The following is a 72,089-nucleotide window of genomic DNA, read 5'->3' on the forward strand; positions in this document are numbered from 1 at the left end:
TAATTAATTTAGTTTTAATTTAATTTAGATTACATTAAATTTAGATTAGATTTAATTTAGATTTTAATTAATTTAGATATAATTTAGTTTTAATTTAATTTAGATTTAATTTCATTAGTTTTGGTTTTACTAATTTTTATTTTAATCTAAATCCATCTCACCCTTTTTTCTATATTATCAATTAGGGAATCTTGTGAGTTTTGTGAGATGATTAATTTTAATCTTCAATTTAGATTAACGTCTAAGGATTAATTTACATTTGAGTTAGACTAAGGTTAATAGTTAGTTAATTAAATATTCATTTCAATAATTGGTTTCCAAGCTATGGCGAGACATTAAGTCTTCTTAGATATTAGAACAGCAACCACTTCTAGACAAAGTCTTTTAAAGAAATTCATAATTAATTTTCTTTCTGAGAGTCCTTAGTCTAACTAATCAAGTGTCGATCAAACCTAAGTCCTTATCTATCATAATCTAAGTATGTATGAGGAAAGTGTTAAATCAAATATCAAACAAATTTATTTAATAATAAAGATGATATTTCTATTGGATCCTCCTAAATTATATTCTCGATAAGGTCTACCAAGGTAGTGGATTTGATCCTTGGAGACCCAATATTGATCAAGTCTAACTTAGTTAACCAAGTTAGACTTGGGGACCCATGCTTGGACCATTTTACTATTTGTTCGATTAACAAGAGATAGATAGGATTTAAATTTTTGTTTGGCCTTATACCCAAGTTCGGATCGGTTGTATATGACCCTTTGTTTCCCAAGAATTAGGACAAGGTTCTTGTAATTAACTCAAAGTGAATCGTTCCAATGAGTCCCTAAGTTCCTTGACTTGAATTTTCAAGGTAGAATTTTCTTCCTCAAGTTATTGGACTTGAGTTAAAGTTCTATCTTAAAACGATTCAGTCAATGAGCCTGGGTTAGTCACTTCCTTGAAGGCTTTGACCTCCTCTTGGAGTGACTTGACTCGGAGGTTGGACTTAGCTAACTTTCTTGACAAATAGGAAATTAAGTTATGAGATCTTATTAAAGAGATATTTATATTGGTTCGAGAACCTTCTAAACCGGATACAAATCAGTGGTTCCGCTCGGACTCAGCTTCCGATTTTATCTCAAACTCATATTCGACGACTTTCTCTTGGGCTGGAAGTACGAGGAGGCTAGTCTGTCTAAGATCTTCGTTAGAGTCTTCTAATGAAGATTCATCCCACGTTGCTTGCAGTGTCTTCTTTTTTCGTTGCTTCTTTGTTTCATTCTGGTTTGGACAATTTGCCTTGATATGTCCCTTTTTGTTGCAAACATAGCAGATGACTTCAGACTTGACTTTTGGACTTGGTTGCATCGTCTTTGACTAGATCACCTTTTTGATCTCTCTTTTGGTTAATCTCTTCTTTTTCTTATATAGCTTTCGAACTAGGTTCATGAGTTCAGCAGTAATTTCATCATCTTCTTCTGATTTTGATTTGTCTTCAGACTCAAGTTTAAGCAGCTACTTTTTCTTAGTCACCTTTGTCTTGCTTATACCTACAACCAGAAGTGTTCAATGATTAATGCTTATTTATACCTAGTTGCTCTTTTAACGACTAGTCCAATGAAGAATGACATCACTCTGATACTACTTGTTAGAACACTCCGGGAGCTAGAGAGGAGGGGATAATTAGCTCTAATTGCTTCGTTGATGATGATTTGTAGCAAAAAATTTAAAGCAATGTTAACACCCTTAATTTTAATTGGTATTCATATCTTTGATGTGACTAATCCAATGATCAACTCTTCTCACTCATAGTACATCATGAAAGCCTCCTTCTAGGAGGTAGAGAAGCCTTGTACAAGTAAATACACAAGCAAATACAAGAAATACAACAAGAAATGTAATAAGAACAAAAATAAATAAATATAACAATAAACGACCTTTACTTTTGATCTCTTGTTGTTGTATATTGTCTTTTGATATTTATAAAGTGTAACAATTATAAGGTCTCATGAGCCAAGTTAAAATAATAATAATAATAATAATAATAATAAATAAAAACAAATAAATAAGTTAAAAAACATTAAGTAAGAAATTAATTCATAAAATTTTTTAGGGATTTTAAAGAATTTTTAAAATTTTAAATAAATTCGTATCACATGTTTTAAGTGAATAGATACGTTAAGTCGATGAAAATATGTTTGAACATCCAATTAAGTTATGGATATATAAACCTAAAGTTTAATAGTAAACCCTAACTCTTTAATTGCTTCGTCGCCCGCCCCTTGCCCGATTCTTCCCTCTGCCACTTCCCCTTTTGACGGCCCACCACCTCGTCGCCAGCGATTCAACACTGCCCCTTGCTGAAGCAGCCCGGAGCCAGCCGGCTGCTTCCTCGTGTGCACCCGACAACAGCAACAAGAAAAGGGAAAGGCAAGTAATTCCTTTATAGATACGGACCGGCGTTTTCGGTAGGCTAGCAGTAAGGTTTGGGGTGTTGATTTCCATTTTGTCCAGGGCTATGTGATTACGGTTAGGGTTTGTAAGATGTGGATGTTTTGCTTCTTGTTGTTTCCTTTGTTTTCCGATGGGTTTCCTTGCTTCCTTGTTGTTTCCGATGAACTTAGTTGGCGGCGATTTTAATTCCTGATATCTCACATTGTCTGCTGGTGGATTGTTGTCTTTGAGTGAGTCTTGATGAGTTCTGGTTCTTGGTGTTGATATGCAAATAGGTTTTTGAATAGCTAATGGCTTCCTTGCATATGTTTTTGATTTACTGCTAGATACAGGTATGGGTTTGTTGCATTTGAGAGGGGGGTCTCTGTGAGTTCTGAACTTGGGTTTTGATGCATAATTTGGTCCTGTTCAGTTTTCATTCTTTTTTTTTTTCATTGTTAGGATTTGCTGCATTTGAATTTCTGCATTAGTAAAGACACAAGCCTTGTTGAGGGAGTGGGAAGTGAGCATTAGATGAGGTTCTGTTTTGTTCACGTTTTTGGTTGTGATGTTTGTATTTATGCTATATGATTCTGCTTTGTTTTGTTTGATAGTAGATGCAGATAGAGAGGATCTAGAATGGTTTTGCGATCGAATAGTGATTCATTTCCTGGGATTGGAATTTGCATGGTTTTAATAATTGCCTTTCATAGTTACTTAATGATACCTATAGTGTATGAGTACTGTTAGCAACACTAAATAGATCAACCAATGAATGTCAGTAGAAAAGTGTTTCATGATTACTTGCGTGTTTAGACATGATTAAATAGAGTTTCTCGATATAACTAACTAAATGAACATGGGCATGAGTGGTGACAATATGGAATGAGTGCATTGGGATGAGCTCTGGAGAGGACCCTTCCAAATATGAATGATAAGGATATGTAGAATGGATATGATTAAATGTATTCTTTTTATTTTCCAAAGAGGTACCTCACAACTGGACATAAATAAAGACTGAAAGTATGAGCTTAATACATGTAAAAAGTTGCCACGATTGTTTCATGTTTACTTTAGTAAGTATATTGGAGAATTTCTTTTTTGTCCAGCGAGTATGCTATAGTATGCTTAAGTTAACTGTACTTGATATATTCATGTATGCATGGTCTGTAATGATAGTTAAGTTTCCATGTCTTATATATATTGGAGAATTTTCCTTTCCAGCAAGCATGCTCCACCATGTTTAAGTCCACAGTACTGGATATCTTCATGTGTTCACGTCTTATAATTATTGACTCTGAATGTTACTTTATTTTATTGCACCAGTTTGTGTCGATACAGGAAATATACTTGCTTGCTGGGTTGCGAACTCACAATTTAGGAAATGCAGGTGAGGAGATTAGTACCCAATACCCAAGTTGTGAAGGGGGATGCGGAGGTGGAGTAGCTGAGGAGCAATGCATGACACTATTTTTTTTTTAGATTTGATCGTTCAGTAGTATGAGTTGGAAACTTTGAGCTGTCTAGAGAGTTTTATGGATTTTCCATTTTAAAGAGACATGATGAGTTTTGAGGTCCATATGAAATAATTAGAAACAAATAGAATGTCTTCCTTTTGATGCATGATTTTAGCGTATTTGATGGGAAGGCCTTTAGTAAAGGTGTACGGGCTGTTTTAACAATACTTGTCTACAAGGAGTTTCAAAAACTGACAGTGATAAATAGACAAGAAGATGACCTCATTTGAATCTTCGAATGCCTTTATATCCCATGGATTAGGGTTCCCAATAGATTGACCTTATCCTTAATCGATTGTCACGTTAGATCCAAGCACATTAAGCTATTCAAATCTCTTAATGACTTTTTCTTCTCCCAATTGATTACCAAATCAATTAAGAGGCTTTAATCGATCACTTGATTTATTACGAAGCCCACAACGCGTGGCAAAAAACTCCCCTCAATTGATTAGTCAATCGATTGAGGATGCTTTGGATCAATTGCCCAATCAGATCTAGTGGCTTAATGTTCTTCATGAAAACTCCTCCCAATCAATTGCCTAATCGATTGGAGAGTGCTGAATCGATTGGACAATCGATTCAGCACCTCTCTATGCTCGCGATTTACGCTCTCAATTGATTACCTAATTGAATGAACTTTGGGCTAATCGATTACCCATGCCTCTATGCGAATGCACTCCCAATCAATCCATTGATCGATTGAACTTGGGTTAATCGATTATCCATTTGATTGCCCCAACCCTAACTTACCTAATCCAAGTCTAAGATTTCATCTCCTAATATATGATTACCCATTTGATTGCCCCAACCCTAGCTTACCTAATCCAAGTCTAAGATTTCATCTCCTAATATATGGTCAACTGTGACTTGTTGGAACTTTCCACCTCTTGCCAAATTTCTCATTAGACTTTAGATCATCCAGTGAGGTCCTCTTTGATATACTTGGAGTTTTCTCTTGTCCAATCGTAGTTAGGGCTTTTCTATTACCAACGTACAGTCCTCCTTGACCTACTTGGACTTTTCTTTGTCTAACTGTAGTTAAGATTTTCCTTTGTCAACGTGTAGTCCTCTTTGACCTACTTGGATTTTCCTTTGTCTAAGCGCAGTTAGGATTTTCTTTTGCCAATGTGTCGTCATATTTAACTCACTTAGACTTTCTCTTACCTAACCGTAGTTAGGACTTTTCTTTACCAACGTACGGTTCTCTTTGATCCACTTGGACTTTGTCTTACTTAATTTCCAGTTAGAACTTTACAGTCAAGTATACGGTCTTTCATGATTTATCAATTAACCTTGACCTACTTGACCTCTTACAAATGCTTTCCAAATATATTGTCCAAATATCGAAACTTAAGCTCGAATACACTCTAATTTAGTCAAACTGATCAATTTTGATTCGAGGATGTTTACAACAATAATCTTGTAATAAAATTCAAATTCTCTAAGTCTATTAATGAGTTTTGATCAAAATTTTGTTGATAGATCTAGAGAATTTCAATTAGACACATTCTAATTCTTCTGGATTTTTATCATTCTTTAGAGTTCAAATATATCCTTTTTTTTATTATTTTTAAAGTGAAGTTGATTTTTAGAAATTAATACTATATAGTGTTAATTTTTAGAAATTAATACTATATAGTGTTAATTTTTAGAAATTAATACTACTACCGTGTTAATATAATTAAATTGTGATATTAATTTTTAAAACCAGCATCATATTTATTAGTGTAGGTAGGAAAACGAAAATAGAAAAGTTTAATGGAGGAAAAACGAAGAAAAAATGGTTAGGAGATCGAGAATAAAAAAATTAATTTTGAAACGACATGGACCACACGTGACAGTTCATTTGACACAACGAGGCAGTAAGTGACAAATTGAAACGATCATTATAGAAATTGATCGGCAACTTCTCCGAATCCTTCCATCGCGCTATGTTTATCCGTGTCTGTGAAAGAGTGGATGCATCAACTCCGAATACACGTCGACGTCGTCTACTTAGATTTGGAATCTTTTCTTGTCCGCATCGCATTAATTACCGACAGAACATAGGGACAACGAACAATTCAATTCAATGGCGTTACGTATTGGTTGGATGATTGGGTTCGGGTTCGGGTTCGGTGGCGGTGGCGAGGTTCAGACTTCAGAGTGAATAGCAATAGCAATAACAATATCCGGTGTGGATGCCACCTATCGTACGTCCTTCCTTCCAGCCCTCGTTCACGCATCCTGTGTTCTCCTGTATTTTTCATGGATGACTCACTCCAGCTGCGACTCTTCTTTCTTCTACCACAAATAGCAACCACTCCATCCTTAGAAATAAAAGTAGCTACCAGGAAAGAAGAAGCAGACAAAAGCTGACTGCGTTGCTTCCCCTCCCAACTTACTACATTACGTACGCGTCTTCCTGTTAACCACAAACAAATACCCTTCGATCTCTCGTCGCAGCTGGATGGAGGGAGGGAGTTAGGGAGGGAGAAGATGGCACCACCACCGCTTCTACAATTCCTGTTGTTGCTGTTGCTTTGCTGCGACCTTCAGCTCTGTGCCGCAGCCAATGTGTCGTACGATCACAGGGCTCTGGTCGTTGATGGCAGTCGGAGAGTGCTCATCTCCGGTTCCATTCACTACCCTCGCAGCACTCCTGAGGTCTCTCCCACCTCCCCGCCCTCTGTTTTTCACACTTTCACTAGTAAATAATAGTCGATTGCGATGCCTCTCCGGAATGAATGCCGCAGATGTGGCCTGACCTCATCGACAAGTCCAAGGACGGCGGGCTCGACGTCATTGAGACCTACGTCTTCTGGAATCTCCATGAACCCGTCCAGGGCCAAGTCAAATCTTGCCTCTCACTCTTCCTACCAAATGTATGTTGATAAAATTATTTGTTTTGGCCTTCGTCACAGTATGATTTCGAGGGGAGGAAGGATTTGGTGAGGTTTGTGAAGACGGTAGCGTCGGCCGGCCTCTACGTTCACCTTCGGATAGGCCCTTACGTCTGCGCTGAATGGAATTATGGGTAAATTAAAATTTGGGTTCTTGATTTTCTCTTTTAGTGCCAATTTATTAGGCCTGGGGATTTTATTTAGTTGTTCATTTGATGCAGGGGATTTCCTGTTTGGTTGCATTTCATCCCTGGAATTAAGTTTAGGACCGACAATGAGCCCTTCAAGGTTTACTTGTCTCCCCATCAATTCCAAAATTCTAGTGTGTATAGTTCATAATTTCTAAATCATGACTGCAGAGAGAGATGCAGCGGTTCACAGCGAAGATCGTCGATATGATGAAGCAGGAAAAATTGTATGCATCACAAGGCGGACCCATCATTTTATCCCAGGTAAATATTTAGAAAGTGAAACGAATGCAGGTTTCATTTCTGGAACAGGTATGGTTGATCATTGTAGCTGATTTGGTTCTCTTTTTGATGGTAGATTGAAAATGAATACGGAAACGTCGACGAACATTATGGTCCTGCAGCTAAAACATATATCAATTGGTCAGCATCAATGGCTACCTCTCTAGACACTGGTGTACCATGGGTGATGTGCCAACAATCTGATGCCCCTGATCCAATTGTGAGTTTCATGCTTGGGCTTGTGTTTTCTTAATTTTTCTTTATACTGATATTTCATCAACACTCCTTCGCCATATTCAGCCATACTTTCAAGTTTTCTATTGAAGATGTTACCGACTTGCATTATCTGTTGTATAGATCAACACTTGCAATGGATTTTACTGTGATCAGTTTACTCCAAACTCAAATCAGAAACCAAAAATTTGGACAGAGAATTGGAGTGGATGGTGAAGCATTTGGACTCCATTTTACGCTCAACTGTATATTGTTCAATGCCACAACCATGTTTTATATGTTTGCTTTCATTGTCGCTTTACTGTGGGATGGCAGGTTTCTTGACTTCGGTGGTAGAGTGCCATATAGACCTGTTGAAGATCTTGCATTTTCTGTAGCTAGATTCTTCCAACGTGGTGGTACCTTCCAAAACTACTACATGGTATATAACCTATACATAAACTGATTTTAACTTTTCCACTTGTTAAATAATTGCATTCTATAATTTTCACAACTCTTGAATAAAACAAGAGTAACATGGTGGATCTTGACTTTGCTAGTACCACGGAGGAACCAATTTTGGCCGTTCTTCAGGGGGGCCATTTATTTCTACAAGCTATGATTATGATGCTCCTATTGATGAGTATGGTGAGCTTATGGTTTGGTCTAGATAGTTTATTGTCATTAACACTAATTGTAAAACTCTTGGTAATTTTGTGACCATTTCCAACTATTGTCCATCCTGGAATTAGCACTTATTAACCACTGAAATTAAATATCTTTGTCATGTTACACAATTTGATAATAATTCTTTTGATACACCTCTCAGGAATTGTTAGGCAACCTAAGTGGGGTCACCTTAGAGATTTACATAAAGCGATTAAGCTTTGTGAAAAAGCATTGATTGCAACTGATCCAACATACACTTCTCTTGGTCCAAACTTAGAGGTAAGCAATTATGCATATTATCCAACATCCTGTATTTAATACCATTTACTTTGTTTGTTCTTGCTCTCAACTTGTTGCCATCAAAGATTTTTTTTCTTGCTTAGGTTGAGATTCAAAATCATGTTAAGAAACATATGAAACAAAAGTTTTTAGTTTAATAGAGCTTAGTTAAGAAGGCTGAACAAATCCTATCGTGGTGTAATACAGGAAAAGAATGTAAAATGATGCCTTTCTGTTTTTCTAACTAAATTAATGAAGGATCGAATCGACGCTGGGTTAATAGCGTTAAAATTTTTTTTTAAATAAATGAGCAGATAGTAACTAAATTAATCAGAGTTAACACAGTAAAAATAACAAATTAACTTAACTTGATCCAATCAAGTAAGACAAAGATAAAAATAATATCTAATAGTTTAAGCATGCAAACTGATCAACCAAGCTAGAAAAATATATATTCAATCGTTTTAAAAATGTATTCTTATTTCTAATTTCTCCTAGATGGAGAAACCTTGAAAAAAAAAAGAATCTAAAAGTTAAGCACAATAAAACAAATTAAGGTCGAAAGGAAATGAAGCGCAAGTCGCAGCACAGATGGTGAAAGATCACTCAAAGCACAAGAGCAAGAGTGAATTGTTTGTAGATTGGATGTCTTGAAACTCTACCTCGAAACTTCTTATATAGTCTCTCCCAGTCGATTGGGAGCCTCCTGGTCACCTGTGTAGGTGCTGATGTGGCTACAACTTCTATCCGGTAGATACGTTAACTTTAGTTTCCTGATCGCTTGTAGAAGGGTCAAATCTCATCTTGAGCCAACTAGCTCGGTTGCCGATAACTTCAACTTCTTGGTTGCCTGGCCGTAAACTTCAGTCACCCGAATCATACGATCACTTGGACCCTTTGAAATCCCTTCATTAAGAGTTAACACCAACCAGTTGCTCCTGGACTCCACTTAGTTGCTTGAAACCATCGAACATGTTACATGTAATGAGTATAATATAGAATATAAAGTTACTCACATTTACTTGACTAGATTTGATCTGTCTAGTTTGGTTTGCCAAGCAATCAACTTCTAGATGATTCCATATACTTGACTTGTGCTAAGCAATCAGCTCCTAGCTAATTCCACACACTTAGACTTTTTGCCAAGGAATCAACCTCCAGCTGATTCCATACACTTGAACTTGATTCACCTAGCCTTTAGCTAGGAATTTGTCTTCCAAGCTTTAATCACTTGAACTTGATTCACCTAGCCTCCAATTAAGAATTTGTCTGCCAAATCGTGATTACTTAGACTTGATTCATCTAGTTCCCCGCTAGGAATTTTGTTTGCGAAGCGTTAATCACTTGGACTTGTTTTACCTAGCCTTTGGCTAGGAATTTTATCTGGTCTCTAACCAAGACTTGCTCATGTCTGATTTTCAACCAGGACTTTAGATGCCTAGATCTACTAGGACTTAGTCACTCCCTAGTTTACAACCATGACTTTAATTCCTGTCAAGTATTCTGAACTTGATACAAGTTAGATCACAACTAAATTAACTTTAATTTTAGTCATATATCAAAACCCTGGGTTACATATTGTGCGCCCAATACCAATAATCTTTCCCTTTTTGATAATATGAAAATTAAATTAAAGTTAGTAATCAATAACAAAAATAATTTGGAATATTCAATGTATACAGAAAGATAGAGTTAGTGTAATCATACATGAATAATTGAAATAAGTGAATGAATAACTCCTAAGGAATTTAGAATTTAAAGTTTAAGACAATTTTATTTTTAATCCTTCACTTTCACAATTTTATTTTTAACCCTTTACTTTTCTCCCTTTTTTCATATATTAAATATGGGTTAACATGCAAATAAGCAATAAATAACAGAGGATGATGTATAAATTAAACCATATTCAAAATAATTTCCCAGTGGAATAAGGGTTGATTATTGTTATTGTTGTTGTTGTTGTAGAGTAGGTCATTTCAATTTGTTTAGACTGACGTAGTCTCCTTAATAACTACAACGAGCTGTCTGATACTAGTCAAAATAATTTCCAAGTAAAATTAAGTTAAAAACAAGAAGTAAAACGCAACTCAATAATCAAGTCAAACCAATAACTCAAGTATATAAAGATCAGACTTTAAGTAATGAATGCATGCCAAGTATAGACTTTTAAGTCAAGTCAAAGCACAAGTCAAAGTTAGACTCCAAGTCAATATACAAGACCACAAGGGTGGGTCAACCAAGTCAAAAGGATCATAGCCAAGTTGGTCAACCATTAAGCATAAAGTTAACTACTAGGTCAAATATACAGGTATGTTTAACTAGTAAATGCTTAAAGTAATGAACAAGAGTGCATAAGTTTAGAAGCATTTTGAATAGTTAGTTAAACTATCTTTAAGAAAATAAGCTTCAATGAAAGCAGATAAGGTCCATGACATGATTTTTAAGCAAATAAGCTTCAATGACATTAGATAGGTGATGAATTAATAAACTTGAATTTTAGTCAAGTAAGCTTAACAATTTTGAAATCACATGAAGTCTAATCAAGTAGAATTGAAAATTAGTGGACTAAAGATATTTAGTAATCAAGTAGGACTTGCAAATATAGTAGTCAACATAAGTAACATTGAAAACATTCTCCAAGTCAATATAAAGGTTAAAAATAGTTAACTAAAAGTCACTACTCGTCAATGCAAGTTCATATAAGTCAAGTCTAAGAATTAATCAAGCATGTAAACATTAGACTTATAACAAGGCAAGACTTAATAACTTAGGTTTTAAATGATAATTAACTTAACATGACTTGAATGATTCATAGGCTTTCTAATGGTCATGTAGATATACGTAATTTAAGATCTAAGAAACATATGAATTTGAAGTAATCACTAAGTTAAAACATGACAAGTTTTTCATGTAAATTTAATCAAGTAAGCTTAATAGTCATAATCACCATACAATATTTGTAAGCATAAACATGAGTATCAATTCAATTTGCACAAGTATTAGATGAGTAAACGCTTAAGCATTATTATAAAGCAAGTCGACAAGTAATATAAGTGTTGATATGTGAGTGTTAAATGACCTTGAATAAGTGAATAATTAAGCAAGCTTTTAAGTGAGTAATTTAAATCTTTTAAATGAATTCCATGAAGAAGGAGTCCAAGACAAAGTTGTTGTCATGACCAAAAGTCACGTCGAACTCGAATCCAAAAGAGAAGAGTAAGTTGCGACACGATCCTTCTCCTGGATCTCGACAATGAGCTTTGTTGTGGATCTCTCGCACTGCTAGAGGGTGGAAACCCCAAATCGCTCGCTCTTCTTCCCTGTTACTGCGCAATGAAATAAACTAGAAACGAAAGGAAGAATATCAAACCTAACAAATACGATTTGAGGTTCGAGATGATGCTCCTACTCCCTCGTGCCGTAGGTGGACGAACCCAATCAATCCGCTGGACGAGTCCCTAAAACCCTAATGAAAACCCTTCGGTGGAGAAATCACACTTGTTCGCAATAACAGAGTACAAGTACAAAGAATAAGCAAGAAATACAATAAGATTACACAAGCACTCTACCAATCTTGCTTTCTCGTCGATCGAGTCCTGATGAGCAAAGATTAAAACCCTAACAGCAGCAATTGCTCCATGGGAAGCTCACGCGAAGCTTCGAACAGAGCTCTTATCGCAGCCCACAAATCTTCAGCAGAAGAGAAGAAAGAAAGAAGAAGAAAGAGTAGTCGCACCAAAGCCTCGATCTCCTTTTATATCCCGCGAACCCGCACAACAAGAAGTACGAGAAGACGGAGCGACCCGCCGGACTAATCTTGACGATCAGCTTCACCGATCGTCCAGAACGGATCAGCTTACCGATCGCCAACCGATCCCTGGGACCGATCGGCCGACCCCAGATTGCCCCTACGTAGTGCCCAACTTTCGATCGCTTTCTCGACCGGTCGCGACCGATCGAAAACATACGATCGGTCCACAAACCGATCCTTCTTTTCGGCCTCGATCCACGGAGAGATCACGATCGTCGATCGGCCTGCGCATCAGAAGAAGCTGCACTACGCCGCTCTTTGTTATCCGACGGCCACCGATCGACCTGACACACAATCAGATCGGATCGGCCTCAGATCGATCCGTAACTTGCTTTTGCCCAAACCAAGTCCCAAACCTTTCAAACCAATATCCGTCAACCTCCGACTATTGTACATCACAGTGATCCGGCCACACCCTCGACTAAGACTCCCCACCAAGTGTCCTGCCAACCTTCACCCACTTGACCTCCGTACAAGCATCCGGCCACCCACGACCTACTGACTTCCCATCACCTGTCCGATCACCTGATCTATCTCGATTTTCCTCGCCCGCCTCACTCACCGTGACTCTCACCTCACTCACTGTGCTTTCACACCGCCAACATCCCATGCCAGACTTTTCACCGGGCTTTCTCACTCACTTTCCTAACCGCCAAACATCCCAGCTAGACTTCTCCACCGCTTCACTCACCAGTGACTTTCCACACCGCCTAACATCCCAGCTTAGACTTTTCCTGCCAAGTCTCCATACTGATTTTTCCAACCAAGTCTCCATACTGACTTTTCCGCCAAGTCTCCATACTGACTTTTCGCGCCAAGCCCCCGCTTGACTTTTCTCCATACTGACTTTCTATGCCCAAGCTCTGCTTCTTTCCACAAGTCTCCATACTGACTTTTTCCTAATCAGTCAACCAGTCAACCTCGACCTACCTCCAATAATCTCCCAAACATCTATTCTTGTCCCATATCAAGAATACAACCTTCCACGAGTGTCAAACATCAACACGCAACTCAACTAGGTCAACCTCGACCCAAGGTCGCACCGACAATCCTCCTAAGTCAAACATCAAAATACAACTCGAGTCAAGTCACCTCGAGTCGGGTCAACCAGTCAAACCTCGACCTAAGGTCGCACTAACATCTCTTTCGATTCTCGACAAAACCCATAATCAAGTTAGGTTAACCCGATAACCTAACTTAGGTTTTCCAACCATCTTCCAATGTCCAAATGTTCTTTCCTCAACATTCTCCTGACATTCTCCCTCGTTAACCCGACAACCTATCTCGGGTTCTCCACTCCTCGACACACATCAAAAGAGTTCCAATGTTCTTCCCGAACATTCGACATTCTTCCCTAGCTAGTTAACCCGATAACCTAACTCGGTTTTCCAATAATTCTCCAATGAACACTCTCCCTTGACACATCAAAAGAAAAGGAGGGTATCAAGGTCAAAAGTTTCTTCCTAACGAAAGTCCCATACCTTAATTTCCCCCTCGATACTAAACTCAACAATCAACTTAGTGACAATCCCATATCACTAATCCTCAAAAGTCTTAAGGAGTAAAAACCCCTAAAAGTCAACTCCTCGACAATTAGGTAAACTCCCCAAAGGTCAACCCCTCGACTATCACCAACAATGTCTTTGAGTTCCAAACCTTGAAACCAAAACACCATTTCCATAACTGAAATTTCGACAACAAAAAAAATCAGATTAAGACGCCCGCTTCGGCCTCTGCGACCACCACCATCACCGCATCGCATCGCACCGAATCGATCTGCAGAGCACCGATTAATACCACACCGTCTCTGATCAGCATCGATCATTCTCCGGATCGGTCCTGACTCGATCCACCCAATCAAATCGAACTTGATTTTCCCGAGAAGTTCGTAAACTCACGTAAAATTACAGAAAATTCAAAATTGTGAAATTGAGGATACATTCCTCATAACATATACTATCATGGAAAAATAGTTTTCTATGAAAATAACTTCCATTTTTCAATCTTGATACAAAGTTCAAAAACTTTGAAATCGCTCAAGTTTAACTCAACTTTGATCACAATGTTCAATGATGAATGCTATCACTAGGAAAGCTTCATCAAGGTTTTTCAAATCAATTTTAGAATACTTTTAAAACCATTCAATTTAGGACCATAATCTTAGGGCTAGATGTACATGACTTGTACACAAGCTTTCCTTACGATCCTTAATTTCTTGAATTAGGTCATCTAGGTACAAGGACAACGACCTTGATCCTAACTCATGATCCTAATATCTCACACACATCTAAGGTGTATCAAACCACATTCAAGTCAATTTGATGTGAGATATGGGTTAAGGTCAACTTAGGCTAAGTTCTCATGCATTTTCTAAACACCGATTTGATCTCAATATCAAATTATATGTTTGTCCTTAAATCAATTTCATTGATTATAATGCAAGAGATGATGACATGGTATATAATGATATCATAAGTAAAAACATGTGCCAATGTCATGATGTCATGGCATAAAGTTTGAAAACTTAAATAAAGCATGACATATAAACTAGCCTAAGCATTATCATGACATTTCAAATGATAATAAACTAAATATGATGTCATGGCATGGCATATGGCAACCAATCATGGCAAGTTAGCACAAATAAAATACCTAAATTCCCTATCTAAGTATCCTTAGCCTTAGCTAACTTAAAATCTAACCCTAGATTGCCCATATATCCCTAAGAGAAAACCAAAATCCCAATTATGGTATTTCTCTAGGTTTTCTTAAATTGTGCCAAATAAGATTAAAATCGATATTTTTCAAATATGGCACAATTTACTCTTCAAGGAGTAAATAATAATTCTTTTCATTTTCAAAGGTTATCAAAACCTCGAAAATGCTCCTCGAGTGTCAATTTCCTCAAAGGTTAACTACCTTCTAATCGAGTTGACACTCTAACCCATCTACGGATGAGAAGATGCCCTAGGAACCCAACATCTATGAGCTCATTAGGTTCACTAAATATTCACTAGGATGACTTCCTGCAACCCTCCCATGATCCTCTTAGGCTTTCAAGCCTTGGTCATTCGGGACTCATCAAGATCAACCTAGTGACTCTCCTTGTGACCTGGTGGTGGTCTCCTAGCCCAGGTTTGTTCCACAATCGAACGGAACACCATGACAAGTGGGCTCGACCACTGGGACTTAGGCTCGTGACCCAAACCTTCCTTGTCCCTCGACTGGGTTTTGACCCTGACCCTAGAGTCAAATCCTTAAGAGCTTTTTCTAGAGAATCAAGTCTTGACCTCAAGACTTGATTTTCTCTAATACCTTTTGTTTTCATTTTCTTTGAGGTATTCCTAGGCATGTGTCTAGATGATTTGGGATTTCTATCTAGATTTTCCTTAGCCTTAGATGAGTTAATTCTAGGTTAGCATTTCTAGAATTGTTCTTATCTAGGCTAACATGCTTGGCTCCTAGCACATGTACGATTTCTAGTGTTACCATGCTTATCATTATCGACAAGTGCAATAAAATTCCTAGCATGCATTTTATTAGAATTGCAAAACGAACCTTAGAGGTTACCTGTGGTCTGCCTTTAGCCCCCCATCGACGTGCCTGGCCTCGCCCTCGAGGTTGTCTCCCCTGACAATGGCTCCTATAGTGTCCCCTCATTGCATCGAAACACACGACTGCTCCTCGCCTTCGCGGACCCGCCTCGACCGCGCCGGTGGAGTCTTTCTTACCCTCTTCGGACACTTACTCTTGTAATGTCCATGTTCCCTACACTCAAAGCACATAATGTGTAATTTAATCGAACTTAAATCGCTTGAGTTACCTAGGGTCGAGGGTGGACGCGAGCTCTCTTCATCCCTCTGAGGTGTGCTTCTTCTTCGTCCGAACTCAAGAAGAACTCTCCTCCTCTTCTTTCTTTGAGTGGCCCTCAACTTCTAAATCTTCTCCTCCATAATGTGAGCTACTTGGCTCACTTGGCTCCTCTTCATGGTTTGATGAGCTTCCCTCATGGAACTTGGCCAAGTTATCCCATAATTCCTTGGCATCATTGTAACCTATCTTACACAAGATGTTAGTAGGCAATGAAAATTCAATTATTCTCATTACCTCTTCGTTGATTTTGGATTTGTGAATTTGTTCTCTTGTCCACTCCTTCTCAAGTGGTTTTCCTTCCTTATCCACCGGAGGAGTAAAACCTTCTTGTACACAAAACCAATTCATTATGTTAGTCATAAGAAAGTACTTCATCCTTACCTTCCACGGGTTGCCGTGATTCGTAGAAGGGTGGAACGGTGACGCCTCTCCATGTGAGATCCATTCTCTAGCTGCTCCCACGGTGTCGATCCCACAAGAGCGACCTCGCCTCCGATACCACTCATAGATCTCTGCACGGCCAGAGAGGGGTGAATAATACCTAAATCGCTCGCTTCTTCCTACAATTCGTTAGCGCAGCGAAAAATAAACTAGAAACGAAAGGAAGAATATCAAACCTAACACAAATATGCACGAGGTTCTGAGACGATGCTCCTACTCCTCTGTGTCCGTAAGGTGGACGAACCCAATCAATCCGTTGACGAGTCCCTAAAACCGCTAATGAAAACTCCTTCGGGTGGAGAAATCTACACTTGTTCGCAACAGCAAACAGGAGTACAAGTACAAAGAATAAGCAAGAAATACAATAAGATTACACAAGCACTCTACCAATCTTGCTTTCTCGTCGACTGGAGTCCTGGATGAAGCAGCACTTAAAACCCTAACAAAGAAATTGTTCCAGTCTGGGAAGCTCACGCGAAGCTTTCGGGAGGAACTCAACAGAGCTCTTATCGCAGCCCACAAATCTTCAGCAGAAGAGAAGAAAGAAAGAAGAAGAAAAGAGTAGTTGCATGACAAAGCCTCGATCTCCTTTATATCCCGCGAACTCGCATGAACAAGACACGGCCGGAGAAGATTTGAGCGACCCGCGACTCAATCTGTCGAATGCAGGACCGATCGAGCCACCATCGGTCAGAACCCTTCGACGGTCCGGGGACCGATCAGCCGATCGGTCCCTGCACCGATCAGATCGCCCACGCAAGTGCCCAACTGTTTTCCTCCGATCTGGCCCGCGGACCGATCGTTCCGATCGGTCCACGACCGATCCCACCTCTTACCGCACTCGATCGGCCGAGACCGATCGTTTCACCGATCCGTCCCCGACCGACCGCAAGCTCACGTAATTACGCATTCGCTTGTTATCCGATCGGTCACCGATCGATCGGATACACAATCAGATCACCGGATCGGTCACAGATCGATCCGAACTGGTTTTGCCCAAACCAAGTCCCAAACCTTCAAACCAATATCCGTCAACCTCGACCTATCGTACATCATGCTTAGTATCCTGGCCACTCGACCGCTAAGACTCCCCACCAAGTGTCCGTAATCCCCTTGACCCACTTAGACTTTCCTCTTCGTGCCAAGTATCCACCCCTGACCTACTTGACTTCCCATCACCGACGTCCGATCACCCTCGATCTATCTCGATTTTCCTGCCTTCACTCACTGTGACTTCACCTAGCTTCACCACTGTGGCTTCTACACGCCCTAACATCCCACCAGACTTTCTCACCGCCTCGGCTTTACTCACCGTGACTTTCCAACCGCCAAACATCCCGCTAGACTTTCCCAACGCCTCGGCTTCACTCACCAGACTTTCCACATCGCCTAACATCCCGCTAGGACTTTCCTGCACAAGTCTCCATACTGATTTTCCAGCCAAGTCTCCATACTGACTTTTCCCCGCCAAGTCTCCATACTGACTTTTTCACAAGCCCTCGCTGACTTTTCCAAAGTCTCCATACTTGGACTTTTCTAGTGCCAAGCCCCTCGCTTGACTTCTTCCGCCGCCAAGTCTCCATACTTGACTTTTCCCGAATCAGGTCAACCAGGTCAACCTTGACCTACGGTTGCCCCAATAATCTCCCAAACATCTATTCTTGTCCCATATCAAGAATACAACTCTTCCACGAGTGTCAAACATCAACATGCAACTCAACTAGGTCAACCTTGACCTAAGGTTGCACCGACAATCTTCCTAAGTCAAACATCAAAATACAACTCGAGTCAAGTCACCTCGAGTCGGGTCAACCAGGTCAACCTTGACCTAAGGTTGCACCAACACTTTGTGCACTGGGCTGCCCTTAAATGAATTCTTATGTAAGTAATGAGATTAAGTAAAATCAAGTAGGTAAGTGGCTTTGAAATCAAACGAGTTCAAGTCAAAATAAAGTATGTAATCATGTATCTTGACAAATAAGCTAAGTATCAACATCTAAAGTTAAGTTTAACTTTAAATTCAAAATAAATCAACATCTAAAGCTAAGTCAAACTAGCTAAACCTAACAAGACCTAAATCTTAGTCTGAGTGAAACTCAAAGTTAGCTTATTTCTTTTCGTCCAGAAATTTCTATCTTCTTTTACGTAGCTAGAGTTAATATAAGTTGAATCCACATAATGAACATGATATTTGGGGATCCAATACGAATTATGTCTAGTAGATTATAACTTAATTTCTTATTTTGTCCAAAAGTATCCTCTTGTTGTGCCGTAAGACATTTGTATGAAACATAAGCTAGGTTAAGTATGTGTATATCATTTTTCTTAACTCCTAATATGGTCAAGTTTGGTTCTTCAATGTACTTAGTTTAAAGACATTTTATTTTATAGCTAGTATCACACAACTTATTCATGCTAAGCAAATTAGACAAGAAATTTTCAACATACAATTTTTTCTCAATAAATAAATTCAAATTACCTGAGTCAATTACCTTTAACTTGCCTTGTTCGAATTCTGACTTGGGCTCGAGTTTTGTGCTTGCTGTCCAGCGCAGGGAGGACTCTCCTTGTGCTTGTTGTCTGGCGCTGTTGGAGGCTACTGTTGATGTTGTGGCCGGTGGCAGGGCCTTGCGCCGACAGACAACCAGCGTTTATGATGTTTGGCGACAGCGGCGCGTGCGAGCAGAGAGGGCGTTGCTCCCCTCTCTCACCTTCTCCAGTTTTGGCCGGACCTCGCTGATGCCAAGGTAGGACCACCGACGGGCGATGGTGTAATCGGCAAAGCAAGAGTCAGCAACCTCTTGTGGTCAGCAGCAGGGGACGAGAAGCCAAACGTGGTCAGCGGTGGAGGAAAGAAAAGATTAGGGATTCTCGATTTTCGTGCACGTCTTGTAAAGGAGAAGACGAAAAGAGATTTTAAAAAGCAAAGGAAAAGGAATAAAAGAAAATAAAAAGAAAAATTAATTTAAAATTAATTTAATTCTAAAAATAAATTTAATTCCAAATTAAATTTATTTCCTTATTCCATCCATATTTTATATAAAACTCCTATTGGGTGTGGATCAAATCCAAACTCATATCCATTAACTTGCAATCCATACCATTAGCCTTAAGTTTAGTTCAAAACCAAACCACTTGGTTCAATAACCAAATCTCTTTTACTTAAAGAACCAAACCAATTTAGTTCATTAATTAAACTAAAGAGTACCTAACTTGTCTTCAAAAGACGTGGCCCAACCATGCTTCCGTTACGCTAATCTTTTTTCTATATTTGCCCTTCATTTGGTCCAACCAAACTCAATCTCTCTCGATCTGAGAATTCAATTTTCAAACTCATTTTAAGTCATTCGGATAAACTTATAGTGCGTGTGACCTTATAGGTTCTCGGTTATGTTAGCCGTCCATAATTAACCATTAATTATGGATCAATCATGAGTGACATCTAGTAGTGCATCATGATCCCCAATTGGCTAGAAAATCAAACGGTTGATTCCAGAATCACTTCTAAACCTTTCAGCAACTATAGTAAGTCTTGTCTCGTTCCTTTTACTTGTTTTATACCTACTTGGTTCATGGCATGATTTATGTGTTAGTTCCTATTAGGCTGACTACATCAAGCTAAGTAATACTTCCTCGCCCTGTAGATTCAAATTACTCATACATGTGTCCAAGAGTCTCGTATTCTTGACATGTGATGTTTTGGCCAAAGACTTTTTAATAATAATCCTGATAAATGGTCATAGAGTATACAACTTCTTGTAAGGAGTGGTGAATCCTTTATTGGCTATTCAAAGACCTTCAGGCACTTTGACTTATACCCAATCATCCTGGGTCAACAGCTCTTCGGAGATGCTTGCTTAAGATGTAAAAATATAAGTTTTTATGACCAAGATGACTTGAATACTTAAGTCGAAGGAAACTTATACTCGAGCTACAATGAGATCTTGATTGGCATTATTATATATATATGTAGAGAACCATATGAAGTCTTATAGCAGGTCACTTCTATGAACTAGTTACCATAACTAGCATTCACATTTAACTCTTGGCATTCCAATATCTTCAGCTAGTGAGGAACAATTGCTTGGTTAAACTAAAGAGTATAACACGTACTAGTCTCACAGAATCGATGATGTCCGAATTCATTGATTCAACGACTAGGGATTATTTCAATATATTTATAATTACACATGTAGAGATACTCACTAGTCGTGATTCAATCACAAGTTCTCTCATGCTATGAATCATATTACGGACATTCAGTAAATGGTTAAGATTCAATTATATATATAGAAAATATGCACTCAAATAGTAAATTTTATTTATCCAATAAATAATATAATATCTAAGGCGATTGCTTTAGGACACCTTTCAAATATAACATACTCCCACTTGGCTTAATGCCAATCGCTACAATATCCAATACCACAAGCCTCTACATAACTCTCAAACTAGTTTTGAGGTAGAGGTTTCTTCAAAGGATCCGTTAGGTTCCTTTCGGTTGGAATTTTTCTTGATTTGTATTTCATTCCTCCTTATGAACTGTATGATCAAATAATAACGACGAATCACATGTTTAGATCGTTGATGAGACCTAATTTCTTTAGCCTGGTCAATGACCTCATTGTTGTTGCAGTAAACTGGTACTGCTTTAACAATGCTTGGAACTTTATTCGAGTTCAGTAACGAACTTCACAATATAAACCAATTTCATTGTTGTTTCAAAAACTATAATGTATTCTGCCTCAGTGGTAGAATATGTAATAGTTTCTTACTTGGAACCTTTCCAACTAATTGTGCTTCTATGTTAAGGTGAATATGTATCTAGACTGGGACCTGAAATCAACCTTGTCCATCTGGAATTTGGTACCAGTAAACTCACGTATAATCATATCACGCCCTCTATAATCATGAACAAATCCTTTGTGCTTAAGGATTGCCTTGACATCCATCCAACAATCTATGCCTAGATTTGATTGATATCTGCTCGTGACACTCAGAACGTACGATATACCGGGCCACATACATAACATAGCATACATGGTTGATCCTATAGCTGCCGCATATGGGATCTAAATCATGTGAATCCTTTTGTCTTGTGTGCTCGGGCACATAGACTTCGAAAGGCAAATCCTTTGTCACATGGGAAGACAACTTTTCTTGAATTTTTCCTTGCTAAACCATTTTAGTACTTTATAGATGTATGTAGAGTGTGAAAGACTAAGCAATCTATCTGATCTATCTATATAGATCTTAATCTCAAGGATATAGGTTGTTTCTCTTATGTCTTTCATGGAGAATGTTTTGGATAACAAAACTTTAACTGACTTTAAAATAGGCACTTCGTTTCCTTTAAGTAATGTGTTGTCAATATATAACACAAGGAACTTGATTAAACTCTCATTAACCTTCATGTATACACAGGGTTCGTTTGGATCTTGTGAGAAATCAAACTCTCATCCATGGCGATTTTCTTCTTGAAAATCTACTTGCACCCAATAGGTACTATACCTTCGGGTGGATTCACTAAGTTCGAAACTTGGTTTTTAAACATAGAATACATTTCCAATTTCATGGTTTTCAAACCATAAGACCCTTTCTGAACTATTCTGAACTTCTTCAGAATTAGTAGGTTCATCATCCTCAATAAATAACATCTCTCGATTCTCTCGAGAATTAGACGTGTCCTACTAGATCTACGAAGAGGTGGTGTATCAACAGGTTTGACTGTTACCTCATCCCAATGAGTAATCAGCTGTGGTTCTTGAATAGGCATCTCTATGTCTATTGGAGTCACTTGAACTACTATTAGTTCAACCTTACTCCCATTGTTTTACTATAAGAGAGATTCTTTTTTTAGAAATATAGCATGCCTTGAAACAAACATATTTTATTCCAAGGGATGATAAAATTGGTAACCCCTAATTTTCTTAGGGTAGTCAATAAATAGACACTTATCAGATTTAACATCCAACTTATCTGATATAGTCCTCTTTAAATAATAAGGAAAACCCCATATCTTTAAATGAGGGCATGTACTAGTCCATTTCAAATGGAGTAATAGAGATTGCCTAAGTCAGGACTCTGTTTAACAAGTAAACAGCTGTCTTGACTGTGTAACACCAAAAAACTTTTGAAAGACTCGCATGATTCATCATTAGCCTAACCATGTTCAACAATGTTTGGTCTTTCTTACACATCATTGTGTTGTGGCGTGTGAGGCGGAGTTCATTGAAATAACATTCCATTGTTTTTGAGATAATTTTGAAACTCTTGACTTAAGTATTCATTAGGTCAAAGTAATTTAATACCTTTGTCAAAATGTTTCTATACTTTATTTCTGAATTCTTTGAACCTTTCAAAGGCCTCAAATTTGTACTTCAATAAATACTCATACCTAAATCGTGAGTGATCATCGATGAAGGTGGTGAAGTAGCTATAACCTCCTAGTTCATGAGTTGACATGGGCCCACATACATCAGTATGTATAACGGCCAATGTGTCATTCTTTCGTTCACGTTTTCTTATAAAAGGTAACTTAGTCATCTTGCCTTTTAAGTATGAAGCATATGTATTATATGAATCAAATTCAAATGATTCTAGAATATTACACTTGTGTAATTCGGACATACGTTTCTTACTTATCGTCTACTATTCTTTTAGCCCACTTATGTCATTACATATATCTAAGGTATACCTGGTATCCAATAATCAAGTGTTTAAAGGAATAGTATTCAATCTCGAAGATATTTGAAGGAGATAGGGCATCAAATGTCTTTATCTTCTTTCTGGACTCAAGATAAATCTTGCCATGTTTTCTCTAATGTTCCATCTTACAATAATGGTAAGGTAACATGGATCCTTTAGAGCTAGTTCTTCCTTTTTGGTCTTGAGAACAATTCTCAAGTTGTGTAGCCAATCCAAGAAGTTCGGCCTTGTCAATTTGGTTGTTTACAAAGTTGAGCGCAAATTCAAAGAAAACATGCTTATTCTAATAAACTAGAAATACACAATCAAGAAAATATGAGAGATATGATTTATAACATAAATGTAAACCATTTACACATGTATATGGATTCCCACTTATCGAACTCAAAAGCCCTTACTTTGAATTCAGAAGATCATAGGTTTTCTCCAAGTGGTTTGATATCCACTATAGATAAAAACAACCTTACTTTGGCTAACAAATCATTCTTGGTTATAGTAGTAGGTATTACATATACCAATTATGTATTGCATATACATAACTATCACATTATGTTATCAATCATTGAATATTCACATAAACATCGGGTTGTTAACATATTAATATGTATACATCAAATGTATATCATCCAATTTGACCTCTATCCATCTTGACCTTGGCTTTAGCACAACAAATCAAAGTTTCAAGTTAAAACAAATCAATTGGCTGAATTCATAGTGGGTATTATAGATATATAGAACGCTACTCTTAATTATTCCTAATCAAGCATTAATATACAAGGACAATATTAATGTCCTGAGACTAGCATGTAGGTTAACGGATGACTTAATCTCACAAGTCATGGACATGAGATATGAGGTTGACACATGGTTATATATTAGAGAATATGTACTGAATTGACCGCCATGAGAATGTTTCATGGATCGTTATATGAGTGTCATAAATATTCTCACTATTGGTATGAATAGTCCTTAGACCTGAAGTCACTACGGTTCCCTACATAAGGAGTTGTGTATTTTAATATCGTCAAACGTCGCCTGTAACAAGGTGGGCTATAAAGTTGATCACTGGGTATGCAATGAGTTATTGAGGGATGTGAGTGATGTAGATGAGATTTATCCCTTCCATATAACGGAAGCGATATCTGTGGGCCCTTGATTAGTAGGACACAAGAATGCATGACCATGCTCAAATGAGTCAATATGAGATATTGAATTTATTTATTTTGAGTGTATCTACTTGAAGATCAAGAAACACAAAGATTGATAAGAGGATGACACGGTCTATGCCTCAGTGATCGATCTAGATATCAAGGATAGAGGGACTGAGTCATACAAGATAATAGCTACGGACAGGTTAGGTCGGATCTTGACTTTCTCGTCACTTGGGTAGCAATGATGCATTGATAGATGCCACCCATTGTTTATGTATCTAAAATGTTGATTTAGATACATTGCCAACGTTACGAGAGTCTATTGGGTCACACACAAAGAACATGTTGGTTTGGAGATGGATATTTTAGTTTGACTAAAATACTGAAGATCTTAAGATTAATGGGTTAATCTAAAGTGTTGATGTCATCTTTGTAATGATTGACATTAGTGCTAATGGGAGATTGTTAGTAATATCCTTAAGCGCCAATTATGAGATGATTAGGCTTATTGAGTTATTGGGTTAATGGTTAATCCAATATAATAATCTAACCTATTAAGAGGAAAACAAAGAGAAGTTTAATCCGAATTAGACTCATTGAGTTAGACTTAATTAGATCCAATTACTGGATTGAGTCTAATTTGAATTAGATTCATTGAGTCAATTTGGATTGATGCCCATGGAGTCAATTGGGATTGATATGGTTTAATGAGTTAGACTCATTGGGTGAACTTGAATTTATCAAGGAAGAGGAAAGGTCAATTTTGACTTGACCAAAAGACTCTTCATAACAGATGACTAAGAGTCAATTCATGAAGAAGATCAAGAGGTAAAAGGGAGATCAAGAGCCAAATGGACTTTTGGTATTCCATGGGAGTACAAAAGGAGGAATTTTAGTCATTGATTGTAAGAAAGTTCATTTTTTATCTTCTTCTCCTTCCTCCTCTTCTTCCTCTTGGCCGATCCTTCCTCATGGTCGAATCACCTTATGTGGCTAGCACCATAAAGTTGGTTCTTCTCCTGATCGAGAGTTCATGAGACGAACAGAACATGTTCGTGTGGATACTGTAGAGGCGCGGACACTTGATCGCGCTGAGATTTGAATCCAAAGAAAGGTTGCTGTCGGGATTGCGAAGGACATGCATCAAAGGTATATAACTATCATGAAACTTAGTATAGGATGCTTGTTTATTCTTCCCAATGCATGAATCCTCTTGATAAGGAACTAGATGTTTTCCGCTGCGCTTTCGCGTGTTTAACGCCCTAGTTCCTTACAAAGACGCCTTCCATCTCCTGGAAGGCACCTCGGATATTGTTCACCCGAGGTCTTTTGTGCTATTCTTGCCATACAAAGCGTGTTAGTCCAATAAACCAAATAATAACCTGCAAGATAAGTGTTAGCACAATAATATTGAGTAGTAATTAGATCTTGTCTCCCTGAAACAAAGATCTAGTAAAAGGTCTCAGTTTAGGGATCCGAAATGGATTTCAACTGGGCCGACGTCTGTTGTCCCTCAATCGAGGCGCGTCCTCACCGAGTCACTCTCCTCTAGTGACTTACCTTTACTTAACAACTTGTAGTCGGTTGACTAGCCTCATAACCCACCAGGTCTTCATGTTAGTTGTCAAGTTCGCAGACCCAACTGGACTTTTGTCGATTGTCAGGTCCCGTAGACCCAACCAGATTTCCCGCTAGATATTAGGTCGGCCTGTTGACCTATCTAGACTTCGCACCAGCTATCCGGTCTCGTAGACTTAGCTAGATTTCAGCCTGCTGTCAGGTCCTTTAGACCCGTCAACTTCTGCACACTTGGTAAAGTACTTAAATCACAAAGACACCTAACTTAGCTCACTTATCATTCATCAAAACCCGAGTTAGACCGTTAGTGCAAATTACACCAATAATCTCCCTTTTTTTTTTTTTGATGAAATGACAATCTAGGTTAAAGTTAGGAAAAATATGCAAAAACATATATAAAATGATTTAAGAGAAGTCTAAAGTAAGATAGTTAGTTTTGTTCTCTTGATCATTTTTAGGGTTATTTTTCTGATTCTTCTGATAATATTTGGATTTCTCACAAACCCTAACCTTCAAAAATTCATAAAAATAATATGAGAGAAAAATGTAGTAAGTAAGCATGGAAAGTAATAAGACCTTAGCAAAATAAGTACAAAATTTTCAGGTTTATTGGAGGGAGAATAAAATGCACTTAATTTTAAAAGAAGTCTAACAAAGTTTTTAACAAGTTTTGAAAGCTAACTTTTGCAAAATAACTATTAAGATTTTAAAATTTAAGTAGCTTCTATGATATTTTCAAAGTAATTGTTAAAATAATTGTTCAGGTTTTAAAAATGACCTGGTTTTTCAAAACTATCAAAATTATGTGTTTTTCAAGAAAAATAATTTTCCCCAAAATGCTTTTTCAATACTTTAAAATAACCTTAAAACATGAATTTTAAGCATAAATTTTGAATTATACAAAATATTTTTGAAACAAGAATTTTTAACTTAGAAATATTTTCAAAGTAATTTTAAACAAGAATGTGTAAATTAGAAAGATTTTCAAAAGCTTTAAGTAAAGATTTCCAAAACAATTTTCAAATCGTTTTCAAACACAGCTTTCAATTTCAAAAATAAAATTTTAGGAAGTTTCAGAATACATTTTTAAAATTATGCTTCAATTATTCTCCCCTTGAACTTGACATTATTCATTCAAAGACCATAGATTTTTCAAAAATGCTTGTAAGTTTTCAAAACAAAACACAATTTTTATTTTCAATAGTAAAAAATAAAAAAATTTTGTTTGAAAGTATTCTCCCCCTGAACTTGATATTTTTTAAGAAAAATAGTCATATAGAAATTGTCCTTAAATGTCTAATCGATAGGCACTAACTAACTATCAGAAGATAGCAGTGTTCATTTGGTTAGTCAAGTTAAATACATGTATCCAGTTAGTATTTGACTAAGATGTATTACTTAACTTGATCACATAATTTGATATTTCTCGCCCAGACTTGTGTTGATGCACAGATATAAGCATCTAAAGTCCAGGCAATTAGTCTATGCATCTCACTCCGTTCTAAATTTTTGAATACACAATCAAGGTAGTCCTAATGTACTTGTGAGATACTCAAATCCTAGTTCTAGGAACATGCTTTCTATGGATTTGATCTAATCTAAGACTTAGAAAATAAAAGTCTATGGAATTGTCAATTTTAAAAGTCTATGGAATTGGAAAATTTTTAGAAAATAAAAGTAAGAAAATTTCCCTAGAATTTGTAAATTATTTGGAAATTATTTTGAAAATAGCTGGCATAGTCTATGAAACACATTCTTAATTGTCGACATAAATTGCTAAATTTATTTTCAGGGAGTGGTTTAGTAAATATGTCAGCTAAGTTTGACTTGGGCTAAATATAATTGAGTTCAATATTTCCTTTAGTGACATGATCTATGATAAAGTGGTGCATAATTCCAATGTATTTAGTTTTTGAATGATGCATTGGATTTTTTGTTAAGTTGATTGAGCTAATATTATTAATTAACACTTTTGTGTTTTTAAAGTTTAGATTGAAGTCTTTTAAGGTGTGCATCATCCATAGTAGTTGTGCAACACATTCTCCTATTATTGTCATATATTTTGCCTCAGTAGTAGATAGTGCAATACGGTGTTGCTTTCTACTAAACCATCCAAGTAGTTAACAACCGCCACTTGTACTTTTCCTATCTAGTTTACAGCCGGCATAATCTGAGTCAGAGTACCCTATAAGTTCAAAATTGGCTATTCTAGGGTACCACATTCCTACGTTGGACGTACCTTTTAAGTATCTAAAGATTCTTTTAACATTCACCAAGTGTGATTCCTTGGCATAAGTTTGGTATCTAGCGCACATATTGACTGTAAATAGAATATCAGGTCGACTGCCTGTTAGGTATAGTAGGCTTCCTATGACATTTCTGTAGTATTTGAGGTCATAGGTTTTCTATTTGGGTCACTGTCTAGGGTTACATTGGTGGCCATTGGAGTTTTAATATCTTTAGAGTTTTTCATTCCAAATTTCTTGAGTAATTCAAGTGTATATGATAAATATAGTTTTCTTCATTTGTTTGTTTGATTTGTAGACTAGGAAGAATGTTAATTGTCCGACTAGACTTATTTCAAATTCTTGTTCCATCAACGTTACAAATTCTTGTAGAAGTTTTGAGTTAGTTGACACAAATATTATATCATCTACATAGATTTGAGCTATACAGGAATCTTGATCAATTGTTTTTACAAAGAGAGTTGGGTATACTTGACCTTGTTTGAATCTTTTTGAGATTAAGTATGTGGTCAACCTTTCATACCAAGCTTTAGAGTCACTTAGTTGTAAGTTAAATTCTGAATGTGGGATTTTGCCTTATATAAATAGAAGGAAGCGACTTTACATCCATTTGATATAATTTGAAACCCTTATGGGTCGTATAGCTTAACAACATTTTAATTGATTCAAGTCTGACAACAGGGGCATAAGTTTCATCGTAGTCAAGTCCCTCAATCTAGCTGAATCCTTTTGCTACTAATCTGACCTTGTTTCTAACAACTTTCCCCTTTTCATTTAGTTTGTTTCTAAAGATCTATTTCGTTTCTATTACCTTTTTATGTTATGGTAATGGAACTGTTAGATCTCATACTTCATTTCTTTCAAATTGGGCCCGTTCCTCTTGCATGGCTAAGATCCAATCTGGGTCACTTAATGATTCTTCTATTATCTTGGGTTCGATGTTAGAAATTAAGGCAATTTGGCTTAGGTTTCTTAAGGCTGACCTAGTTTGGACTCTTGGTCTTGGTCACCAATTATTTGTTCAAGCGGATGGTTTGGGTTAACCAATATGGTTCTAGTTAGTTCATTTTCTTATAGTTGATGTTCTTCTTCGTGTTCTTGACTCAGGTTTTCACTTGGTCCCCCTTGACTAGTGCCACCTCTAATAAAATCATTGATTGAATTTGAGTTTGTTCTAAGTTAAGGGTAAAATTTTCAAACTTTACATTTATGGTTTCTTCAATTCTTAGTGTATTTTTGTTATATACTCTGTAACCTCTATTATTTAATGAGTACCCTATAAAATTTCATTTTCTACTTTTGAGGTAAATTTTTCTAAGTATTCTCTTGTATTTAGTATGTAAGTTGGGCATCCAAACACTTTAAAGTATTTAATATTGAATATTTTATTATAGTACAGTTCAAATGAAGTCTTATCGTAGTTCTATTTTGTACATAGTAGACTGTACTAACAACTTCTGCCCAAAAGTATTTAGGAAGTTGATATTCATTTAGCATTGTTCGTGAGACTTCAAGTAGGCTTCTATTCTTTCTTTCAATTATTCCATTTTGTTAGGGTGTTTTAAGCACGAAAATTCATGATAGTAGCCATTTTCTAGACAAAATATATCGAAATTATAATTCTTAAATTCACCTCCGTTATCACTTCTAATTCGTGTGATTTTTTTGGTCTTTTTCATTTTTAGTTTGTTTGCAAAAGTTACTGAAGACTTCAAATGTTTCGTCTTTATTTTTTAGAAATTTTACCCAGGTGAATTTTGAGTAATCATCTATTATTGCTAGATAGTAAAGACCACCACTTATTGATTTGATTCCATGGGAGTCCAATAGGTCTAGGTGCAACAATTCTAGTATTGAATTTGTTGGAGTTTGATTTGTTGATTTATGAGTTGATTTATTTTGTTTCCCTTGTTGACAAGTATTACAGATAGTTGAGTCTAAGTTAGATAGTTTTGGTAAGCCTTTAACTAAGCTATTTAATTTTGTTAGGTTTTAAAGTTTGTGTGAGACATTCTTCTATGCCATAACCAGGTTTATTCTTTCTGTGTTAAGTGACACTTAATTGAAGAGATGATTAGATTAATTGCATAGATATTTTCCTTCTTAAACCCTTTTAGTTTTATGTTAGGGTTATCTATGTGCTTAATTAAGCGTTCAGAAGATAGAAATCTAACTTTATATCTTGAATGACACAACTGGCTGATACTAAGCAAATTATATTTAAAATTATCAACAAGTAATACTTTTTTAATAATAAAGTCAGTTTTGAGTTCGATATCACCTATTCCAATTATCTTAAGTTTGCTGTTGTTTCCAAAGACAACCGTTCTTAAGCTTTTGTACGTGAGTTGAGTGAATTTGGTATGGTCCCTAGGCATGTGTTTGGAATAATCACTATCCAATATCAACTTAGTTTCCTACAAAATGTGGAAGTCATTATTAATTTAATTCATTTTGATTCAATTCAGTTTTTTAATTTTAATTTTTAATTTTAATTTAACTTAAGTTTAATTTTTTTTTTATTTTGAATTTTAACTTTAATTTAATTTTGGATCCTTAATCATCTTACCCGATTTATATTTTCAATCAGGGAATCTTATAATTTTGTGAGATGAGTTAGGTTGAATTTTAGGATTGGATTTAACTTTGGGTTCAACAAATAGATATTATTTAGATAAACTTCTAAGCTGTGGTAAGTCACCTGGATATCATTAGAGTAACCACGCCTTCGAAAATTTTCAAATAGTCCTATCCACTAAACTTAATATAAACCTCTGGTCTAACCAGTTAGGATTCGTATGAGGTAACTTCAGTTAATTCCATTAAGTCAAATATACCAGGTCGAAGACATATCTTTCTAGACATGCATAGGCAAAGTTTCCCTAACCTACTATCATCAAAACTTTACCATTACTGTTTTTCAAGTTAAACTTTTGTCTCTCTTTAGATTAGTCCTAATTACCCTCTTGGGTAAGTGTCCTAATTACCCTCTTGGGTAAGTTATTGATTTTAGAGGTGCCAAATAGTTTGGAGCCTCCCCTGAATTATTAGACTTGAGTTTTAAATTTTGGGTTTGAGTCAATTTGCTTTATAATTATAATAGACTTGGTTATAGTTTGAGTTTAGATTAATTTTATTTTTATTTAATTTAGGTTTAGTTGTTGCTTTGGTTAACAACACTAAATTTAGCTTAGAAGGTTTGATTTTTGAGATTAGGGTTGATTTATTTGGTTTTAGATAGTGTATTTAGTTTTAGGTACGTAGTATTGATTGATTTCTATTTGCGTGGTTAAGTACGCTTTCGGAACCTAGGATTTGGTTTGATTTTTATGTTGATTGACTAAAGATACAAATGTTTTGTTGGTTGAGCTGAACTTGTATCCGAGTCCGAACTTATTATACACAATTTTTTGTAATCCAAGTATCATATCAAGATACTTAGATCTAGTTGTGAATTTTTCTAGTAGTTGTTTTAGTTCAAGTACTTCGTTTTTCAATCTGGAATTGTCCTCCTCAAGTTGTGCAACTTGAGTTGGGATTGCATGTTGAATCGACTCATTTGTTGAGTTTGAATTTAGTTGTTCATTAAGTACTTTATTTTCTTTGCTTAGTTTGTTTATTTGATTTTCAGATACAGTCAATTTCTTATGTAAGCATGTAATAATTTTAAAAAACTTTTTGTTTAAGATAGACTGTACCTCATTGGAACCTTTGGAAATGAGTGTAGATTCGTGGTTCGATTCGGGTTCAGACTCGTCTTTCGATTCACTTTCTGATCCTGGTCCGTATGCTATCAGTGCGAGGTAATTGGTTTGCCTCGGTTTATTGTCGTCCGATTCCTCCGCGGATGATTCATCCCAAGTTGCTTCGAGGACTTTCTTCTTTTTGAAATTTGGACAGTTGTTTTTGTAATGTCTCTTCTTATTGCATCCAAAGCACGTGACGTTGATCTTCTGCAGGTACTTTTTGGTGAAGTTCTTCTTTCTCCTGGTGAATATCTTTTTTACCATGTTCACTAGGTATTCTTCATTGTCTGAGTTAGGGTCAAACTCAACTTCAGGTTCTGGTTTAGTTCTGGATTTTTCTTTTGATGTTCTTGCAATAAGAGCAATACCTTTCTCGTGTTTGGCGTTAGTCTGTTCGTGTAGCTCTAATTCACAGAAAAGTTCATCTAATTTTAGTTTAGATAAATTCCTCGAGATTTTGTAGGCATCCACGATGGATACCCACAATGCATTTCGAGGGAAGACGTTTAGAGCATACCTTATCAGATCTCGGTTCTCCATCTGATGGCCGATTGTGTCGAGCCTGTTGAGGATGTCTTTTATCGTCACTTTCTCCTTCTTGCATTTTGATTTTAAATAATTTATTTAAGAGTAGTTTCTTTTTGTTACCTTTGCGTCATTGGCCCCCTCGTGTAGTTCTATGAGCTTGTCCCATAGTTCCTTTGCGTTTTTGTGTGGGCTGACGCGGTTTAGTTCTTCCTTTGTTAGTCCACACTATATTGTGTTAAGGGTCTGGAAGTCGATTTGGGCCTTTTTCTTCATCTCATATTCCAATTTTTCGTGTCCATGGGAATTCCGGTGTTGTGGTCGACTGGCGCCTTGTATCCTTTGGTGACGCTGAACTACTGGTCGAAGTCGGTCTTCAGGTACATTTCTATCCACTTCTTCTAATATGAGAAATCATCCCCGTTGAATAGGAGCGGATGAATAGTATCGTATCCTTCATTTTGGGCCATTTATCATTGAAATAGAGAACTAGAGGAAGGTACCAAGGATTTTGTGTTACTTGATCTTGGATTAGCAGAGTTTAAGAAAATAAAAAGGATATCAAGGAACTCGAGTGGTGTTGCACTACGAGTAAAAATCGAACGAGAAAAAATTATTTAAAGAGGTAAACTTTTACCAATTCAAATAGAATACGAAAAACTGAAATCCAAAGAATAAAGCAACTCCCCTTGGCTTGATTGGTGGTTGTACCAATTCAGAGCAAAACCTTGGCTCTGATATCACTTGTTGGATCGAGTCGCATGTGAGAGAGAGAGGGGGGGGGGGGTGAATCACGTGATTTTGAAAAACTTGTCTTTTTCGTTTTTAAAACAAAGTACGCTGTGGAAAAGAAGTAGACAGAAATGAAAGAAGCACAAACATAAGGATTTTTTACTTGGTTTAGAGCCTTCGGCGACTCATACTCTAAGACCTAGGTCTTTCGGACCTATCGATGGGTAATCCACTAAATATCTCTTCCGGAACTACCGAAAAAGGGTGTCACGCCCCCAGAGGAGTACCCGTCCGAAGAAATTTCGGCAGCATCTCCCCTGTACGGCGGACAATCTGAAACTTTCTACATATTTCGATACCTCAGCCACATGCGGCTGGAATAAATAACAATAAATATAACACAACCACACAAACATCCACGCAGTTATAATAGTTAAACAGAAAAATAATACTCTGACTCGAAATCCACCCTACTCCACTACACTCGTAAAACTCAAATCCGACGAACTCACCTCTTCTGCCGTCCAGGCAGGCATGTAATAAAAACATATCGAATAGAACATCCATCAATATCGCAAAAGAAAACATACAATGCCCAAGTATCCAAATAACCAAGTCCACACATAATCAAAATAAAAACAAAACTAAATGATAGATAAAACATCGAGGTCGGCAGGGATATAGCACTACGTGCAGTGAGGACTAGCGACTGGAACTCCCTCCTGACAGCATCAACCTGAAAATAACAACAATGGAGGCGGGGTGAGTCCAACACTCAGCAGGTACAATTGATATGCAAAGTAAAGAAACAACACCTAGCACTAATCACGTGCGTCCTGATAAGAAAGATAAAATGCATCCAAGTAAACAGAGAATATACTAACCAGTCCCGAGTATAAGGTCAAACAACCGAGGGATAAGGAACTCAGATGATGTCAAACATAGGTATCCAAACAATACGCATATAAACGCAGCAAACACAAACACAAGCAATAAATGTATCATGCGTATGACGCCAACGATGCGTCTCGGTCACCCCGACGCCACGATCATCTCACACACATAGTGAGGCCGAGTGGGTAGTGACAACCGTGCACTCGTCATCACTACTCACGAGGTGGGGATGGATCATTGAGTACACTTATCCTCCTACCCCAAATCATAGATGGGAAGCGCAACGCCTCAACTCTCGGTACATCACGACGGGAGGAATCCGGATAACACGTCAGGTCACACTACCCACGAGACCAACGGTGCCTAGTCCCTCACGCAACACACTCCTCGAATCGACCACTAACCCGAGTGGTGTGTGCAGATCCATGAAGCGCTCAACAATAATGGAGCGGACTATCGCACAGATGCAATCACAAATGATGCATGGCAATAACCATATAAACATCCCGACCTAATCCATATATATAGAAAAGTGCACCCTAGGTCAACGAATCATATCGAATCAAAGGTACACGAAGGTATAAAAACCTAGGTCCTGGTATATCACTACCCACTATAAGCATGTATAAACAGGTAAAATATACATGAGATGCAAATCAATCAATCAATCAAGCACGTACCAAGATTTGGGTAGTGATTAACCGAAACAGATAAGAAACACAATTGATGCAATATGTTAATTTCATTACTAAGCATATCAAAGACAAAAAGTCAAAAGTACCCGCCTCCAATAGGAATGTCCAAATCCGACATCGAGATACTCGTCTCGCGTCAAAGTCCTGTAATACCAATAGATATACTTTTATTTAGCTAAAATTCAAATGAATTGCTAAATAAATCCTTAAAACTATTTAGGGCAAAAACCCTAAATAATAATCACCAATATACCTAATTCAATTAGGAAAACCCTAATTATTGATCAACCTTAACTGGTCATCAATTAATTTCTCCACAGCAAAAACCTAAATCCACAACGTTAAACAAGAACCTTACCTTTCACTTCTCACAGCAAGAATGTTTGCTGGAAATTATGGCTGCTGGACCCAAGATCAATCCGCAACAAAGCAAACCCTACAGGAAACCTTTCCCTCTGCTCAGATCAGATTGCGATACACAAATCACCAAATCAAGAAATCCTAATTATATAACACAAGTTCTTACCTCCCAAAAATCACCAAAACTCGGCTGAACCTAGTGGCCGGCGGCAGTGTGGTACCAAGACAGCGACAGGAAGACCGGCAGTGTCAGCAAAAGAAGGCGGCGGTGCTAGAGCTCGGGCGCCGGCACAGAGAAGTGACCGAGAGGTGTCAGTGGCGTCGGGGAAAATGCTAGGGCACCGGGGTGGCGTCGGGAGGAAAGAAAGGGTTGAGAAGAGGAGGAGAAAACTGCTCGGCCGGCGGTTAGGGCACCGAAGGAGAAGAAAAGAAGGAAAATGAAACCGTCGGGTGTGGGCACGCGGGCACAGTTCGGCGGAGGAAAAGAAAATAAAAGAAAATAAAGAAAAGGAAATGTAAATATAAACATTTCCTCGCTTAAACGGGGTAACCTAAACAGGTTTTTCCGAGCCCCATTTTTTTATTCCCGTTAACTTGTCCGTACGAGCTCCGAAAAATACCCGAAAAATTTTCAAAAATTCCGGAAAAATCCCTTATTAATATTCGCCTATTTTCCGGTATTTTACATTCTCCCCCACTAGTAAAAATTTGGTCCCCAAATTTCGTTATCTACCATCAGCAAGTACTAACAATAAACAGGAAGTATAAATGCTGAACGGTAAACTGAATCACATACCTCAAGTAAAAAGATGGGGATATCGAGCTCGGATAGTATCCTCGAGCTCCCAAGTAGCCTCCTCGTCCGAATGATGCTGCCATCCGACTTTAACCAGCCGGATAGTCTTGTTCGCAACTGACGCTCTTTCCGATCGAGAATCCGTACCGGAACCTCCTCATATGAAATGTCAGGCTGGACATGAACTGGAATATCTGCCAGCACATGCGTCGGATCAGGCACGTATCTCCTCAGCATCGATACGTGAAATACATCGTGAACGCCTGACAGGGACGGCGATAGTGCCAGTCTATAAGCTACCGCTCTGATCCTCTCCAAGATCTCAAAAGGGCCAATATACCGCGGAGCTAGCTTACCTCTGAGGCCAAATCTCTTCACCCCTTTCGTGGGTGAAACTCGCAGAAATACATGGTCGCCAACAGAGAACTCTAGTGGTCTGCGTCTCCGATCAGCATAACTCTTCTGGCGGTCCTGCGCCTCTGACATCCTTCGTCTGATAGTACGGACCAATTCTGCATCCTGCTGAACTCTATGAGGTCCCAACAACTGGGCCTCTCCAACCTCATCCCAGAGGACGGGTGTCCGACAAGGTCTACCATACAACGCCTCAAACGGTGCCATCTGGATAGCCGAATGAAAGCTGTTGTTGTAAGCAAACTCTACTAACGGCAGATGGTCCTCCCAACTGCCTCCGAAATCCATAACACATGACCTCAGCAGGTCCTCTAAAGTCTGAATGGTCCGCTCTGACTGCCTGGATGGAAAGCTGTACTGAAACGGAGTTGTGTGCCCAAGGCCTGCTGCAAACTCTGCCAGAAACGAGACGTGAACCGTGGATCTCTATCCAAAATGATACTCAACGGAACACCATGTAGTCTGATAATCTCCCGACAATACAGATCTGCCAATCGATCCAGGAATCACCTTCGAATCGCTAAGTGCGCGATTTGGTTAATCGATCTACGATTACCCAAATCGCCACGGCCTCGCCGTGTCCCCAACCCTACCACAAAGTCCATGGTAATGCGATCCCACTTCCACTCGTGAATAGAATCATCAAGTAATCCTCGGTGTTCAGCCTTCACCTACTGACAAACAAGACATCTAGCTACGAAACGCGATGTCTTTCTTCATACCGCTCCACCAATAGGAACGCCTCAAGTCTCGATACATACGGGTCCCTCCTGGATGGATCGCAAATCGAGAACTGTGCCTCAAGTAGCTCCCGAAGACCGGATGACCGAGGTACGATAATCGCCTCGAAGTATATGATACTCTCCTCGCCTCGTAAACTCCTGGCCCACGCCTTGAAGCTATCCGATCGCTAACGAACCGCAAATGCCGATCACCACTGGCCTCTTGATCCTCGCCCGATCGACGATCGAGCAACCATGGTAACAAGAATACCGCCTGCTGTCCTCGCCTCCGTGTCTAACTCAAAAACTCGAATCAAACCAGAATCAAATTGGCAAGCTAAAGTCCTCCGACTTCACGAAAGAAACCACATTAGCTTTTCCTGGTAGCTAATGGTACAATCGTAGTCCTTCAGAACTCCATCCATCTCCTCCGCCGGAGATTAAGCTCCTTCTAGTGAAAATGTATTTGAGACTCTTATGATCGGTGAGAATCTCAAATGTGATATCGTATAAATGATGACGCCAAAGCTTCAGAGCAAAGATGATGGCGGCTAGCTCTAAATCATGTAGTGGGTAGTTCTTCTCATGCTCCTTCAACTAACGAGAAGCATAGGAGACTACTCTGCCGTGCTGTATCAGAACAGCGCCCAAACCCTGAAGAGACGCGTCGGTGTAGAGTACAAATCCATCCTCTCCGGAGGGTAAAACCAAAACTGGAGCCGACACTAATCTCCGCTTCAGCTCTTGGAAGCTGGTCTCGCAGTCCTCGTTCCAAGTGAACTTCACGCCTTTCCTGGTTAGGCATGTCAGCGGCATAGCAATCCGAGAGAAACCCTCAACAAACCGTCTGTAATATCCTGCTAGTCCCAGAAAACTACGGATCTCCTGTACTGATTTCGGTTGCTCCCAATTGGTGACAACCTCGATCTTCTGAGGGTCTACTGAAATACCTCGACTAGAGACCACGTGCCCCAGAAAACTGACTGAAGATAGCCAGAGAGCACACTTGCTGAACTTCGCGTATAGCTAATGTCGTCAAAGAGTCTCCAAGACTGTGCGAAGATACTGTGCATGTTCCTCCTCGGAACACAAATAGACCAATATGTCATCGATGAAAATGATAACAAACTGATCAAGATACTCCAAGAAGACGCGGTTCATCAAATCCATAAACACCGCTGGAGTATTGGTAAGCCCAAATGGTATTACCAAAAACTCATAATGCTCGTATCTGGTACGGAATGTTGTCTTCTAAATATCAGATTCTCTGACTCTCAGCTAATGATATTCGGATCATATATCAATCTTAGAATACACTGATGTACCTCTGAGCTGATCAAACAAATCCTCGATCCGTGGTAAGGGGTACTTATTTCTGACGGTCACCGAATTGCCCGTAGTCAATACATAACCTCACGGTGCCGCTTTTCTTCAAACAGAATCGAGAACCCCACGGTGAAACACTAGGCGAATGAATCCTCGTCTAAAGCTCCCGAGTTGAACCTTCACTGCTCAACTCTTTCGTGCCATACGATACGAGCTGATGTCGGGCGGTTCCCTAATCACCAATAGTGAACTCCACCGGTCTTCGGGAGGCAACCGGCAGCTCCGAAATACATCCGGTACTCCCGACAACAGAACGCCGAGAGTCGCGAACTACATCGCCTCGATCGATCAACGACAACAGAAACCACGACCTGCGCTGAATCGCCGAAATAATCGAGATGCCGTCGTCTCTGATGCTGAGGGTTGGTTCGGAGGCCGGAAGGTGACCACCCTCGTCTGGCAATCAACGGTAGCATGATATACCGACAACCAATCCATGCCAAGAATGATATCAAACTCGACCATCTCCAATACTAGAAGATCTACCGTAAGTATCATGTTGCCAAAGTCTAACGGCAACCTCGATCTCCTGGGTGACGCCTAAAGTATCACCGACGGTAGGGAGACAACAATCGCCGCAACCTAACAGAGGGTAATCTACCAATCTCCCGCATAAAGGTACGGATATAAAAGAGTGCAAACTACCAGTATCAATCAAATATCAGCGAAGAATGCATAAATGGAAATCGATCGCGAAAACGGATCCGCGCCCGCCGAGCATCCTCTCTCGTAATCGCATGAACACGACCGCCTCGGCGAAGGAGGAGGTGGTAACATCGCGGCCGGGCGTAAGCTCGCCATCGAGGCGCTGACTATGTGCGATAAGAGAGGATGGTGATCGTACTGCACCGGCCGACCGAGTCTGACACGCCCGAGTCGGATAATAAGGTCCCGGAGCAAAACTCGGGTGCTACACCGAGTACTCCCAAGCATGCCAATGCCGCCGCGAGGGAGTCGCCGACGTCAGAAGATTGGGCCGCCTCCTCGATACGCCTCGACGACTAGACTGCCCCTCGACTGACCTCCGGGCCGAGCCTTCACCGACAATCTCGGTGCCCCAATAAAAGCAAACCGATCGTCCCAGAGCAAGTGGGTGAGGTGATCTCGATCCACATCTCAAACAATGAGTATCACCAAGGTGGTTGCGGCTCTGAGAAAACCGGAACGCCTGACGACCGCCTGATTTAGGCCTACGAGACGCCCCAGTACTCGACCGACCCTCATGACTTACTCGAGGCTGCCTGCCGCCGAGTCTCGCTGGACTCGCTCGATGTCGACCAGATGCTTTTTCTGTCCGGATACGCTCGCCGAGCTAACTCTATCATCAAAGCTCGATCCAGTGCATCTGAGTAAGATACGATCCCTAAACCGGCAAGTCGTACTTGCAGATAACCATCCAGTCCTTGTATAAACTGCATCATACGAGATCTGTCCTCCGCAACTAACTCTGGACAAAACTTAGCCAACCGGTTGAATTCAGTATTATATTCTGTCACTGAGCGATTGTTCTGCCGCAGACTCATGAAATCCTATCGGAGAGCCATCTGATATGATAGTGGAAAGAAACGGCTCTCAAAAGCCTCTCTGAACCTGGTCCCGATAATAGAATGCTGAGTAACCCACCAGGCATTAGCTTCATCCCGTAAATGGTAAGCAGCCAGCTCTGCTTTCTCCCACTCTGAGCAAGCCATATAGAAGAAAGTCTGCTCCATAGTCTCTATCCACGATAGAGCCATACTCGGATCGAGATCTCCGCGGAAAAGAGTGAAACGAGTCTTCATCGACTCACCAAGGCTGGAATCCTAGCTCGTGCTGCGACAATATCAGTGAGCTGTGTCAGGTGGTACCGCGGAATAAACCGGAGGAGGAACTCCCAGTCTGCTGATATACCGGAGCATAAGCCGTCGGTGGTACTGACTGGGAACAAAAGTGGTGGCAACTGGAGGTACAGAGGTAATGGTACGAGATATGGTGCCGGGGCACAAAGCATCGGTGTCTGCACACCGTAGGTCCAGTGGTGCCGAGTACGCCGAGGTCGCCTGAGCAAATGTCTGCACGCCAACGGTACACTGATGATACCGTGAATACGGGAGGGATACCGCTGTGACCAAAGTAGGTATCTCTACCGAGCTATCGGGATTGAGAGCCCGACGCCTCATCCCGAGTCCGCCCCGATCGACAGCTCACTGGGGCATCTCGCATATCCAGAGATCCTGGTCTCGTGACGCGTCGCCAAGACCACGTCTCGCAGCAATACGAGTAGATCGTCTCATATCTGTTAAATTAAATTACAGATATCAATACCAATATAACAAACATAAAATAACAACATACCTATTTCCCGTCTGGAGATGTTTCGTCGCTGTCCAGTCCCCAATTTGACCTCAAAATTCCGAACGTACATATCGCCGGAAATCCAAATAAATCCGAAACGGAAATCCGATAATGCCCAGTTTGACTCGCAAACCTGGCTAACCCAAATATCCAGAATACCAACAACAGGTATCCGATAAATCTCCAGAACACCAAAAGCAGGTATCATAACCCGCTCTGATACCAAATAAATTGGTATCAGATAAATCCCGAAAATCCAAAATACGAAACAAAAGATCGTAAAACCGTGCTCTGATACCACTAAATTGTCACGTCCCCCGAGGAGTCCTCGTCCGAAGAAATTTCGGCAGCATCTCCCCTGTACGGCGGACAATCTGAAACTTTCTACATATCTCCATACCTCAGCCACATGCGGCTGGAATAAATAACAATAAATATAACACAACCACACAAACATCCACGCAGTTATAATAGTTAAACAGAAAAATAATACTCTGACTCGAAATCCACCCTACTCCACTACACTCGTAAAACTCAAATCCGACGAACTCACCTCTTCTGCCGTCCAGGCAGGCATGTAATAAAAACATATCGAATAGAACATCCATCAATATCGCAAAAGAAAACATACAATGTCCAAGTATCCAAATAACCAAGTCCACACATAATCAAAATAAAAACAAAACTAAATGATAGATAAAACATCGAGGTCGGCAGGGATCTAGCACTACGTGCAGTGAGGACTAGCGACTGGAACTCCCTCCTGACAGCATCAACCTGAAAATAACAACAATGGAGACGGGGTGAGTCCAACACTCAGCAGGTACAATTGATATGCAAAGTAAAGAAACAACACCTAGCACTAATCATGCGTACAGTCTCCTGATAAGAAAGATAAAAATGCATCTGAAGTAAACAGGAGAATACTGTACTAACCAGGTCCTGAGTATAAGGTCAAACAATTCGAGGGATAAGGAAATCCTGTATGCATGTCAAACATAGGTATCCAAACAATATGCAGCATATAAATGCAGCAAACACAAACACAAGCAATAAACGATCATGCATGATGCCAATGACAAGGCCCCGGTCACCCCCGACGCCACGATCATCTCACACACAATAGTGAGGCCGAGTGGGTAGGACTGCACTCTCATCACTACTCCGATGAGCGACCGAGTGGACGGATGTTTGAGTACACTTATCCTCCTACCCCAAATCATATGGGAGCGAATGCCTCAACCAGACACGACGACGGGAGGAATCCTGCGGATAACACGTCAGGTCACACTACCCACGAGCGACCAACGGTGCCTACAGAGTCCTCACAACACACTCGCCTCGAATCGACCACTAACCCATGAGTGGTGGTGTGTGCAGATCCATGTAACTGGCGATGTGCTCAACAATAATGGAGCGGACTATCGCACAGCATGCAATCATGCAAATGATGCATGGCAATAACCATATAAACATCCTGACCTAATCCATATATATAGAAAAGTGCACCCTAGGTCAACGAATCATATCGAATCAAAGGTACACAGAAGGTATAAAAACCTAGGTCCTGAACATGGTGAAGCATGGTATATCACTACCCACTATAAGCATGTATAAACAGGTAAAATATACATGAGATGCAAATCAATCAATCAATCAAGCACGTACCAAGATTTGGGTAGTGATTAACCGAAACAGATAAGAAACAATTGATGCAATATGTTAATTTCATTACTAAGCATATCAAAGACAAAAAGTCAAAAGTACCCGCCTCCAATAGGAATGTCCAAATCCGACATCGAGATACTCGTCTCGCGTCAAAGTCCTGTAATACCAATAGATATACTTTTATTTAGCTAAAATTCAAATGAATTGCTAAATAAATCCTTAAAACTATTTAGGGCAAAAACCCTAAATAATAATCACCAATATACCTAATTCAATTAGGAAAACCCTAATTATTGATCAACCTTAACTGGTCATCAATTAATTTCTCCACAGCAAAAACCTAAATCCACAACGTTAAACAAGAACCTTACCTTTCACTTCTCACAGCAAGAATGTTTGCTGGAAATTATGGCTGCTGGACCCAAGATCAATCCGCAACAAAGCAAACCCTACAGGAAACCTTTCCCTCTGCTCAGATCAGATTGCGATACACAAATCACCAAATCAAGAAATCCTAATTATATAACACAAGTTCTTACCTCCCAAAAATCACCAAAACTCGGCTGAACCTAGTGGCCGGCGGCAGTGTGGTACCAAGACAGCGACACCAAGAAACTAGGGCAGACGAGAAGAGAGGAAAATGAGGCTCGGCAGAACCCAGGGCAGAAGAATGGACGGTGGTCGACGCTAGAGCTCGGGCGCCGGCACAAAGAAGCGACCGAGAGGAGTCAGTGGCGTCGGCGGAGATGCTAGGGCACCGGGGTGTGAGGCAGTGCTCCGTGCGTCGCCGGCGGCAGTGCGGCTCGGCGCTAGGGCACGGGAGAAGGGTCGGCGAAGCAAACTCGGCGGCGGCACAACCCAATCTAGGGCACGGCTGACGCTGCTCCGGTCCAGAGAGGGCAGCGGCGTCGGCAGAGCTTTGGTGCACTCGGGGAAGAAGGAGAAGAGAAGAGATCTGCGGCGGAAGAGGAGAATCGGAGAAGAAAAGAAGGAAAATGAAACCGTCGGGTGTGGGCACGCGGGCACAGTTCGGCGGAGGAAAAGAAAATAAAAGAAAATAAAGAAAAGGAAATGTAAATATAAACATTTCCTCGCTTAAACGGGATAACCTAAACAGGCTTTTCCGGGCCCCATTTTTTTTGTCCCCGTTAACTCGTCCGTACGAGCTCCGAAAAATACCCGAAAAATTTCCAAAAATTCCGGAAAAATCCCTTATTAATATTCGCCTATTTTCCGGTATTTTACAAAGGGGATCGAGTACAAAAGACAGGACAGTGTAACAGCCTACACTTCCCTTTTTAAACAGTAATATAAAGAATGCAACACTGTTTAAATTTACCAATACTTTAGAGCGCCCTTGTGTCTTCCTGTCGATCTGTTGAAATGATTGGATGACTTGAAAGCACAGCTTGGTGGCAGACAGAATTCTTTGAAGTAGCAGTAGGAAGTCGAAGCGGTCGAAAGTCCAATCGGAAGCGCAGAAGTTCGTATGAGTGATTGATATCATGACTTGGGCGAGCATTCCTTTTATTGAGCATGGAAGGCGCCTTCAAAGGCCTTGAAGGAACTTCCAATGTGGCAAGTTTGATTCCGAATAGCTTGGTTCTTATCTTTCACGAAATCTGAACTTTATCCTGCGGAAAGCACCTTTAAAGCACAGAAGACGCCTTCCATGAGTAGTCCTAAGGTGTCTTCCAATGCTTGAAGGCACCTTCCATTTCCTAGAAGGCGTCTCGGGTACTGTTCACCCGAAACTTTTTGTGCTCTTCTTGTCTTGCAAAGCGTGTTAGTATAATAAACCAAATAATAACCTGTAAGATAATTGTTAGCACAATAATACTGAGTAGTAATTAGATCATGTCTCCCTGAGATCAGGATCTAGTAAAAGGTCCCAGTTTAGGGATCCGAAATGGACCTAAACTGGGCCGACGCCTACTGTCCCTCAATCGGGGCGCGCCCTCATCGAGTCATTCTCCTCTAGTGACTTACCTTTATTTACCAACTTGTAGTTACTAGCCTCATGACCTATCAGGTCTTCATGTCAGTTGTCAGGTCCGTAGATCTAACTGGACTTCTGGCGGTTGTTAGGTCCCGCAGACCCAACCGGACTTCTCGCTAGAGATCAGGTCGGCCCGTTGAGCTATTTGAACTTCGCACCAGCTATCCAGTCCCACGGACCTAGCTAGATTTCAGCCTAGTGTCAAGTCCTTCAGATCCGTCAACTCCTGCACACTTAGTAAAGTACTTAGATCACAAAGACATCTAACTTAACTCACTTGTCATTTTTCAAAATCGAAATTAGACCGTTAGTACAAATTGCACCATAATTTCCACTTGTTTAGCCTTAGATGCAATGTAACTTGTTGAGACTTCCTTCAATGTAACCCCTATTAGGCTTCACCATCTGCTAACACCTAATGGACTTTCTTTCCACTTGTCAATTATTGAACTATCCACCATGAAGTAAGTTTGATCAAAACTGCTCCAAGGTGGTGCATTTTTGACCAAAGTTGCTCCACTTTGAAGATTCACTGTTCTAGGGGCACTAACAACTTTGACTAAAGTTTCACCACCTTGGAGCACCTTCGACTAAAGCTACCCCAAGTTGGTGTAGCTTTGGTTAAAGCTGCTACAAGGTGGAGTGCAGATGGGTATTTAGGTATCAAATTATGGTGAGGTGTTGTTTTAATAAATTGTAAAAGAGGAACACCCTTTTGACGATATGGATAAAAGGACGTTGTTTTGGTTTTCTGCCTAAATTGTTTATCATTGTCAAAATGCTCTCCATTCATTTCAAATTGTATCCCTGTCCACTAACGTTATTACACTATCTAACAAAATAATGATGCTGAGTTTCCTCAGTTCTATTAGATAAAACAATGATATAATGAAAATAAGACAAAATAATTGGAGTTTAAAAATTTAGGATACCTTTTGACTTTCTTGAAGCTCTAGGAAGCATTTTAAAAAAGAAAATAAATTTTTGGGGGATGAAAATTCCACAAATAATTGTGGGTAAAGACAAAGTTGAGTGCATTTGATTTTCTTCCTTCAATTTGTCTTAAATCAATTACATTATTTAATTGTCAGGTCAAGCTTCATGATCAAGAAACATCAGATAGACTTAATTTTTGGGCGTCTGAATGAGCATCGATAGACACAAATTTATGTCTCAAATGAATTAAGAAGATCAAAGATTCAAACTTAGATAGTAAGACTAGGAAAAAAAACATGAAGTTTGCCCACTACAAAGGCTGTTCAATTTCATGTTCAGTCACCCTCTTTTTTTCTCCTAATTCTAGAAAAATATGAACTTTCTTTTTATATTATGTTGTTGTGTCAATGCAAATAATTTTGTTACATTTTATTTCCCTTAATTACTTTTTTCCTACTATTTGATTGAAAGTGATAATTCGTCTCTATTTTTGGTTGAGTTCGTGGTATAATTCCGCGTGGAGTGTTGTGGGATGAAGTGGGCTTATAAGCTTAGAAGTGCACTATTATCAACTTGTGAGTTTTAATGGGACACTTCTGTTATGTAGATGAGTCATTACTTATTATGACACTTATTTTCTCCCATATGGAGAGCTGTATGTAGGCTGAAGAAAAGGGTTATAGGTTTAGATGACTACTAAATTGTGCTTAAGCATTTGAGTTATTAGCTATGTATAACAAAGGTAATGTTTCAATTTACTAATTTGATTATTCATTACTAAATCAAATTGCTTCGACAACAAATGCAATATCCTGATTTCAATCTCCTATTTAACGAGAACCAATCAAATCTATCTCTGCATATCCAATATTAAGATCTATCTTGATACAATTTCACCCTAATGTATTGAAGAATTATATAGAATAATAAATGATTATAATCTAAATTAGTTTGTTAAATCAAGAAATATGTGAATTATTGCAGAAGTATTTTAAAATCTGAAGTTGGTGGTCATGAAATTTGGATGAAAATGTTGTCTAATCACTAGGAATCTAGAATTCGAGATTGCCAAGGGAGACTACATTATGATTGTTTCCTATTGTTTTCACAAAGTTCAAGATTATAGAGTCCCACACCCAAGCATTTTATTAGCTACTACATGCTAAGCTAGACATGGGGCATGAAGTCAACTCGAAATTCAAATATATTGTTGTCCATATTTGTATTAATTATATATATAATAAATAGGTACCAACTAGTTAAACAAATATGTAGGTAGACCACCAGATTAAAATATCAATTTGTTGGATAACTTTAGTAATTAATCTAATTTGTATAACAAAGTACAAAAAAAAATACAAGAATGGAATCCACATGAAGACTAACATGTGACTTTGCCAACTTGTACAATAGTCATGTTAGGAAGTTTTTCTACAAAGTTGACTTAATCTGAATTGAGCCCTACCCAAGCTTCCCTATGTGTTTTGGGCTTTCAGTTGACCACACTTAGGCAAAATTTACAAATATGTATTGGTTAGCAAAAACATGTTTCATTATCTTATTTCATTCATCAAGATGGTGGAATTTTGAGTAATCTTTGGCATTTTATAGCTTGCCATAGAGTTGACTGGCAAAATAAGATATATGTAGCCAGAACCAAAATAGTTTGGATTCAGGGCTTATTGTCATGGTGGCTATCTTTGATGTTCTAAAGTCATTTTGCGCATGTAAATTTTACAATTCTCATACTATGATGGAAATAAGTGGTCATATTAACCTTAGCGGGATCTCCTTTCTGTTTCATTATGTTTCATTCGTTACTACTATTTTATATATTTTTTTTCCCATTTTGCTAAAACGTTGCATACTTTAGGCTCATGTTTATAAGACATCCTCTGGGACCTGTGCAGCATTTCTTGCTAATGTAAATTCCAACTCTGATGCGACTGTTACTTTTTATGGTAAAACATACCATTTAGCAGCATGGTCTGTGAGTGTTCTTCCTGACTGCGAAAATGTTGTTTTCAATACTGCACAGGTAAAACTATCTTTAATTCTTAAATTGTAAAATTTTCTAAATTATCAAATTTTACCTTTAAGCATTAAATTTCATGATCTTGAACCATTTATTGATTTCAAAGTCTTAACCTTGCTTCAATATACCTAGAAAATTTAACCTTGCTTGATATCTACGATATTTTGGTCCATATTTAGTAAAAAATGATCCAAATTCCTTTCAATATTTCCTTTTCTTGTGCAAGGACATGAAGTATATAATTAGATGTAGAAAAATAATTTTTGAGAAAATTGGGATTTTATGCCAGAAATACATAGGCCAAATCCTCTACCTATCCATATTTTAAAAATGTTTATTGCTGAAATGAACATCTTTTTGGGCTCATTTTTTTTTCTCGAGTAGACAAGGATATGTGGACCCTTGACATGACGGTAAGGTTTACTCATTTAGCTATGGAAGGATTTGGATTCGAGTTACATGAACACTTTGTTTTTATGTAGTGTGATGCAAAGACTGTTGTTTCCAAAACTATGCACTGGTAGAACATTCACTCTTCAATAATTCATTCTAGTTAGATGATGAAATCATGTTCAACCATTACTTGTTGCATCTTTATTTGGTTAATATGAGGTTTGATTCTATCGGGTGGAGATGATTAATAATTATTCTTTGTTAAATAAGACTTCATTTTGTATTCTTGCAAATTCTAAATCTCCTTTTTTTTTTGTTTTGAATACAAATTCACCAAAAAATATTTGTTCAGATGATAGGCATAAGCAAAATATCCTACTTGATCAATTGCAAATTTAGTATTTGCAAGCTTATATTGCAAGTCCTGGATAACCGTGCTATTTTCGGTATTAGCAAAATAATTCACATGAAAAAAAAACAATATGGCTGAAACTGCAGTTATCATTAATATTAGACTAATAGGTTGTGTTGAAATTATAAACATGTATTCCGTTTGGTAGCTATAACTTGCCGCATGGTTTATAACTTTAAGATGTTTATAGGTTGTAGCTATATACCACTATAGTAGCACGCATCTTGCATATCTTCAGAAAATTAGTCCAAGCCGCACAAAGCAGAAATATTTTGCAAATTAGTAAAGATAAGGATCCGATTTGAGGCATGTACGATACCTTCATTTTTCCCTTTCGTTGGAAATTTCCAACAATGTTGACCTAATATATGTTAGTTGCCTAGCACGAGGATGGATACTATGATACCACTTGATTAGGGAACCTGGTAAATTCCAATCCTTTAAGATTATTGTTAGAATATATAGTCCATATTTTCAAGATAAAATTTAGTGGAGGGGTAATACATGTAGCAACTATTTAATTCTCTAATCATCTCAAGTTCTTTCCTCACTTCAACACAGTGTAAGAGTTATGGATTTTTTCTTCCTGCAAAATTGTGGCCTTTCTAGTTGGAAACTACTCTTGCGAAAAATAAATTGTCATTATCTTTGTTAAATTTCTCATCAAGGACTTGTCATCTACTTAGTGTAACAAATTGGCATATTGATAATGATGATCCAATTTAAAGTTGGTTTAAAAGAAAGTCTCACATTTTCTATCGGTAATTAGTTATTATGATATTAATTAATTCAACATTGCATCTTTCTTTATGAGCATGTTGAACAATGTTAATGTGTGTTCATGAGTATGAAAGATATATCTATACAAGAAAGTCAAATAAAGGATGCAAAATTTGGTCAAAGCTAACTCTCAACTTTCAAATTCCACAAGCACACATGATTGCAATTTGCAATGTGTACATCACACCCATCTTTATGTATTAGAATGTCTCAGGGAATAAAAAACAGAAGAAAAATGGAAAAAACCATATATGACCTGAAGCTTAAATGAAAATAATCCAATTTTAAATTTAGGAATGTTCATAACTGATAAAGAAACCTTGTAAATGGATCGCCTTGAAATTCAGCTTGGGGAAGGGTATTGACGCCACACTCAAGCAAGATGAGAAGGTGAGTGATAAGTCATGGAGTTTTGATCGCCACAAGTTGCCTTGATAAGATCGAAATTAGTTCTTTGCCTAAGAACAAGAAGGAAGCTCTCACAAAAGAGAAACTCAAATTTTCATTCAAACTTACATGATTTGTCATACAAGAGTTCTCCTATTTAACATCCCTTAAGATCCTCTATGCACTAATTATGCAATAAATATCATGCTTGCATGCATGAGTTTTATTATCCACTAATGCAACCACTAATCCCTAATACTAGCTTAATGCAACCATCCATGCATGGTATTTGTTATACTAGCTTAGGAACTCTCAAAAATGCATTAAAAACCCACAAAGGACATCAAAAGTCACTTTAGAAAAACCCCCCATGCATGCACACGAAAATGGTCCTCATGTTGGTCCAATTTCACTTTCAAATTGAAGGAATGTGATCCACTTAGTTGTTGCCTCCATTGTGCATTGATCCTCCTTTTCCTTGAGCCTCATTATTAAGCCTTCCAAAGCTTGCTTCATTCTCTTAGTCTTGGACCTTGTCATGGGTCCCCCAATTTCCTTCAATGCCTCTTCTTGGCTCACATCATTCCCTCCTTCTTTAGGTGAATTCGTCCTCGAATTTAGGTCTTCATCTCCTACATCAAAAGGACTCAAATCAGCCACATTAAATGTTACACTAACACCATACTCACCGGGCAAATCAATTTTGTAAGCATTGTCATTAATTCTTTCCAACACTTGGAATGGTCCATCTCCTCTTGGTTGAAGCTTTGATTTCCTTTGGGTAGGAAACCGTTCCTTCCTCATATGAACCCACACCCAATCACCGGGTTCAAGGACCACTCTTTTTCTCCCTTTATTGGCTCGATTTGCATATTGCTCCATTTTCTTCTCAATTTGAGCTTTAACTTGCTCATGAAGCTTCTTCACATATTCTGCCTTTGTTTTGCCATCCTTGTGAACTAAAGAAGAAGTGTTAGGTAAAGGAAGCAAATCAAGAGGTGTTAGTGGATTGAACCCATAAACAATCTCAAAAGGAGAAAATTGAGTAGTAGAATGGACCGCCCTATTATAAGCAAATTCAACATGAGGTAAACATTCTTCCCAAGACTTAATGTTCTTCTTCTTAATAATTGCTCTAAGAAGAGTAGAAAGTGTCCTATTTACCACCTCAGTCTGGCCGTCAGTTTGTGGGTGGCATGTGGTGGAGAAAAGAAGCTTTGTTCCCAGCTTGTTCCATAAGGTCTTCCAAAAATGGCTTAAAAATTTGGTGTCACGATCTGAAACAATGCTCCTAGGCATGCCATGAAGTCTTACTACCTCTTTGAAAAACAAATCTGCCATATGAGTTGCATCATCCACCTTGTGGCAAGGTATGAAGTGTGCCATCTTGGAGAATCTATCAACTACCACAAAAATGGAGTCCTTACCTTTTTGAGTACGTGGTAGTCCTAAAACAAAATCCATAGACAAGTCAGTCCAAGGAAAATTAGGAATAGGCAAAGGCGTGTAAAGTCCATGAGGTAATGTCTTAGATTTTGCTTTTCTACACACAATGCACCGTGCACAAAATTTCTGCACATCGTGTTTCATGTGTGGCCAATGAAAATGTTCCAGCAGCATTTCTAAGGTCTTTTGAACCCCAAAGTGTCCTATTAAACCCCCCTCATGTGCTTCCCTAACTAGCAATTTACGCATCGATCCTCTAGGCACACAAAGTCTGTTATTCTTAAACAAGTAGTTGTCATGCCTAATAAACCCATTTTGTGATTTCTTTTCACATGCAATATATAATTGGGAAAACTCATTATCATGTACATACAATTCCTTAATATGTTCAAAGGCAAGCAATTTAGTTTCAAGTGTAGCGAACAAATTATACCTTCTTGAAAGTGCATCTGCTACAATATTTACCTTTCCTTGCTTATGCTTAATCACATAAGGAAATTGTTCAAGAAATTCGACCCATTTGGCATGCCTTTTGTTGAGCTTCCCTTGCCCTTTCAAATACTTCAAAGATTCATGATCACTATGAATGATAAATTCTTTAGGCAAAAGATAATGCTGCCATGTTTGCAATGCTCTAACAAGGGCATACAATTCTATGTCATAAGTGGAATAGTTGAGGGTGCCACCACTTAATTTCTCACTAAAATATGCAATGGGATGACCATCTTGAAGTAAAACAGCCCCAATACCCACATGAGATGCATCACATTCAATTTCAAATGATTTGGAAAAATCAGGTAAAGCAAGAATGGGTGCATGTGTGAGTTTATCCTTAAGTGTTTGAAATGTATTTTCTTGATTCTCTCCCCATCTAAAACCCATATTTTTCTTAACAATTTCATTTAGGGGTGCTGCCACTGTGCTGAAATCCTTCACAAACCTCCTATAGAAACTTGCCAACCCATGGAAGCTCCTAACCTCACTCACAGTTTTAGGAGTTGGCCAATCTCTAATGGCCTTAACTTTCCCTTCATCAACCTGCACTCCTTTGGAACTTATGACAAAACCAAGAAAAACCACATGATTAGTGCAAAAAGAACACTTTTCCAGGTTAGCATATAGTTTTTCCTTTCTAAGGACATGCAAGACAGATTGGAGATGTGCAATATGCTCAACAAAACTCTTAGAATATACCAAAATATCATCGAAGTATACTACCACAAATTTTCCAAGAAATTCTCGTAAGACATGGTTCATAAGCCTCATAAAAGTGCTTGGTGCATTAGTTAACCCAAAAGGCATTACCAACCATTCATACAATCCATATTTGGTTTTGAAAGCTGTTTTCCATTCATCCCCTTCCCTTATCCTAATTTGATGGTACCCACTTTTTAAATCAATTTTAGAAAAGAAGCAAGCACCATGCAATTCATCAAGCAAATCATCAAGTCTAGGGATTGGATGTCTATACCGAATTGTGATGTTGTTGATGGCTCTACAGTCAGTGCACATCCTCCATGTTCCATCCTTTTTAGGCACCAAAATTACGGGTACAACACAAGGACTTAAACTTTCTCTAACCCATCCTTTTTGCAATAACTCCTCCACTTGATTTTGTATCTCCTTTGTTTCTTGAGGGTTGCTCCTATAAGCTGGCCTATTGGGCAGAGAAGTACCAGGAATAAGGTCTATTTGGTGTTCAATCCCCCTCATTGGTGGCAATCTGTGAGGTACTTCCTTGGGAAACACATCTTCAAAATCCTGCAAAATAACAACAACTTCACTAGGCAAAGAGTTAGTATTAGATTCCAAGCAAGTTTCCTTGCACAAAAAAGAACCATTGGTTGCCTTGTCAAATAAGCTTTCTTCACCTCACTTACTCTTGTAAACAAATTTTTTATTTTTCTCTCTTTCTTTTCCTCATTCTTTCTTTTCTTTTGAATTTTGTCCTCAAAATCAAGTATTTTCTTTTGCACACACTCTTTCTTTTTCTTATGCTCTCGCTCTTCTTTTTCTCCTTTCTCTCTCATTTTTATTTGATCCTCACAAACCTCCCTAGGCGATAATGGTACAAGTGTAACTTTGCGAGAATTGTGGACAAAAGAGAACTTGTTGGAGAATCCATCATGGTGAGCTCGCCTATCAAACTGCCAAGGTCTTCCAAGAAGAATGTGGCTTGCCTCCATAGGCACAATATCACATAGAACTTGATCTTCATATTTGCCAATGGAGAAATTAATCAACACTTGCTGGTTCACTACCAATTCACCACTATTACTTAGCCATTGGAGTTTATATGGTCTTGCATGTGGTGTAGTCTTGAGGTTGAGTTTGGTGACCAACCTAGTGCTTGCCACATTGGTGCAACTTCCACCATCAATGATCATAGAGCATGTCTTTCCTTGAATAAGGCAGCGGGTATGAAAAATATTTTCTCTTTGGTCCTCCTCATGCTCCTTGGCTTGGCTTCCCAATAATCTCCTAACCACCAAGAGATCTCCATCTTGCGCATAGGCTGCTCCATCATTTTCTTCATCGCTTGAGGAAGAGGAATGAGAAGAAATTTCTTCACTAGAGATACTCCCATTATCCCTCACCACCATAGTCTTCTTATTCGGGCATTCGGATGCAATATGACCTTTTCCCAAACACCTAAAACACTTGATATCCCTACTCTTAGAAGTGGAAGAAGAGGTAGTAGGAATATGCTTCTTAATGCTTGCTTCCTCCTTAGAATTTGAAGAAGAACCCTCCTTCTTTGGCTTGTCCTTCCAACTTGAAGAGTAGTTTGGAGAAGATGATTTCTTCATAACGCCCTTTCTCTTTAATTGTTGCTCTATTTTCATTGCTTGATGCACTAAGTCGTCAAGCTCCACATAATGTTGTAACTCCACAATGTCTCCAATGTCTCGGTTTAAGGCCATGGAGAAACCGAGCCATGGTAGCTTCCCTATCCTCCACAATATTGGCCCTAATCAAAGCCACCTCCATCTCCTTGTAGTAATCATCCACACTCCTACTCCCTTGGGTGAGTCTTTGCAATTTGTTGTGCAATTCCCTATGGTAGTGGGAAGACACAAATCTCCTTCTCATTAAAGTCTTTATTTCGTCCCAAGTGTTGATAGGATGCTCTCCATACCTTCTTCTTTCCTTTTGCAATTGATCCCACCAAATTAAGGCATAATCGGTGAACTCAAGGGCAGCCACCTTTACTTTCTTTGCATCATTGTAATTGTGGCATGAGAAAATTTGTTCTATTTTCATCTCCCATGCAAGATATGTTTCAGGATCATTCCTCCCTTGGAAGGAAGGTATCTGGACTTTCACACCTCCTAGATCATCTTCTCGTCTATGGTCTCTACCTCCTCTTTCACATCTTCTTCCCCCTTCATGCCTCCTTCTTTCTCTTGGTGAATCATAGAATGGTTCACTTTGACGAAATTCTTCATGATTAGAATTGCCCCCACGGTTTGAAACTTTTTCTCCTTCAAGTCGGTCCATCCTTTCGTGTATTTCTTCAAGTTGTCTTTGAAGTATTCTCTCAAATTGTTGAGTAAGTGCCTCCATTTGAAGCCTATTAAGATCTCGCCTAGGGGAATTAGGTGATTTTTCCCCACTCATGCTTGCAACAAAAGAAGATGACAAGGAAAATTACAAAAGAAATGTTAGACGTACCTCACCACTCTACTCACGTGGTTGCACTAAGATTTATCCACTCAGCTTCCTTTATAAGCTCTTAAGGAAAGAACCTTATCAATGTCTTTCTTAAGACAGCAAGTAGACAATCAAGTGAACAAGAAACCAACAAGAGAAATATGTGTAGAACAAGAGAAATAAACGGATAAAACGAGAAATTCAGCAACGATCAAGAGCAATGAAAGGAATATCTTTTGAATTCAGATTTCACAAAGAAAGAATATTGAGTCCTTTCAATTCACAAATCCTCCTCTTTTTTTTTTTATATATTATTTTTATTTTTTTTTTCAATTAGAAACCAATGACTAATGATTCCTTTTTTTTTTTTTTTTTTTTTTCGATTTTTTTTTTTTTTTTTTTTTTAAGTTGAGGACCCAAATAGTGAATAGAAATTTGCAACAGATAGGGATGGAGAGATCAACAAAGATGGACAAGAACAAAGATGAAAACAAAACACAAACCTGAAAATCAAGGAGCCAACGCTCTGATACCAAATGATAAAGAAACCTTGTAAATGGATCGCCTTGAAATTCAGCTTGGGGAAGGGTATTGACGCCACACTCAAGCAAGATGAGAAGGTGAGTGATAAGTCATGGAGTTTTGATCGTCACAAGTTGCCTTGATAAGATCGAAATTAGTTCTTTGCCTAAGAACAAGAAGGAAGCTCTCACAAAAGAGAAACTCAAATTTTCATTCAAACTTACATGATTTGTCATACAAGAGTTCTTCTATTTAACATCCCTTAAGATCCTCTATGCACTAATTATGCAATAAATATCATGCTTGCATGCATGGGTTTTATTATCCACTAATGCAACCACTAATCCCTAATACTAGCTTAATGCAACCATGCATGCATGGTATTTGTTATACTAGCTTAGGAACTCTCAAAAATGCATTAAAAACCCACAAAGGACATCAAAAGTCACTTTAGAAAAACCCCCCATGCATGCACACGAAAATGGTCCTCATGTTGGTCCAATTTCACTTTCAAATTGAAGGAATGTGATCCACTTAGTTGTTGCCTCCATTGTGCATTGATCCTCCTTTTCCTTGAGCCTCATTATTAAGCCTTCCAAAGCTTGCTTCATTCTCTTAGTCTTGGACCTTGTCATGGGTCCCCCAATTCCCTTCAATGCCTCTTCTTGGCTCACATCAATAACTTGGACCATGCTACCATTCAACTCACTAAATCCATTGTATGGTAGAACACTAGAACTCTATAATTGTTGTATTGGCTTCCATTTTAGGTACTCCTGTATTGGAATACAATTCTTGCTTGCATTCAAAGCTATCACTAAATTACCAAGTATTATCTCCAGTACACCTATAATGGTTGTAGACTATTCTGATGCTTGTCTATCAAACTCCTGCCGTTGAACATTACATCTTCTCTTTTTTTTTTTTTTTGTGTATATTGAGGATCTCCTTAAAAGTCCATACAACTTGGGGGGCCTTTGGGCATTTGCTAATGTTTGAATGATGATAGAAAAATTAAATTGAAAAGTTGCTTCGTTAATAGTGACATTGCTCCAAGTCAAAAACATGAATCAAAATCTTGATGTTTCATCTTAAAGAGCCAAGACAACTTATGCCCATTGAGATGCAGAACAACAATAAAACATACTAGCATCATTTAGCAATGGAGACTTGATACTAGGATATATTAAACCTGAATCAAAAGCATGGTTTTAAATCTCATACAATGCCAAGGGAAATAGTCATAATGTATTGTTCTGATAAATTACAAAACTTGATACTACTTAGCACAAAGACAGCATCTGCTATGCCATTGTATCAATCATGTTGATGAGTATTATTTCATGTCAACATGACATCTCTTGTCATTCTAAAATTGAGATAATCTTATTATTTTTTTCTTCATAGTTGTCTCCATAGATGATAATGCCAAAATTGTAGCATTCCAGATGGAAAGCAAACATTGAATAATTGTCTTAGTTTTTTCTTCTTCACCTCATTCCTCCCACCTCTAATTTACCACCAAAACCATACATCGGAATATTGACATAGGCAAAGATCGAGTCCGAGATTTTGAACCCCGATCAAAAGATCAACATCATGGAATTTTATTTCATAAGACTATCAAACTTGCATAATTTTAGGGACAGAAGAGATTGAAGGTTCAAATTTGTACAAAACAGCTTCAATTGTCAAAAAAGACTTAGTTAGCTTTTTTACTGATTTGTATGAATTGTAGTGCCCTATATATTTGAATAGTTGAAGATCGGTGAACCAATGATAAATGAACTCTCATGGTACTTTCTAGATTGCACGGTCTTGACCCAATTATTTGATTAGTTACTGCACCAATGACAGATAATTTCTCAAGCTACTCTTTCAGAGACCAAATATGTAAAGACTTATAGTCAGGAATCAGATCAACCCATATTTACCTCTGAAATAACTGAGTCAGGATGGAAATATGTCCAAGAACCTGTGGGTATCTCGAAGACCAGTGCTTTTAAAAGAGAAGGATTACTTGAGCAGATAAATACTACTGGTGATGTCAGTGATTACCTCTGGTATTCGATAAGGTATTAGGTATCTCTGTTTCTGTATATTCAATCTATCTCTGCATCATTGGTGATTTAGTGTTGTAATCATAGTTAAATCTCTCTCATACATGTTTTACAGTGTCAATATAACTGGAAATGAACCATTTCTTTTCAATGAAACTCAATCTATACTACATGTGGAATCTCTTGGCCATGTCCTCCATGCTTTTGTTAATGGGCAGTCAACAGGTTATTTGCATTTTGACTTTCTGTATCTCTCATTTTCCCTGATAGTGATGCCTAATTAACCATATTTGTTGAATTTTTGCACAGGTAGTGGGATAGGCAACAGTGATAATGTAAACGTTTTACTGGAGACAACAGTATCACTTGTCCCAGGAAAGAACATTATTGATCTTTTGAGTGTGACAGTTGGTCTTCAGGTAGTCACAGTTCACATCATTTTTGTTCTGTTCATTTGATGTATTTATTTCACTGATATGATTGGATCATGAACTCCCTATCATGAAAGATCTAGATACAGTTACCATAGTTTTGGAACTTTTGCTCACTTATGAACCTAACCTCTTGAGCTACAAGGTTTTATATGCCAGAATCAGTAAAGAACCATCTAATATACAAGCTTTTGTAATTGAGAGGATCATATATGATATAATTTGGTGATCTATTGTCACAGTAAAAGCAAGTTCTGTGCTTTATTATAGGATAGCATATAAATGTTTCTCAGTCAAGGATTATTGAATTGGTATTTAGTGTTTTTTCTTTCTAAAGTTGGATTTATATTTTGTTTTTGTTTCGTTTGAAATTTCTCTCTAGAACTATGGTCCATTTTTTGACCTATCAGGTGCTGGAGTAACTGGTCCTGTGCTGTTGAAGGGCCAAAGCGGCAGGATAGATCTATCTTCAAACTTGTGGACATATCAGGTATCTTCTCTTTGTTATGTTACTGGGAAAACTCAAGTCCTAAGCATTTTGTAAACTTATAATACTTAATTGATGTGAAAACATAAATTAGGATGTATACTTCTATTTCATTGCACCATTGTACCATTCTATTCAGATTGGACTTCGAGGCGAAGATTTGGGCTTGTCTGATTCATCAATATGGATTTCACAAGATGTCTTGCCGAAGAATTCGCCTTTGATATGGTACATGGTCAGTCCTTGAGTTCTCTTTTTGCCTTTGTACATTCTCTTCAAATTTATTTTTCTCTACAAAATCACTAGCAATGATTGCTCGGAGAAATGAGACACCGAAGTGGTTGGAAGAAGGATGAAGAAAACTGCCATCTCAAGTATTTTTTCAGTAAACCTGTCTACCTAGCATAATAACTATCATCTTTATAATTGTACATAATTCTCGGATAAGGGAAACCTAATTGTTCTTTGTAAGAACTATTGATTGGACAGGGACACTAGGTTCTATCCTTTAAGAAATATGAGATGAAAATAAAGCATAAGGATGATCACTATGAGAGAATTAATCTGAAAATGCTTCAATGCAAAAAGAAAAATAAAAAACCTATTCTAGAGACAATAAAAGAACTAATTTATTATAGAGATGAAACAAAGGAGTTGTTAAAGTGGCCTATGAATTGATTGTTTTTTGTAGGATTGTATTACTAGTAACATTTCCTCATTGTTGAACAATAATGACTTATTCTTCTCTGATTTAAGGATAACCATGTTAAGTGTATTTTCCATAAGTCATCTCCAACAAAATTTTCCTTGCAGACGGACTTTGATGCCCCTGCTGGGAATGATCCTGTTGCAATAGAGTTTACCGGTATGAGAAAGGGTATGGCATGGGTAAATGGAGAAAGCATTGGGCGGTATTGGCCAGCATATCTTGCCCCACAAACTGGCTGCTCGTTGTGCAACTATAGAGGCGCTTACAGTTCCGACAAGTGCTTAAAGAACTGTGGAAAGCCGTCTCAGACACTGTACAATTGCATTATATTAACCACAGCATCTTTTTTTTTTTCAGCATCATGTATTTATACTCTTATGAACAGATATCATGTTCCTCGTTCGTTCATTCAACCCGGCAAAAATAAACTTATTCTCTTCGAGGAAATGGGTGGTGATCCGACGAAGATATCTTTCACTACGAGGCAAACAACAAGCCTTTGTGGATACATTTCCGAATCTCATCCAGCACCAGTGGATGCTTGGAATACTGCAAAGAACCAGGTACCAGTACTCCATCTTGAATGTCCCTATTCGAGGCAGGTCATTTCTTCAGTAAAATTTGCAAGCTTTGGCACTCCATCCGGCACTTGCGGGAGGTACGAGCATGGCAAATGCAGAGGTTCATCAGCTCTTGCTATTGTTCAGGAGGTACTGTTCCTGCAACCGCTCAATGCTCTCGCTAGAAATGAACTGTTTTGATTATCGGCTAACAGTTGATATAATGGTTTTAGGCATGCGTTGGTGCGAAGAGCTGTGATGTGGAGGTATCAACTAAGTTATTTGGCGATCCATGTGCAAATGTTAGCAAGAGCCTTGCAGTCGAAGCTGCGTGCTCTTGATGGAATGAGAATCTAAGGCTGCGCATTCAATTAATCCGAGTGGCGGGAATAAAATGTACAGAAGATGGAAGCAAAAGGACAGCTGATGAAAACTACATAAGTTTAGAAATTGGACGATAAACTTTCAATATATTATGTTATTGAAACTAATTTGTACTTTGTAGCTTGAAATTGAGAGATATCAAACAACAATTCCAATAAACTATTTTAATTATGCATATAACAAAAGTAAACTTAAAGCAAAGTTATGTAAAATAGTGATTATATTTGTTATATTATATCGAGTTGAATATTGGATTATGATTCGAGTATATGAATAGAACATGAGAGTTATGGAAATGAGGATTCGTGTGAGAATTAACAGATTCAATAGATAATCATTATCCTGTCCGATGTCAATTGACTTATGTGTTAGTTAGAGGCTTAGAGTCAATTATTTGATGATTGTTGTATAGATTCATTGTATCATATTTTTGTATATAAATAAAGGTATTTATTTTTTGGTTATTATACTTACTTGTATTGGTGCCAAATAATTAAGTATAATAGCGTCCTTGAGTAGAAAGTTCTTACCTATATCAATCGGTTAGTTGAATCGATAGTGAGATGATATAGGGAACACTACTCTTAATCATTCCTAGTCGAGTATTAACATTCAGGGATAATGTTAATGCGACGAGACTAGCATGTAGGTCAACTCGATGACTTGATCTCACAAGTCATGGATATGGAGATATCAAGTTGACACATGAGTATGCATTAGAGAATATATACTGAATGACCCGCCATGAGAAAGTATAATGGATCGTTATATGAGTGTCATATACTTTCTCATGTGGCTATTAGTATAACTACTAGTCCTTGAACCTGAAGTCACCATGGTTCCCTACATAAGGAGTTACATACTTTGGCTTCGTCAAACGTCACCCGTAACTGGGTGGACTATAAAGACGATTACTGGGTATGTAACAAATTATGCAGAGGGATGTGAGTGATGTAGATGGGATCTATCCCTCCTATATGACGGGAGAGACATCGATATTCTTGATAGAGTGAGACCACTAAGTACATGATCATGCCCAAATGAGTCAATATAAGATATTGAGCTCATTTGATTGAGTGAGTCTACTTGAAGTTCAAGATTTAGATTGATTAGAGGATGCCACGGTCTATGCCTCATATTGATCAATCTAGATGTCTAGGATAGAAGGACAATGTCATATTTTGTGAGGAGTCACAATTAGTAGTCACAAGGTGATGTTGGATCTCAACATTCTTGTAACTTGGGTAGTAATGATGTGTTGCTAGATACCGCTCATTACTTATGCTTCTAAATGGGTTTAGAAGCATTGCCAACGTTACAAGAACCTATAGGGTCACACATAAAGGACAATTAGATGGAGATTAGGTTCATATGATGAACCAAGAGGATTAGATTCATGTGATGAATCAAATTGGATTAAAAGTAATCCTAATTGAACTAATTGAGTTGGACTCAATTTGATTCATGTATTCAATGAGTCTAATTTAGATTATGACTCATTGAATTAATTTAATTAAATGAATTAGATTCATTATATTAAATTAGCTTGAATCAAATGGTTGGATTTGATCAACTATGGGAATTATAATGTCAAGTTTGACTTGACTTGAGAGGAAAATGAAAAGTCAAGTTTGACTTGACTATGTGCCACCTCATTTGTGAGTTGGCATTAAGTGGCCAATAATGGTGTTACACATCATTAAGTTTAGCACATGTGTGTGCCACCTCATGGAGGTTACAAATCTCCTCTTTAATGGCCACATTAAATGAGAAAGGAGGTTACACTTCTTAATGTGGCCGACCACTTATTGTGGAGTGAATGAATTCATTTTTTTTCATTCAAGCCAATTCATTCCATCCTCTTCCTCCTCTTATTTTCTCCTCTCCCTCTCCTCCTCCTTGGCCGAACCACCTAAGGTGCTAGCACACCTTTGTTTGGTCTTCTCCACTTAGTTTGTTCGTGTGGATACGCATAGAGGATCGTACACTTGACGATCTCGAGATCCAGCGAACCTTTGGACGAGCGGGATTACGAAGGGCATCACATCAAGGGTAAAATCTCTCAACCATATAGTTCTAGTGTAGATCTAGATGTAAGAAACTCGTACACGTAAAATTTTGTTTTATTTTACTTCGCACGGATCCTGTGGCATGGGAATCGGGGTTTCCGCAACGCGAAAAAACGGTTTTTGCGGCCCGAAAATCCCAACAGTGGTATCAGAGCCACGTGCGAAGTCTTGTATGAGTTTAATTTGTATTTTTATGAAAAATAGAAGATCTGTAAGTTTCTGTGAATTTTCTAATTTTATAGTTTTTATGGGTAATTTTCTCGTAAAAGCGAAGCACAAGTGTTTAGACACTTGTAGGCTTCGACTACCGAGAAGATTTTTCCGAAACGACAAGGTTTCACCCCAAAACGTTTTGAGACAGCGGGCTAAGGCGCTGTAGGATCGCTAAGGAACACTCGCGATGGTTATATCATGGGTAGGGGTACTGCCCCTAACCCCGTAAGGGGATTCGTTCCGCGATTGCGCTCGAAAACCGCTAATCGGGACCGTCGGGAATTCTTTACTCATAAAAATTGTAAAATAGTATTAAAATTACAGAAAATATGGAAATTACATAATTTAGAATTATGTATAATTTGTGATGGTCATGGCCCCAAAAGACCCAATTTGATTGGAATATTTGTGTTGTAATTCATAATACGGCCTGCGTGCCGTCATGTGATTGTGCGTGTTGTATTTGATTCGTGACCTGCGCGTCGTGCCTTCCTTCATTTATATTCTTGTTGTAAATAGTTTAGACTCGAATGTAACTCAAGTTTCACCATTTTGTAATGTACAAAATGAGCCGGTGGATGGTCCACTCAAGACGGAGCTACGAGGAGGGCGCGAGCAACACAAGGTGGTCAAAGGGAGGAGCTTGAAGAAGTTGTTGACCCTAGGTTGACCATCCGATCTTCTCATTAGCTTGAGAAGATCGTAGTAGAGCCATGACTAATCACAAATAGTATAATTAATTACTTATGTGTGTTTATTTGATGCATGCTAGTAAAGTAGTTAATTAGCGCCTCAACGATTCGATTCGATCAATCGCGTACATGATGCGCCCTAACGATTAGATTAGATCTAAATCGAGTATATGATACACATCGTTGATTAGATTAGATCTAAATCGCGTCAACTCTAATGCCTACCATGCTGTGATACCTATCACTACATCGATCGCATGTTGTTGTTGAATCTGCCAAAGCAGAGCAACGCATACTATCTTGGTAGGGTACGGAGGGACAATTTTGGTCCCACCTATCAACGCATGGGTGAGTACAACTCAATTAGATTAAGTAACTAGTTAACTCAATTGAATCGAGTTTAACTATAGGCATTTTCCAATTGTTGGTAGATAGGACAAAATCACGTTTATATTAACTCTTGGGCGTATTAGCCAAAGCTAACTCGAGTTTTAACATAAATGCGGATCTTGATCCTATAAACAAGAGTTGCATAGAGATGTAATTGGTAAATTAGTTACCTACTGATCATACTAAGTTTTGGGCGATTTAGCCAAAGCTAACTCAAGGCATAGTATGATGTGGATCTTGCCCCACATGAATTATAGAATTCAGTGGGAGCATCATTTAATTAAAAGGCCTAATTAAGTGATTACTAGAATATGATGTTTATTTATTTTCTGCATTTTTCTGTTGTAGATTACCATGACGTCAAACACGAACACCTTCTCTCTGCGTTCTGTCCTTGACAAGGACAAGCTCAACGGAGCAAATTTCCTGGACTGGTATAGGAATCTGAGAATAGTTCTCACCCAAGAACGTAAACTGTACGTTCTAGAGCAGCCCATTCCGGAGGCTCCTCCTGCCAATGCCACGCGAGCAGACAAAGATGCTTACAAGAAGCATCAAGCTGACGCATTAGATGTATCATGTCTAATGCTCACAACCATGAACTCTGAGCTTCAGAAGCAACACGAGTTGATGGGTGTTTATGATATGGTTGAACATCTTCGTCAACTGTATCAAGGACAAGCAGGGCACTGGAAGAGGAACTGCACAGGATACCTGGAAGATCTTAAGAAGAAGAGAAATAAAATTTCTACTTAAGGTATAAATGTTATAGAAGTCAACCTCTCTATTTCTTAATCCTAGGTATTAGATACCAGATGTTCTTCTCACATTTGTACTAATGTACAAGCGCTGAGAAATAGCAGAGCATTGACGAAGGGTGAGATAGACCTACGAGTAGGCAATGGAGCACGGGTTGCTGCTGTTGCTGTAGGAACTTACTATCTATCTCTACCCCATGGGCTTGTACTAGAATTAGATGAATGTTGTTATGTGCCTGCCTTGACTAAGAACATTATATCAGTTTCTTGTTTGGACAAGAAAGAGTTTTCATTTATAATAAAGAACAAATGTTGATCAGTTTATTTAAATGATATGTTCTATTGTAGTGCACCTCTGATGAACGGACTCTATATTCTACACCTTGAGAGCCCTATCTATAACATAAGTACTAAGAGGTTCAAGTCAAATGACATGAACCAAACCTATCTCTGGCACTGTCACTTAGGTCATATAAATGACAAACGCTTATCCCAGCTCCATAAAGATGGTTTGCTGGACTCATTTGATTTTGAATCATATGAGACGTGCGAATCATGCCTATTAGGCAAGATGACCAAGACTCCCTTTAGTGGACACAGTGAGAGAGTGACTGACTTGTTAGGTCTTATACATAGTGATGTATGTGGTCCTTTCAATGTCGCTGCTAGAGGAGGTTATAGGTACTTCATTACATTTACTGATGACTTCAGTAGATATGGTTATGTGTACTTGATGACACATAAGTCTGAATCTTTTGAAAAATTCAAAGAATTCAAGAATGAAGTACAAAACCAGCTTGACAAGAGTATTAAGATACTTCGATCAGATCGAGGTGGGGAATACCTTAGCCATGAGTTTCGTGACTATCTAGCTGAGTGTGAGATTCTATCCCAACTCACTCCTCCTGGAACACCACAGTGGAATGGTGTATCTGAAAGGAGGAATCATACCCTATTAGATATGGTACGGTCTATGATGAGTCACACAGATCTTCCTACATTCCTTTGGGGCTATGCTCTAGATACGACAACTTTTATTCTCAACCGAGTTCCATCTAAGGCTGTAATAAAGACACCATATAGGATATGGACTGGGAGAGATGCCCAGGTGTCTTTTATGAGAATTTGGGGTTATGAGGCTTACGTTCGACGTCAAGTCTCGGACAAATTGGGACCCAAATCCGATAAGTGCTATTTTATTGGATATCCCAAGGAAACGAAGGGATATTACTTCTACATTCCCAGTCAACACAATATAGTTGTGGCTAAGACTGGGGTTTTTCTAGAAAGGGATTTTGTTTCTAGAAAGACTAGTGGGAGTACGTTCGATTTTGAAGAAGTTCAAGATGCGAACAATAGCACTGAAGCCTCGATGGAAGTTGAACTGGAACCACAAAGTGTTGTGGATGATGTTGTTCCACAAGGAGTTGAGGAACCACAACCAGTTCAAGTAGACATACCTCTTCGCAGGTCTGATAGGGTATGTCATCAGCCTGAGAGATACTTATTTCTCTTGTCTGATCATGATGATGTTGTGCTCATAAAGGATGAGCCCACCTCCTATCAGGAAGCTGTGATGAGATCAGATTCCGAGAAATGGCTAGAGGCCATGAGATCCGAGATGGAATCCATGTACACTAATCAAGTATGGATTTTGGTTGATCCACCTGAGGGTGTAAAACCCATAGGGTGTAAGTGGGTCTTTAAGAGAAAGACTGACATGGATGGACTTATCTATAAGGGTCGCTTGGTAGCTAAAGGTTTTAAGCAGATTCATGGTATTGACTTTGATGAAACCTTTTCTCCAGTAGCGATGTTTAAATCCATTCGGATCATGTTTGCTATTGCAGCATATCATGACAGATGGATGTCAAAATCGCGTTTCTGAATGGAAACCTGCTTGAGGATGTGTACATGACATTACCTGAGGGTTTTGTAGATCCACAGCATACTGGCAGAGTATGCAAGCTGCATAGGTCCATTTATGGACTAAAGCAAGCTTCTCGGAGCTGGAATCTTCGATTCGATGATGCAATCAAACAGTTTGGTTTCATCAAGAATGAAGATGAACCTTGTGTCTACAAGAAGGTTGTAGGGAATATAGTTGTCTTCCTCATATTGTATGTGGATGACATACTGCTCATTGGGAAAAACATCCCTTTGCTACAGTCTGTCAAGACTTGGCTAGGGACTTGTTTCTCAATGAAGGACTTAGGTGAGGCATCCCGCATTCTAGGGATACAGATCTATAGAGATAAATTTAAGAGATTGCTTAGCCTAAGTCAGAGTACATACATTGACAAGATACTCCTTCGGTTTGCCATGCAGAACTCCAAGAAGGAATTTCTATCGATGTCACATGGCGTGAGTCTTTCGAAGACTCAAGGTCCCTCTTCTAGAGAGGAGAGAGACCGCATGGATCAGATCCCTTATGCTTCAGCCATAGGATCTATCATGTACGCCATGCTATGCACTCGTCCTGATGTCTCGTATGCTTTGAGCATGACGAGCAGATACCTGTTAGATCCAGGTAAAAGTCACTGGATAACGGTTAAGAATATTCTTAAGTACTTAAGAAGGACTAAAGAATATTTCTTGATATACGAAGGCAATGACGAGCTAGCTGTAAAGGGTTACAGTGATGCTAACTTCTAGACCGACCAGGATGATTATCGATCGCAGTCAGGATTCGTGTTTTGCATTAATGGTGGTGCTGTGAGCTGGAAGAGTTCGAAGCAGGACACAGTCGCTGATTCTACAACAGAGGCCGAGTATATTGCTGCATCAGAGGCAGCAAAGGAGGCAGTTTGGATCCGCAAGTTCATCACTGAACTTGGGGTGGTTCCTAGCATTGCTGACCCTATTGAGCTCATTGTGACAACAATGGAGCAATTGCACAGGCTAAGGAACCTCGCTCACACTAGCGGACCAAACACATACTACGGCGCTTCCATCTCATTCGAGAGATTATCGAGAGAGGAGATGTGAAGATTTGCAGAGTACCCACTAAGGCTAACATCGCAGATCCCTTGACCAAGGCTTTGGCACAGAGAAAGCATGATGGTCACACTAGGTCATTAGGCCTTAGAGCCTACACTGATTGACACTAGTGCTAGTGGGAGATTGTTAGTTAGAGCCCTAGAGCCAATCATTTGATGATTGTTGTATGGACTTATTATATCATATTCTTGTATATAAATAAATGCATTTATTTTTTGGTTATTATAATTACTTATATTGGTGCCAAATAACTAAGTATAATAGCGTCCTTGAGTAGAAGGTTCATACCTATATCAATCGGTTAGTTGAATCGATAGTGAGATGATATAGGGAACACTACTCTTAATCATTCCTAGTCGAGTATTAACATTCAGGGACAATGTTAATGCAACGAGACTAGCATGTAGGTCAACTTGATGACTTGATCTCACAAGTCATGGATATGGAGATATCAAGTTGACACATGGGTATGCATTAGAGAATGTATATTGAATGACCCGCCATGATAAAATATCATGGATCGTTATATGAGTGTCATATACTTTCTCATGTGGCTATTAGTATGACTACTAGTCCTTGGACCTAAAGTCACCATGGTTCCCTACATAAGAAGTTACGTACTTTGGCTTCGTCAAACGTCACCCGTAATTGGGTGGACTATAAAGGCGATTACTGGGTATGTAACGAATTATGCAGAGGGATGTGAGTGATGTAGATGGGATCTATCCCTCCTATATGACGGGAGAGACATCGATATTCTTGATAGAGTGAGACCACTAAGTGCATGGCCATGACCAAATGAGTCAATATAAGATATTGAGCTCATTTGATTGAGTGAGTCTACTTGGAGTTCAAGATTTAGATTGATTAGAGGATGACACGGTCTATGCCTTATATTGATCAATCTAGATGTCTAGGATAGAAGGACAATATCATATTTTGTGAGGAGTCACAATTAGTAGTCACAAGGTGATGTTGGATCTCAACATTCTTGTAACTTGGGTAGTAATGATGTGTTGCTAGATACCGCTCATTACTTATGCTTCTAAATGGGTTTAGAAGCATTGCCAATGTTACAAGAACCTATAGGGTCACACACAAAGGACAATTAGATGGAGATTAGGTTCATATGATGAACCAAGAGGATTAGATTCATGTGATGAATCAAATTGGATTAAGAGTAATCCTAATTGAACTAATTGAGTTGGACTCAATTTGATTCATGTGTTCAATGAGTCTAATTTAGATTATGACTCATTGAATCAATTTAATTAAATGAATTAGATCCATTATATTAAATTGGCTTGAATCAAATGGTTGGATTTGATCAACCATGGGAGTTATAATGTCAAGTTTGACTTGACTTGAGAGGAAAATGAAAAGTCAAGTTTGACTTGACTATATGCCACATCATTTGTGAGTTGGTATTAAGTGGCCAATAATGGTGTTACACATCATTAAGTTTAGCACATGTGTGTGCCACCTCATGGAGGTTACAAATCTCCTCTTTAATGGCCACATTAAATGAGAAAGGAGGTTACACTCCTTAATGTGGCCGACCACTTATTGTGGAGTGAATGAATTCAGTTTTTTCATTCAAGCCAATTTATTCCATCCTCTTCCTCCTCTCATTTTCTCCTCTCCCTCTCGTCCTCCTTGGCTGAACCACCTAAGGTGCTAGCACACCTTTGTTTGGTCTTCTCCACCTAGTTTGTTCGTGTGGATACACATAGAGGATTGTACACTTGACGATCTCGAGATCCGGCGAACCTTTGGACGAGCGGGATTGCGAAGGGCATCGCATCAAGGGTAAAATATCTCAACCATGTAGTTCTAGTGTAGATCTAGATGTAAGAAACTCGTACATATAAAATTTTGTTTTATTTTACTTCGCACGGATCCGGTGGCATGAGAATCAGGGTTTACGCAATGTGAAAAAATGATTTTTACGGCCTGAAAATCCCAACAATATGTATGGTTATGGTTGTGATTATGGTCATGATAGATAGGTTTTGGCTAAGAAAATCTCGTGCTGTGATTGTAGCATCCAAGACAAGATACTTGATTTACAAAGACAAGTCACAGATTCTAGTGGCGTAAGATCTTGAAGATTGTGAGGCACGTGGTCGAAGTTGTGATAGACTGATTTCAGCTGAGCAAGTCTCACACTGTGATCGTACTGTCCGAGATCTTAAGGTTGTAAGTTCTCTTATCCTAATTTTGGTTTCATTTTCAAAAACTCATATCACAATCGTGCTCAGTTCCAGGAGCGCGATGGTCTAGAGGATCGATATAGATACATCGATTTTTGAGTTGATCTACCTAAATTTTTTTGCATGTTACAAGCGAAAGGATTCGCTGATTGACTATTACGCTACCACAAGTGCATAATTGTCGTTAAGTAATAAAAATAACGATTTTACAAGAACTGCTGATTAAGCACTACTTAACTTCGCACAATGAATTAGCTAGACAATCAAGAGGTGGTTCACAAACACTAGGAAGAGAGAGATTCTCTAGGAAGAGAGAGATTGAGAGAAGAGAGAGAGAAGGAAAGAGAGAGCACAAGTGAGTGAGGAGAAATAAAGAGGTTAGTTTTGGGGGTGAGAGATGCTAGCATTTTAATTTCATTATGATGCTAATTAATGCCCCTATGTATTATTTATATACCTAACTCCATACTTACATTCTTATAGGACTTTTAACTAAAGTTCGACATAACCCCACGCAGTTCACACCTAAGTTCTAACGCCATTAGGTAAATAAGTAATTCTAGAAAGCCTAGTTAAAGGGATACCCTAGGGCCACCCGGTCAAATAATCTCTAGAGTTAACCTGTTTACTTTCTAACGGTAGATTAATGCAAGTAGATGTAATCCAGAAAGTCCAGTTAAAGGGATATCCTTTGTCACAAGATCTCTCCGGTCATACAATTGCTATATTACACAAATCACTTACTGATCCCGTTTGGAAGCTGAGTCGGATGAAGACGGGCCTTGGTGTACTGGAAGTTGACGGAAAGTCACTGAAGGGTTGGATCTACCTGGTACCCCCCCTGGAAAGGTTCGCACGGGCGGCTGACGAAGAAAGATGACCAGGACGATGACATTGTTGCTCTGCGCACACTCAAACGAGCCCACGAGTCGTTAGAGACTAGAAACCAGGGGAAAAGTCCCCAGGTCAGGCCCTCCGACGCTCAAGTCAGGTCCTTTTCCCCAGAAAACAGAGAGAAAGGACGAAAAGTAAAGACTAGTGAGAAATGACGAGTGAGCGTACCTGCATAAGGGACAAAGCATCCCTTTTTATACTGCAACGGATGTCTCTGGGACCTGGCGAGTGTCAGGAAATGTCAGCTATCAGACTTTGTCTGGCGGTGATTGACACGTGGCTCTTCCTGATAGGCTGACAGCAAAATCGAAAGCGTAGCGAGCCCTGACTGTTAGCATATTTCATGACACCTTGATTGTTCTCTAACATTCTCTGACAAGCGGTTGCGATTCCTTGGCTTGTTTGTCCTGTAGTGCCTAAACGCTAGGTCTGCATCTTGACCTGCTTCGATCTACTGCTATCTATGGCTTGTACATTCCGATTTGCCCTACCTGTCTGTTTCTTGACATGCATTTGTCTACTGTAATCCATGGCTTGCACGTTCTGATCTGCCCAACCTGTTTGTTTCCTGACCTCCATTTGTCTACTGTAATCCATGGCTTGCACGTTCCGACCTGCACGCCAGGTTTGTTTCCTGATCTGCTTCTGTTTACCATTATCCTTGACTTGTATGTCCCGACCTGCATGTTAGGTCTGTTTCCTGACCTACTTCTGTTCACCGTTATCCTTAGCTTGTATGTCCCGACCTGTATGCTAGGTCTGTATCCAGACCTGCTTCTGCCTACCGTTATCCATGGCTTCCATTCCCCACCGGTACGCCAGGTCTGCGTCCAGACCCTGCTTCTGTTTACCTTTATCCTTGGTTTGTACGTCCCGACCTGTGCGACAGGTCTGTTCCCGTCCTGCTTCTGTTTACTGTTATCCTTGGCTTGTATGTCCCGACATATACACCAGGTCTGCGTCCAAACCTGTTTCTGCTTACCGTTATCCATGGCTTGTATGTCCCAACCTATACGACAGGTCTGCATCCAGACCTGCTTCTGTTTACCTTTATCCTTGGCTTGTACGTCCCGACCTGTGCGCCAGGTCTGTTCCCGACCTGCTTCTGTTTACTGTTATCCTTGGCTTGTATGTCCTGACCTGTACGCCAAGTCTGCGTCCAGACCTGCTTCTGCTTACCGTTATCCATGGCTTGTATGTCCTAACCTGTACGACAGGTCTGCGTCCAGACCTGCTTCTATTTACCTTATCCTTGGCTTGTACATCCCGACCTGTGCGCTAGGTCTGTTTATTCTACGCCCAAGACCTTCTTTCCTTTACCTCTCCTTTACTTTTACTTGGCTTGTGGGCTTAATCCTCAAATGTACCTGGCCCATGGGTCCTGTCTTTGACCACTATCAGGGCTGGCCCTTGTCCGACTTATACTCCTGTCCTTTGACCGCCCCATCAACTGAGACTTTGACCCTGTCCATGTAATCTTGACTTCTGATCAGCCACGGAGGCTAGACTTTTGACCTCCAAGTAAGTTTGACTTCTGACCTCCACGTAAGCTTGACTTCTGACCTCCACGTAAGTTTGACTTCTAACCTCCACGTAAGCTTGACTCATGACCTCCACGTAAGCTTGACTTCTGACCTCCACGTAAGCTTGACTTCTGACCTCCACGTAAGCTTGACTCCTAATCTCCACGTAAGCTTGACTCCTGACCTCCACGTAAGCTTGACTTCTGACCTCCACGTAAGCTTGACTTCTGACCATCCCGTGGTCTCGACTTCTAACCACATCATCTTACTGACCCCACAAACATGCACCGTATCACAAGCCTCCCCCTCAAGTCTAGTCGAAGGAGGCTCTAGTCTGACTGACTAGACCCATGTCCTTGAGTTACCTAACCTGGCTCTTGCGATTTTCGCCGACCTGTCTTCCATCTGTCTTCTGCAAAGTTTCCCTTCGTCCTGGGAGACGAACGGGCTCCTACACGCATGTTGACTTCTCAACTTCCGAGCGTACTCTTTTCCCATAAATGTCACACGGTTCTCCAAGCGTCGTCTCAAATTCCAATGAAATCCCTTCACCTTCTCCTCCCTTATAAAAGGTTCGAGCATCTAATGCTTCAAGCTATCCTCTTGCTAATACA

At 38.8% G+C, this 72,089-nt stretch overlaps 1 protein-coding gene and 1 long non-coding RNA gene across 5 annotated transcripts; both read left to right on the plus strand.

Annotated features, from left to right (window-relative positions):
* The first annotated feature begins 2,421 nt into the window (after positions 1–2,421).
* On the plus strand, positions 2,422–4,065 carry LOC122018759. The gene is made up of 2 exons (XR_006121891.1): positions 2,422–2,957; positions 3,809–4,065. It is a non-coding gene; the product is annotated as an uncharacterized LOC122018759 (long non-coding RNA).
* A 2,097-nt stretch (positions 4,066–6,162) lies between these two features.
* On the plus strand, positions 6,163–59,953 carry LOC122018856 (beta-galactosidase 6-like). Of its 4 annotated transcripts, XM_042576296.1 has the most exons (19): positions 6,173–6,581; positions 6,671–6,766; positions 6,839–6,951; positions 7,039–7,105; positions 7,177–7,269; positions 7,364–7,507; positions 7,645–7,733; positions 7,837–7,942; positions 8,061–8,148; positions 8,330–8,448; positions 47,337–47,501; positions 56,950–57,167; positions 57,268–57,377; positions 57,462–57,571; positions 57,966–58,073; positions 58,210–58,305; positions 58,884–59,092; positions 59,165–59,489; positions 59,573–59,953. In XM_042576296.1, exons 1-19 carry the CDS (start codon positions 6,414–6,416, stop codon positions 59,678–59,680), a joined length of 2,532 nt encoding a protein of 843 aa, XP_042432230.1. In that variant the 5' UTR covers positions 6,173–6,413; the 3' UTR covers positions 59,681–59,953. The 4 variants fall into 4 exon arrangements, with proteins under 4 accessions (XP_042432232.1, XP_042432233.1, XP_042432230.1 ...); XM_042576298.1 differs by lacking the exons at positions 59,165–59,489; positions 59,573–59,953 and adding an exon at positions 58,377–58,444 and having other exon boundaries at positions 6,163–6,581; positions 58,210–58,298; positions 58,884–59,086; XM_042576297.1 differs by lacking the exon at positions 6,671–6,766.
* The last annotated feature ends 12,136 nt before the right edge of the window (positions 59,954–72,089 follow it).

The sequence above is a fragment of the Zingiber officinale genome, chromosome 9A (assembly GCF_018446385.1).
Source record: "Zingiber officinale cultivar Zhangliang chromosome 9A, Zo_v1.1, whole genome shotgun sequence".
Classification (NCBI taxonomy): Eukaryota; Viridiplantae; Streptophyta; class Magnoliopsida; order Zingiberales; family Zingiberaceae; genus Zingiber; species Zingiber officinale.

Coding starts and splice junctions, on each gene's coding strand:
- LOC122018856 (XM_042576296.1), top strand. CDS start 6,414: ATGGCACCACCACCGCTTCTACAATTCCTGTTGTTGCTGTTGCTTTGC. Junction 6,767..6,838: donor ATGAACCCGTCCAGGGCCAA/GTCAAATCTTGC, acceptor CCTTCGTCACAG/TATGATTTCGAGGGGAGGAA. Junction 47,502..56,949: donor TTGTTTTCAATACTGCACAG/GTAAAACTATCT, acceptor CACCAATGACAG/ATAATTTCTCAAGCTACTCT.